At 41.4% G+C, this 72,089-nt stretch overlaps 1 protein-coding gene and 1 pseudogene across 2 annotated transcripts; one reads left to right on the top strand and one right to left on the bottom strand.

Moving 5' to 3' along the window:
* The first annotated feature begins 1,062 nt into the window (after positions 1–1,062).
* On the top strand, positions 1,063–14,931 carry LOC145798576 (uncharacterized; annotated as a pseudogene). The gene is made up of 2 exons (XR_014339655.1): positions 1,063–4,137; positions 14,484–14,931. The product of XR_014339655.1 is annotated as an uncharacterized LOC145798576 (transcript).
* Positions 14,932–33,672: 18,741 nt separating this feature from the next.
* On the bottom strand, positions 33,673–63,234 carry LOC114320163 (salicylic acid-binding protein 2). Its single transcript, XM_028267289.2, has 3 exons — positions 62,788–63,234; positions 47,017–47,154; positions 33,673–34,092 (listed from the first exon to the last, which is right to left on the bottom strand). The coding sequence occupies exons 1-3, from the start codon at positions 63,217–63,219 to the stop codon at positions 33,808–33,810; spliced, it is 855 nt and encodes a 284-aa protein (XP_028123090.2). The 5' UTR covers positions 63,220–63,234; the 3' UTR covers positions 33,673–33,807.
* Positions 63,235–72,089: the final 8,855 nt, after the last annotated feature.

The raw sequence follows: 72,089 nt of genomic DNA, 5'->3' as shown, positions 1-72,089 counted from the left end.
AAACGGCGGTCAAATTTTGGGAGAATCTTGACATTGTCAGATAAAGTAAGAGAGGTTACTGTAATTATTCAAACCACAGGGGATGTCCCTGTATTTGTCAGAAACTTCAGGGGAGGTAAATGTAATTTACCCTTATTATTATTATTTTTGCGTATATACCTCATAACATTGACAAATGTTCTAAAATATTTTAATATTTTTTTATCTTAAATAAAATAACTAAATTAAAATTAGATTTAAAATATATAGAGATTAAATTATTTAATTTAAAATAATAAATTAAAAAGTGAAATTTAAATCAAAATGTTGTGTGCACCCCATTCATCAGATTTGGAGAACGACGCCGTCTGACTGCCAAAAGGTGCATGTAATCCGACGTCGTCGTTGCCATTTTGTTCATCGTCGCTTCAAAGGGGGCTGTTATCTGTAACTGACTTTGCAGCTTCAGGAACCCAATTGCAAAGGTAAAATATCTCTCTCTCTCTCTCTCTATATATATATATATATATACTGTAATTCTATAATCTTATCTGTAAGATCTACTTTTTTGGTGATTGTTGCTCTCAGTTCAATTGATTTGTCAGATTACCCAAGACTGAAGGGGAAAAAAAATTGCAAGACTCTCTTAAGATTAAAACAAGTTACAAGAAAATTTGAATTGATATGAGAACACCCATTTGATTCGATGAGAAAAATGGCTACTTTGTTGCATACTGCTCATAGGGCATGGGTTAAATAGCAGAAAACAATGGGTATATAAATGGCTTTATTAGTTCAGCTTTGGTTCTTTCTAGAGGAAGATAGTGATTACTAGGTTATTAATCTTATTACTAACATTGATTGCTAGTTTTTTGTTCTGCTTGATTGGATGTCATGTGGGGTATTGGAATTGGGTCACTTGATTTTTTTTTTTTTTAACGTTGTGTTTGGATTTTAGATCTGTGTTACAGAAAAGAAAAAAAAAGAGAAGGGAAGAGGGGGGAGGGGGGGGTAAGGTTGTGTTTCGATTTTAGATCTGTGTTAAAGAAAAGAAAAGAGAAGGGAAGGGGGGGGGTGGCGTATGATTTTTTTTTTTTTCATACTTCATTCACTTTTCCCTTCCTGATTGTTTTTCATCTCACAAATCCAATATCACAGCGTTAGTTTTGGACATGCTATCTTCACTTATGCTGATGCTGATAATCTGATGTACATATATTGTTGTGATACTGTAATTTCTGTCAAAGCAGATACTGGATCATTCCATAGGTTCAACTTGTAAAGTTGTCTTTTCTTTTTGGGTGAATTACACTAATAGTCGCTGAGAGGGTAATTTTTGGGAAAAATTGGGCCGAGCTTCGAGTTGGGTTTTGAGGCCCAAAACGCAGAGGACTAGGTAAAAAGGCCGTACTGAATACTCCGGCCTAGAAGGCAAGGTTACTCCGGCCTTGGGGAGACAAAGTTACTTCGGCCCAAGGAGGTGAGTTTATTCCGGCTCAAGAAAAGATAGTTTCTTCGGCCCAAGGAGGAGTAAAGCTACTCCGGTCCAGAGGCAACTCGGAGTTAGGCCGGTCTCAGAGTTAGTCCGGTCGCAATATGTTCTGGGAAGACCGGCTTCGAAATTAGTCCGGTCGTGACATACTCTGGTTAGGTCAGTCAGAACTTGCTACTTGGAAGTTTGGTCTAAACGCACCAAGGTTGAACAAGGGCAGCCGAAGTAATGAGTTAGAAGAGAAGACCGAGCTAAGGATAGTTCGGCCTTCTATGTGGCTCAGCATAGCCAGTGTTATTTCGGTCATGTGGTAGTTCGGCCATGGAGAAAACCATCCCACTTGGTTTAAGCAGTGGGGGAGGGTGTAAAAGGATAAGCATTATCCTTAGGAGTATGAATCCTAGGAGGACTCTGCATGGAGAAATACAAGTCCTACTAGGATTGTGCCGCGGGAAACTTATAAAAACTCACAAGCATCACCTTGGAGGAGGTAATTGAACACAATCTTTCTGAGAACTTAGAGCTTTGTCTATTTGTCAAGTTTTCTGACTTAGGCATCGGAGAGGTTTCCGGCACACACCCGCCGGCTAGCTCACGTTTGTGTTTTCAGGTGACAAAGCGACGTCGTACGGAGGAGCGTGGACTTGGTCAACAGGATTATACGAGGAGAATTATTTCCTCCCCGTACAGTCGCTATAGTTTGAGATTTGTGTCAGTTTGGTTCTTAACTTTTCAATTGTGACACATTTGATCCTGAATTTTGAATCTTGCTCCAAATAAGAACAGTTGAAGATATCATTAGATTTTTTAAGGGTAAAATTGCCAATTTGATAAAATATAAACTAATTTGACAAAAATAAATGTCAAACAAATATTTTTGAATTTTTAAAAATTATTTCTACCAACTAAAAATAAAATTATGTAAAATTGATATATCTTTTAGACATTTATTTTTTTTTATCAAATTAATTTTATTATGTGTTTGGATAATGATCATGTAAAATTAATTTTTAAAAATTAATCATGTAATTTTTATTAATTTTTATCAATTTTACATAATTTCATTATTGGCAGATAAAAATAATTTTTAAAAAATTGAAATATTTTTTTGACATTTATTTTTGTCAAATTAGTTTATATTTTATTAAATTGACCACTCTGCCCTTGAAATTAAACAACGGTATCTTCAATTGTCCTTATTTGGAACAAGATTCAAAATTCAAGGTTAAATGTGTCTAAAATAAAAAGTCAGAGATCAAAGTGATACGAGTCCAAAATTATAAGGACTAGTAGTGTTATTTGCCCTTTCTTTTTTGAAATCCTTGAGTTTGAGGTTTAAATGACTGGACTAATTAATTATCAGTGGGTGTTTTTGGTTATTGTGAATAATGAATGATACTTTTTTTTGGAGGAAAGACTTAGTTCCATTGTAGATTAATAATAATTCCCTTGTCTACATATTAATAATGTATATCCTTCTGATACGATGATAAATCTTCTAGTAAGATATGGATGACCTTATGCATTGTTTGTGTTTTTCAAAATATGATCACGTTAATGTGTGTTCAGATGAACTGATGATTCAGTATGTTTCATGTAACCATAAAACCAATAAGCCAAATGATACATATTTTCATTCTCAAACTTCGTATAATAATTGAAATAATGGGCATCGCGGTTGATATTGAAGAGAGAAGACAAGGAGAAAGAGAAGAGCAGTAGGAGCAACCGTTGGAGCCATGGTGAACCTCTTCGATGCTCACTGTCACCTCCAAGACCCGAGAATCTTTAACAAAGTCCCTCAACTAATTAGAACAGCTGTTGACACTGGCATAGTTTGTTTTGCTGTCAATGGGATCACTGAGAAAGACTGGCATTTGGTCAAGCAGATGAGTGAGTCCTATTATAGCGTAATACCGTGCTTTGGGCTCCATCCCTGGTTTGTCACTGGGAGGACTCCCAATTGGTTGAGCACATTGAAAGAATTCCCGTCTGCTGCGGTTGGAGAGATTGGCCTCGACAAAGGTTCATGGGGAAGACAGATCGATTTCACAGATCAGATTGAAGTTTTCAGGCAAGAGCTTGAACTTGCAAAGAGTTGAAAAGACCAGCATCAGTCCATTGCGTTCGTGCCTTTGGTGATCTTCTTCAGATAATGAAATCTGTGGGGCCTTTCCCTGATGGAGTAATTCTGCATTCTTTCTTGGGTTCTGCTGAGATGGTTCCTGAATTTTCCAAGCTTGGTGCATACTTTTCATTCTCTGGGTTCCTAACGTCCATCAAAGAAAGTAAGGCAAAGAAAATGTTGAAGTCAGTACCTTCTGAAAGAATCTTACTGGAGACAGATGCACCCGATGCCCTACCGAAATCAAATAATTTTGATTCCCTGTTTCCGATTGAAGGAGATGATTCTCTCCCTGCAGGATTTCAGATTCGGGGAGAAAATTCTACTTCAAATTGTTGCAGCCCATCTGAAAATCAGTCTCAAGATGCAAGAGATGCATCGGTACAGCCAAAAGAAACACTTAATCATCCAGCTAACATCCGTTATGTGCTTAAATATGTTTCATCTTTGCTTGAGATGAGTGAAGAAGAACTAGCAGACTTGAGCTACAGAAATGCAATATACTTGTTCTCTTACGAAGGTTCCAAAGTGCTACTGGAAGGTTAGTTCACTTGTGCTTTTTTGTTGTGAGTTCATACATGGCACCATGTCTCATTTCAAGTAAATTGTTTATATGTAATATTTGCTTCATAAAGTGCAGTACATGCCTGCAGCTACTTATGACTAATGAGTTACTTGTTAATAATTCTACACTGTAAGTGCATTTTCTGTTTTTGATCATTTGTGTGTCAATAGTGTCTAGAGAAATCCAAACCAACCCATCCCTTCAAGTGCCTAAAACCCAAGCATAAATGTCCAATCTGTCATTTGTTAGTCTTCATTTTATTGTAAATTTTATTTATTTATTTATTTTTTTAATATGTTATAGAAGGGCTCCTTAACCTCAAGGGGTTGTCTTGGTGGCAAGGCCTTGGGTCTTGGGAGCGTGCTCTCCCCAAGATTCAGGAATCGAAACCTTAGGTGCTAACAATTCTTTGGGTTCATGGACTGGGGGAAAACTCTTGAATTAATCGTAGTGCATTTGTGGAAAATTCCTTGCCAAGGAGGGCCTCTGCACTCTTGGGAATTAGTTGGGTTTTGATCCGGACACCCCGTGTCAATCAAAAAAAAAAAAATGTTATAGAAGGGCTCCTTATTGTCACGACCCAAACCCGGCCCTATGGGTTTAGCACCGTAACCGGCCAGTAATCCGAGATTACCAAAGGCCTGCAGAACAGTAATACAGTAAGACAGAGTACAGGGCCTGGCGGAAGCCAATACAGTAAATAAATAGTGTCCATTGAGCTGTGACATTCTGTATGCAAAAGGACTTTTCACACATTTATACATAAACAGTGCAGAACAGTATACACAATATTTACAATCATTCAACTAGGGACTCAACCCTACAGAACAGTACAGAAAACATTCCGTCTGTATAAAACAGCACGGTCTATACAAAACAGTAAAACAGTACAGAAGGGGGAAAAACAGACAAAACACCCCCAAGCCATAGCATGGCAACTCGGAACCTCGCAGTGAGGCACAAAGGCTGGCTTGACAAAACTGGAGTAACCCTGACGCCTCTAGCTGCGGTCTGGTGCCTGTACACCTACATATATATATGAGCAGTGAGCTAAAGCCCAGTGAATAACATAAGGCGTAAAGGGGTTTAGAATGAATGTCCTTACAGTAATGAAAACAGTTCATTTCAATCAGAATTTCAGTCGCTCAGTACAGTAAACAGTCATATGTGGTACATCCATTAGCATAACAGTAACAGTAGGTCTTAAAAGACCGAACAGTAATGATGGCCATCAGTCAGTAAACAGTAGTGGTTCCACAAGGAAACCGACAGAGATCTCTGTAACAGTAACAGTAACAGTAAACCGTAGGTACTAAGGATGCCACAGTACAGTTCAGAAATAAAGGACATACATTCATTCAGTAAATAATACCAGTTCAGTAAACAGTTCAGTTCAGTATTCAAAAGATAATCAGTTGAACATATCTTTACACAATTGTTACTCACAGAGTTCTGGGCTACGGTATGCTAGAGCGTGTCTCCCCAGTCGCCAACCCTACACAGTTAACGGATTGAACACACTAAGCTACACAGTTGGGAAATCTCATAACTTAATCCCTAATTTGCCTTGGTGTGTTCTACATCGATATCCTCATCAAGATGTCTTAAACTAGGCCTAAAAATGCCTAGGATGGGATGAGGATGCAAAAATGCGATCAGAAAACAGTTACAGAATTTTCAGTAAAACAGAGTCCCGCTCGAGCTCAGGTTTCCCCGCTCGAGCGGTCATGCAACAAAGGTACACGCTCGAGCGTAAATTTTCCCGCTTGAGCGGCACTTCCCCCGCTCGAGCGGACGACTGAAATCTGGAAATCCCAGATTCGAGCTCCAGGTCCAAAACCAAGCTCAAAAGCATCAAAACCAATCCTCTTAGGCCCATTTTCTGGAAAACGTTTAAAAACACATAGAATAACATGAATCAAGGTTCAATTTGAGAAATCAAAGCCCAAGGGTGTTTTATTCAAACCCAATTTAAACCATTTTTTCCAAGCACAAGATGAACATGCAAACATGCAAGAATTCAAACCATTTCAAAGCTTCGATTTGATGCTCTAAAGAGCCAATTCTTTTCAAAACATGATGAAATCATGGACTACACTCAAGGCATGAACATGCATGTAACATTTTGCTATGGACTCAACTCAAAATCCAACAATACTAACATGCATGCAAAGATTGAGCTTCAATCCACCATTAATGAACCAAATCATGACTTAGCTCTACAAATTAACATGAACCATGCAAGAATCCACTCAAAACATGAATAAGAAGACAATGGAGCTACCTTTAGTCTTGTATTTCAAGAAGGGAGCTCAAATATGCAGTCACTTCAACAATTCTTCAATTACCAAGCAATTTACCAGCAAAATCAACAAGAACAATTCTCTCTCTCTCTAACTCTCCTCTCTTGGTCGGCAAAAGCAAGAAATGAGCTGGGAAAAATGTTTGATTCAAGCATACCAAGGCTCTAACATGTTATAATAAGGGCCCACTAACAATGGCAAAACGGTAATTAAGTCCAACTCTTCAATTAGCTTATTTTAATCTAATTTAATCATACCTAAACAGTTTTCAGGTAAATATACCGTAAAATCACATTAATTATGAGGGTCACGGAACACCAGTCGATTTCTAATTCGGCCGCCGATAAGGCCTTCAATTAGCAGTTTAAACATACAAACAGGAACAGATAGTCAAACAGTCAAACAGATAGAACACAATTTAACACACACATACTCAGTCAATTCGATTCCAGTTTTCAGTCAGTCAGTTCAGTACCTTAGGTAGTTCAATTATCAGTCAAAATCAGTCTCGGTTAACAGTAATTAGCGGTTAATCAGTCATTAATCGGTAAACAGTATGAGGGTTGTTACAGTCTCCCCTCCTTATAAAGAGTTTAGTCCTCTAAACTCGAGTTACCTTCATTCTGGAAGAAAACAGGATTCAGTGGGAATAGTTCAGGATATCTTTTAGCCATGTCATCTTCCCTTTCCCAAGTGGCATACATACCACCATGGTTCTGCCAGTCAACTTTCACTAGCGGGATCTCTTTGTTTCTCAGTTTCTTGATCCGTCTGTTAACAATCTGCATAGGACGTTCCTCGTAAGTGTAGTCATCACTCAGCACTATACGAGTAGGCTCAATTACATGGAAGGGATCCCGGAGGTAGTCTCTCAACATCGAAATGTGGAAGACGTTATGCATATGCTCCATTTCAGGAGGGAGCGCAACTTGATACGCCACCGGATTGATTTTCTCAATAATCTCATACGGTCCGACATATCTCGGCGCTAACTTGCCTTTGACTCCAAAACGAGTCTGGCCTTTCATTGGTGTCACTTTCACAAAAACGTGATCACCCACTTCATACTCTCTGTCCCGTCTTCTGACATCTGCATAACTTTTCTGTCTACTCTGTGCAGTTTTCAGTCTTTGCTGTATCAATTTCACTTTTTCAGTTGTTTCATACACAATCTCGGGCCCAAGCAACGGCCCATCTCCAACTTCTGCCCAGCAAATCGGAGATCTACATTTTCTGCCATACAATGCCTCGAAAGGCGCCATACCAATACTCGAATGGTAGCTGTTATTGTAGGCGAATTCAACTAATGGCAGATGACTTTCCCAGTCTCCCTGAAAATCAAGGACACACATTCTCAGTAAATCCTCCAGAGTTTGGATGGTCCTTTCTGATTGGCCATCTGTCTGAGGATGATAGGCACTACTCAGTCTCAGTTCAGTACTCAGTGCAGTTTGTAGGCTTTGCCAAAACCTCGATGTAAACTTCGAATCCCTGTCAGAAACAATAGACACAGGCACTCCATGCAGTCTTACAATTTCATCAATATAGATAACAACCAATTTGTCCGCATTATAGATTGTCTTGACAGGTAAGAAGTGAGCAGATTTGGTTAGTCTATCAACAATAACCCAAATTGAATCCATACCTTTTCTGGAGCGAGGTAACCCAACGATAAAATCCATCGTAATATGCTCCCATTTCCACTCTGGTATAGGTAAGGGTTGCAATAATCCGGCAGGTCGTTGATGTTCAGTTTTGACCTGTTGACAATGAAAACATTTGGACACAAAGTCGGCAATTTCCTTCTTCATTCCCGGCCACCAGAAATTCTGTTTCATATCTTGGTACATTTTCGTGTTCCCTGGATGGATAGACAGTTTCGAATTGTGGCCTTCTTGCAGAACTCTTCTTTTCAGTTCAGTGTCATTTGGTACACACAGTCTTTCTTGAAATTTCAGTACATTATTCTCAAATTTGAATCCGGGTCTCGGTTTGGATTCTCTTTCTTCGATGATCTTCTTCAAGAAATCATCCAGTTGCTGTTTTTCTTTAACCTCTTCAATTAGTGCCGGTTGAGCAGAAATAGCAGCTAAGATTCCACCTTGTTCTCTCAAAACAATTTCAATTTCAGATTTTTCAAGGTCACAAAGCAACTCTTTCTGTCCTGTAAGCAAACAGGCTAAGTTTCCAATCGATTTCCGGCTCAATGCATCGGCAACGGTATTGGCTTTTCCCGGATGGTACAATATCTGTAGGTCATAGTCTTTAATCAGTTCCAGCCATCTCCGCTGTCTCATATTCAGTTCTTTCTGTGTGAAGAAATACTTTAAACTCTTGTGGTCGGTGTATACTTCACATGTCACCCCGTACAGATAGTGACGCCAGATTTTCAGTGCAAATACTACTGCAGCAAGTTCCAGATCATGGGTCGGGTAGTTCTTTTCATGTGGTCTCAGTTGTCGGGAAGCATAAGCAATAACTCTCCCATTCTGCATTAAAACACACCCCAGACCCTTATGAGAAGCATCACTAAATACAGTATAACCATCCGTACCTGAAGGTAAGGTAAGAACCGGTGCAGTCACTAATCGAGTTTTCAACTCCTGAAAAGCAGATTCTCTTTGGTCAGTCCAGTCAAATGATGTCCCCTTCTGAGTTAACTGAGTCAATGGTAGGGCAATTTTGGAGAAATCTCTGACAAATCTTCTGTAATATCCAGCCAGTCCCAAAAAGCTTCGGACTTCAGTCACATTGGTCGGTCTAGGCCAGTTCACTACAGCTTCAATTTTCTGCGGATCAACAGAAATTCCATCTTTGCTAACAACATGCCCCAAAAACATAACATGGTCAAGCCAAAATTCACATTTAGACAGTTTAGCATACAGTTTCTGTTCTCTTAAAGTTTGTAGGGCAAGTCTCAAATGATGTTCATGTTCTTCTATACTCTTGGAGTAAATCAATGTGTCATCAATAAATACAACAATAAAGTTGTCAAGGTATGGTTTAAAGATTCTGTTCATGAGGTCCATAAATGCAGCTGGTGCATTCGTGACTCCAAAAGGCATAACTAAAAATTCGTAATGTCCATACCTCGTTCTAAAAGCAGTTTTATCAATGTCATCTGGTTTAACCTTCAGTTGATGATACCCCGATCTAAGATCAATCTTGGAAAACACTTGTGCCCCCTGTAACTGATCAAATAAATCATCAATACGCGGTAGTGGGTATTTGTTCTTTACAGTTACCTTATTCAGTTCACGGTAGTCAATGCACAGTCTCAGTGAGCCATCTTTCTTCTTTACAAACAAAACCGGTGCACCCCATGGTGAGGTACTGGGTCTAATAAACTTCTTGTCTAACAGTTCTTGCAATTGCGCCTTCAATTCTTTCAGTTCAGTTGGTGCCATTCGGTAGGGAGCTTTAGAAACTGGCTGTGTTCCGGAAATCACGTCCACGGTGAATTCAATCTCCCTGTCAATCAAATCCCCTGGCAAATTGTCTGGAAAAACATCTGGGAATTCTCTGACTATAGGAATACAGTTCACATTAGCATTATCATCAGTAGATACAGTCAGTACAGAACACAAATATCCCTTACAGCCCTTTCTAATCAATTTTACAGCTTTCACAGATGAAATCAGATACGGGAGAGGTACTACTCCAACCCCATTAAACACGAATTCAGGCAGACTAGGTGGACGGAAAACAACTTGCTTGGTCACACAGTCAATAGTGGCATGATATTTTTGTAACCAATCCATTCCCAATATTATGTCAAAATGATCAATGTTCAATGGCAGTAAATCAATAAACAGATGCATATCCCCAACAATAATTTCACATGCGGGGTACATATAAGCACATGTCATGGATCCCCCTACAGGTGATGATACGGCTAGCAGATAGTTCATAGGTTCTAAGGGTCTATTCAGTTTCCGTGAGAAAGCATGCGATACATAAGAATGTGTAGACCCCGAATCAATCAATACATATGCATTTTGTGCACAAATAGAGAGAATACCTGACACAACGGTCTCGGTATTCTGCACATCTCCCGGTACTAGTGCGAACACTCGGCCTTGCCTCATAGGCTCTTTCCCGGTAGCTTTAGGGTTAGGCTTTGGTGGAGCATTTGATGCTGCTGCGCTTGGTGCAGCTTTACCACTGGCTTGTGGAGCAGAGGGGCAGTCTTTAACCATGTGGCCCACCTTGCCACACCTGTAACAGGCTCCAGATATTCTGTAACAGACTCCCTTGTGCTTCTTGCCACACTCAGGACAGGGTGGTATGAATCCACTCCCTTGACTGGGGCTAGTTGTTGTCCCCGTATTCTGTTTCTTGTTGGCTGGGTTGTGCTTGCCTTTCTTGAATTTGAAACCCTGCCTTTTACCATGCCATTCGGTTATTGGTGTTTCAGATTGTTTCACTGCTGCAATGTTCGACTCGGCCATCAATGCCCGGTCGAGAACACCCACAAAAGTTGGTAGTTTCAAAACGTTTATTCGATCAAGAATTGCAACATTAAGGCCGCCCTCAAATTTCCTGGCCTTCTTATACTCAGTATCCACCATGTGCGGTGCATAACGGGCAAGTTCAGTAAATTTTGTTTCATATTCGGCAACCGACGTGGTGCCCTGTTTCAGTTGTTCAAACTCAGTTACTTTCCTATCCCTGACACACTGCGGGAAGTACTTTTCAAAGAATGACTCCTTGAACTGAGCCCAAGTCATAACAGTAGTTGTATCGCGGATCAACATCCACCACCTTCTAGCTTCTTCTTGCAAGGTGAAGGTAGCTAACAGTACTTTATTCGCTTCTGAGCACGGAAACACTTCAAATAGTTTCTCTGTTTCCAGAACCCAAGCTTCGGCTTTTAACGGTTCAAGGCCTCCCTGAAAGGATGGCGGTTTCATTTTGCTGAACTTCTGGGTCAGAGCAATAATGTCCCCATCATTCACATTAACATTAGGTTCCGGCTGTACCGGAGGAGGAGGAGGTGGGGGCGGTTGGTTCTGTTGTTGTTCAAGTCTAGCAGTTATCAGTTCTATCATTCTTTCCATTCTTTCCATTCTTGCCTCGGTAGACGAGGATTCAGGTTCATTTGCATTGTCCATTTCACTATAAGCAGTTATAACAGTTTTAAACATAAGCAGTCATTTGTTTAAAAGTTTACCACATTAGCACGTATTCAGTCATAACATAATCACACACTTATCATGCTCATGCGATGCCCTAATCACTTTTCTAGGACACCCTATAGCTCATTTGGACACGTGTGTGCGGTATAACTCGTGGTTAAGTATCGCTCTGATACCACTCTGTCACGACCCAAACCCGGCCCTATGGGTTTAGCACCGTAACCGGCCAGTAATCCGAGATTACCAAAGGCCTGCAGAACAGTAATACAGTAAGACAGAGTACAGGGCCTGGCGGAAGCCAATACAGTAAATAAATAGTGTCCATTGAGCTGTGACATTCTGTATGCAAAAGGACTTTTCACACATTTATACATAAACAGTGCAGAACAGTATACACAATATTTACAATCATTCAACTAGGGACTCAACCCTACAGAACAGTACAGAAAACATTCCGTCTGTATAAAACAGCACGGTCTATACAAAACAGTAAAACAGTACAGAAGGGGGAAAAACAGACAAAACACCCCCAAGCCATAGCATGGCAACTCGGAACCTCGCAGTGAGGCACAAAGGCTGGCTTGACAAAACTGGAGTAACCCTGACGCCTCTAGCTGCGGTCTGGTGCCTGTACACCTACATATATATATGAGCAGTGAGCTAAAGCCCAGTGAATAACATAAGGCGTAAAGGGGTTTAGAATGAATGTCCTTACAGTAATGAAAACAGTTCATTTCAATCAGAATTTCAGTCGCTCAGTACAGTAAACAGTCATATGTGGTACATCTATTAGCATAACAGTAACAGTAGGTCTTAAAAGACCGAACAGTAATGATGGCCATCAGTCAGTAAACAGTAGTGGTTCCACAAGGAAACCGACAGAGATCTCTGTAACAGTAACAGTAACAGTAAACCGTAGGTACTAAGGATGCCACAGTACAGTTCAGAAATAAAGGACATACATTCATTCAGTAAATAATACCAGTTCAGTAAACAGTTCAGTTCAGTATTCAAAAGATAATCAGTTGAACATATCTTTACACAATTGTTACTCACAGAGTTCTGGGCTACGGTATGCTAGAGCGTGTCTCCCCAGTCGCCAACCCTACACAGTTAACAGATTGAACACACTAAGCTACACAGTTGGGAAATCTCATAACTTAATCCCTAATTTGCCTTGGTGTGTTCTACATCGATATCCTCATCAAGATGTCTTAAACTAGGCCTAAAAATGCCTAGGATGGGATGATGATGCAAAAATGCGATCAGAAAACAGTTACAGAATTTTCAGTAAAACAGAGTCCCGCTCGAGCTCAGGTTTCCCCGCTCGAGCGGTCATGCAACAAAGGTACACGCTCGAGCGTAAATTTTCCCGCTCGAGCGGCACTTCCCCCGCTCGAGCGGACGACTGAAATCTGGAAATCCCAGATTCGAGCTCCAGGTCCAAAACCAAGCTCAAAAGCATCAAAACCAATCCTCTTGGGCCCATTTTCTGGAAAACGTTTAAAAACACATAGAATAACATGAATCAAGGTTCAATTTGAGAAATCAAAGCCCAAGGGTGTTTTATTCAAACCCAATTTAAACCATTTTTTCCAAGCACAAGATGAACATGCAAACATGCAAGAATTCAAACCATTTCAAAGCTTCGATTTGATGCTCTAAAGAGCCAATTCTTTTCAAAACATGATGAAATCATGGACTACACTCAAGGCATGAACATGCATGTAACATTTTGCTATGGACTCAACTCAAAATCCAACAATACTAACATGCATGCAAAGATTGAGCTTCAATCCACCATTAATGAACCAAATCATGACTTAGCTCTACAAATTAACATGAACCATGCAAGAATCCACTCAAAACATGAATAAGAAGACAATGGAGCTACCTTTAGTCTTGTATTTCAAGAAGGGAGCTCAAATATGCAGTCACTTCAACAATTCTTCAATTACCAAGCAATTTACCAGCAAAATCAACAAGAACAATTCTCTCTCTCTCTAACTCTCCTCTCTTGGTCGGCAAAAGCAAGAAATGAGCTGGGAAAAATGTTTGATTCAAGCATACCAAGGCTCTAACATGTTATAATAAGGGCCCACTAACAATGGCAAAACGGTAATTAAGTCCAACTCTTCAATTAGCTTATTTTAATCTAATTTAATCATACCTAAACAGTTTTCAGGTAAATATACCGTAAAATCACATTAATTATGAGGGTCACGGAACACCAGTCGATTTCTAATTCGGCCGCCGATAAGGCCTTCAATTAGCAGTTTAAACATACAAACAGGAACAGATAGTCAAACAGTCAAACAGATAGAACACAATTTAACACACACATACTCAGTCAATTCGATTCCAGTTTTCAGTCAGTCAGTTCAGTACCTTAGGTAGTTCAATTATCAGTCAAAATCAGTCTCGGTTAACAGTAATTAGCGGTTAATCAGTCATTAATCGGTAAACAGTACGAGGGTTGTTACACTTATCCAACCTAAAAGTGAGCCCAAACAAGATTTGGGGGTGAATCAGGCAGTTACTAGTTAGGGACTTGGTATATTCACCAAGATTGTGGATAAGTTGGTCTGAAATCATTTAGATTTAAGAATCAGAACCTTATAATCTTAAATTCACACCTATGCATAACTAATTCCCAATTAGAGAAATTGGTTTAATTTTCACAAATTGAAATAGTCCTTCCCCCTTTTCCCCTTTAATTTCTAGCCAAGACACGAAGGTTATTTCTTTTCAATTGATGTTGTGATAAATAATATTTTAGAAATTGGTAATTTTTGTGAGTATTTTTATATTCGATTCTGTGATCAATTTCTATATAATTGTACCTAATCGATAACAAATGAGGGTTTGTGTACATTATCAGGCATGAAAGCAGTGAGGAAGACAGCGGCAGAGATTTTCTCGAGAAACTTGACAAGGGCCAAGTTCATGCCACCAAGACTGTGCCCAACAAGAATCACCTTTTCACCCAGAGGAAGTGATTCCATGTGCTTCATCAACGGCATCGTATAATCATAAAGAGTGGGAGCCTCTTCTATCTTTTTCAAGTTGATACCAGAGGCTACGAGGTCGAGGACAATGACCTTGTGGCCATGAGACTTGAGCAGTGGTTTGAGCTTGTACCAACACCAAGCTCCATGACAACCACCGTGTAACAGAATGAAATGGCTCTGTGTTTGTTGCTTGGCTGCTTCTATATCTTTTTCTTTCTTGGCGATTCTGAGTCTGAGATGGTGGATATTATTCCCCATCTTTGTATATATATATAGACAAAAGAGAATTTAAAGTAAAATTGACAAGTTGACGGTGCATATTGGTCCAGGCAAGTACACTGATGGCATGTTTGTTCGGATCATTAATGATGGGATTGAAAATAGGAGAATATGTGAGATTTATTAGAAAAATTATTCAGTGACGTTTTGGGAAGCTTGATAAAAGCTGCATTTTTAGGCTAGGAAAAAAACGCAGAACACACCAAAAACGCTAAACACACCATTTGGGAAGACCCAAAAACGCAACTCAGCCATTTACCAAACTACCCTCATCTCAAAAATTGTGGCCTAGGGCAAAATGAGGCCACATTTGCCTCCTTTAGAGTCTGGTTGCGATTGCGAAATCCTCCTTGAAGCTGCGCCGTGTAACTCCCTCGAACAATCGACGACCTTGCCGTCCCCCGCCAAAGCTGCTGCTGGATTCGTCGTCCATGTCCTTGCCTTGGCCGGATCTGCACCATCAGGTACGCTGAAAACCGTCTTCCATTTACTATCTTTTCGCAAGTAGTGACGGACCCAAAACCATGGCAGCAGTTGTTCTTGATCTTGTGGACGACCTGCACTTGTGATTTCGGATGACATTCATAATGGTTGGTCTATATTGGTTTGCACTTGTGATTTCGGATGTGAAAAAATGATTCATCCGATCTGAAACACCAAGGTGTTTTGTACTTAGAACAGCTGCAGATTAACAAAATGACAAATTGATCTAAGAATTCTAATGCATTCCATTAACTGAAGTGTAGTATATATATATATATATATATATATGTAATATATACGGTGAAGTGGATTTATTGTATGAAAGTTGCACTCTTTCATGAATTGGACACCATACTCTTTTTATGAGCGCACACTGTACTCTATTTTTATGATGCTGTTGGTACAACTTCTAGAAAGCTTAAAGTTCATAATCATATAAGAGAAACTAAAAAAGAAAACTTGTTTAAGCTTATTGAAGTTATTTTTGCCTCATAAGTTGTAAAGCTAGCACAGACTCCAAAAAAGAAAACGTTAACACAGGCCCTATAACTACACAAAAACAGGACTGTTAATTTACCGACTGTCAAGACAGAACTGATATGAAAAGGCTAAATTCTAAGACACATCCAAGCACACCATGGGGAAGATATCAAAGTGATTCTATATCCATCATCTTTGTGGTGTCTTAATAATTTGAAATCCCAGTAGAGAATTTCTGGTGGCTGTTAGGATGAATTTGCCATCACTACAGGGGGTTAGTTTAGTAAGAGCTTTTAGTGTTTTTCTGGTGGCTGTTAGGATGAATTTTATAGTTCTCTTTTTGTCTTCTGAAATTGAAAGTTAACTTATGTTTTTCTAGTTCTTATGATCAACAAAGTGCATTTAGGTCTAGAGTTTTTCTAACATTGATAATTCAAATAGAAGCTAAACATAATAAAGGGAGAAGAACATAGAGAATAGAAAGAAATCCCTGTCCCATTAGTTCATTACCTAACCATTGTGTCTTTCTTTTTCAATGATCTTTTGTAGGTTTCATGATCTATCACAGTTTCGTAGACACACACACACACACAAAAAAAAAAAAAAAAAAAAAGAGTTGTTGCATGCATTTGGCTGAACATCATGAGATTCGCCACAGAAGGTCATACAACACACACGTAGAATTTACAGTTAATTCGACATGTAGTTTAATAAATAATTTCTATATAGAAGAATTTTGTAAGTCATTTCTTACTACATCTTTTAGATAAAATCATTACATTTTTGCACGTATTTGTTTGGTTGCCTTGAATGTAAGGGGTTATTTTTGGAATTTTATACTTGGCTATATTAACTGCTAACTGCTAATTAGTTTAGTAACATTCTCTCAATATATTTAGGGACCATTAACCAGTAATGAGCAAGTAAGCTATTTTTGGAGCATTTTTCGTCCCTATTCATAACCATAGCAAATGAGTCACCTAAAGCATAATGCAAGCACATTGTCAGTAAAAACAAATCAAAGGGAGTGAAAACATAGAGTGCAAATTTAGACAACAAAATGGCTAGAGTCCCGACACACCACTAAACTAGCATTTTCAAGTATTAACCTAAATTCAAAATGAACTTGTTTCAGTTACTGTCTTTCATTCCGCACAGTAGATTATATTAGTTCAATTTATAACATGAACAAAAAAAATCAAAGGATTATACAGATGGCGTCCTCCACGTCAAGTGCCACTTCATCATGGCCACCGAGGATGTGTGATTGTGGGTTTGGACATTGCGTTGTAAAGATATCAAGATTGCCCTAGAACTACAGTGCGTTTGTGTTGCCACTCTCTTATGCACTTAGTCATGTTGTCGTTCATTTCTGGTTGTGTCGTATAGTATGCATGCTAATTATCTACTGCAATTTTGTCCAGTAGAGATGTGTGTCGTGGGTTAGTTGGTGTGACGAGTTTCGCAGCACCACTTTGCGTACTGACCAGCCACATAATGATGTCAATCTGGGGTTACGAGCGGACGTTGCGCGCATAGATCAGAGCCTACGTATGCTTAGGACGGTCGTTGATTTTTTGTGCGTCGTTGTTTTGGTGTTGTTGTTTCGGATGTGATGCGTTGTCATGGATATTGCTACGTAGTTACTTTTTGTATGACATATGTACTTTGCTGTCAGTTAGATGTTTTGGTCCTGTTACATAAGATTTTCCCAACGTGTAGTACAAACAGACTTTGTTTTTTGGAAAGTGTTGTACTGTTTGTTGTTATTACTGCAGTAATTATGTTTACACTTTTATTTCACTTTTGGCCATGCAAACAATATGTACTGTACTTCATTTCTTTCTGATATTGCTGTGACAACCCTCATCACTGTTTACTGATAATAACACCGATTAGTGCTAATATATGATTAAGCATGTTAATTGATTGATTGACTGAATGTTCCGAACTGATTGACTGAATGTATTAGTTCAAATGCATATCTATCTGTTTGACTGTTATATTATCTGTTCATGTTTTATGTTTTAAACTGCAAATTGAAGGCCTTATCAGCAGCCGAACCAGAAATTGATTAGTGTTTTGTGCTAATTATAATTTATGTGATTTTATGGTATATTTAATTGAAATGTGATTTGGTATGATTAAATTAGATTAAATAATGATAAATTGCAAGAGTTGGACTTAATTGTCATTTTGCCATTAGTGGGTTTTGCTAGATAATTGTTTAGTCTTGACTTATCTATGCTATACATCATTCTTGCTCATTTGTGAGAGACCAAAACCGACTAGAGTGAGAGAGAGAGAAATTGAGTTCAACTTGGAGATTTTGCTTGGAAATTGTAGGAATTGAAGGATAATTTGCATATTTGAGCTCCCATCTTGCATTCAAGACCTAAGATAGGACATTTACCTTCTTGATTGTGAATTCAAGTTAATTGTTGCATGGTTTATGATAAATAGGAGCTTAAGATCATAAATTAGTTGTAGATTGTTGAATAGAGGCTTAATTCATGCATGCATGTGCATATCTTGAAATTTGAAGTTGTTTTCATAGAAATTCTTGCATGCATGTCCATATTATTGTTATAGTCCATGAATTCCTCATGTTTTTGAAAGGATTGGCTCATTTGTTCTTAAATTAGAGGCTTTGAAGTAATTAAATCCATGCATGTTGCATGTACATCATGTTCTTGAATTTTGAGTTGAAATTGTGTTAAATTGAACTACCCTTGGGCTTTGATTTTACAAATTGGTCTTTGAAACATGTTATACTATGAGTTTACTAGAGTTTTCCAGAAAATTAGCCCAAGAGGATCGAATTTGATGCATTAAAACTTGGTTTTGAGCTTGAGGTTCAAATCTGAAAATTTCAGATTCTGGACTCACGCTCGAGCGGGGTATTCCACGCTTGAGCGTACACACTGAGTTCATGCAGTCTGCTCGAGTGGGGAAAGTGACGCTCGAGCGGGAAATGCGTGTATCCAGTACTTTGCATGTGTTTACAGTTCGCTCGCGGCGAAATGCACGCTCGAGCGAGGACTTGTGTCTCACACTCGAGCGGAGGTCAAGCGCCCATCGAGCGTGAATTTCGTGCATCTAGTACTTTTGCCTATGTTTTGCAGTACACTTGAGCGGGAAAAGTCACGCTCGAGCGGAGCTCGTTTGTCAGCATGTCCGCTCGAGCAGCGAAATCCACGCTCGAGCGGGACCTCTGTTTTCTGAAAATTCTGAAAAGTGTTTTAAAGTGCATTTTTGTATCCTCATTCCATTTTACGCATTCTTAGACCTAGATTAAGGTATTTTAATGAGGATATTGATGTAGAACCACACCGAGGCAAATTAGGGATTAAGTTATTATTTTTCCCAACTGTGTAGCTTAGTGTGTGTTCACTCTGTAACTGTGTAGGGTTGGCAACCAAAGACGCTCTAGCTTATCTGTAGCCCAGAACTCTGTGAGTAACAATGTTGTAAAGATATGTTCGATAATGATTATCTTCTGAACAATTGAACTGTACTGTTTTTCTGAAATGATACTGTTACTGAATGAATGATGTCCTATTTGTGAACTGTATTTGTGGCATCCATAGCAACCTACTGTTACTGTACTATACTGCTACTGTTACAGAGATCTCTCTCGGTTCCCATGTTGGAACCACTACTGTTTACTGATATGATGGCCATCAATTGACTGTTCGGTCTGTTAAGATCTATTGTACTATTTTGCTATTGGATGTACCACATATGACTATTATAGTTTTTGAATGACTGCTATGGCATGAATTATGAGCCACAAACTGAATGACTGTTATACTGATAAATGACTGTTTTCAATACTGAAAGGACATTCATTCTTAACCTCTTTATGCATATGTTATTCACTGGGCTTTAGCTCACTGCTCATATATTTATGTAGGTGTACAGGCACCGGACCGTTGCTATGAGCGTTGGCCTAAACTCCCTTTTTGTCAAGTCAACCTTTGTGCCTCACTTTGAGGTTCCAGAACTGTTCAAGCTGAGGCTGCTTGGGGTGTTTTAGTTTTCCCCTTCTTTGTTTATGTTTTGTATAGACTGAATGATGTTGTACTGTATTGTTTAAATAGGGATTAAGTCCCTGATCTGGATGATTGTATATACTGTTTTGTACTGATTGTATATGTGTCATGAAAAATCTTTTTTGCGTACAGACTGTCACAGCTCATTGGACATCTTTTAATTACTGTCTTGGATTCCGCCAGTCCCTGTACTCTGTATTACTGTTATTACTGTTAAGCAGGCCTTCGGTAATCACGGATTACTGGCTGGTTACGGTACTAAACCTATAGGGACGGGTTTGGATCGTAACAGAGTGGTATCAGAGCGTTATTAAACCACGAGTTACACCGCACACACGTGTCCAAATGAGCTATAGGATGTCCTAGAAAAGCAATTGGGCATTACATGAGCATTGAAGTAAGTGTTTGTGGCCATGACATGATATATGTGCTAATGTGTTAATGTGTTTAAAGTATGCAACTTCCTGTGTTTATTATTACTATGTTGCATATAGTGAAATGGATAATGCAAGGACTACCGATGAAACTGAATCATCTGACGCCAGAACGGCGAGACTTGAAAGAACAGTTGAACTGCTAACTAAGGCCCTAAGGCAACAGCAACAACAGAACCAATAGCCCCCACATCCTCTGGTACAGCCGAAACAGAATGTGAATGATGACATCATTGCTCTAACACAGAAGTTCAGTAAGATGAAACCGCCATCATTTCAGTGAGGCCTTGAACCGTTGAAGGCCGAAGCGTGGGTGCTAGAAACTGAAAAATTATTTGAGGTGTTTCCATGTTCTGAAGCACACAAAGTGCTATTGGCTACCTTTACCTTACAAGAAGAGGCCAGAAGGTGGTGGATGCTGATCCGTGACACCAATATTGTTATGACCTGGGCTCAATTTAAGGGAGCCTTCTTTGAGAAATACTTCCCATAGTGTGTCAGAGACCGAAAAGTGACTGAGTTTGAACAGTTGAGACAAGGCATTATGTCCGTAGCTGAGTACGAATCGAAATTTACTGAACTTGCCAGATATGCACCACACATGGTGGATACTGATTACAAAAAGGCCAGAAAGTTCGAGGGCGGCCTTAATGTAGAGATTCTTGACAGAATCAATGTACTAAAACTGTTGAAATATGTAGATGTTCTTGATCGAGCCATTATGGCTGAATCAAATATTGAAGCATTGAAACAGACTGAGACACCCGCAACTGAGTGGCGCGGGAAGAGACGGGGTTTTAAGTTCAAGAAAGGCAGAAACAACCCATTGAACAAAAAGCAGAATACAGGGTCTTTGACTAGTTCTAGTCAAGGAAACCGTTCTATACTGCCCTGCTCCGAATGTGGTAAGAATCATAAGGAAGTTTGTTATGAAATTTCTGGTGCTTGTTACAGGTGTGGCAAGGTGGGCCACATGGTCAAAGATTGCCCTTCCACTTCTCAGGGCAATAGTAAAGCTGCACCTAGCGCGATAGCATCAACTACTCCACCAAAATCCAACCCCAAAGCTACTGGGAAAAAGCCTATGAGGCAAGACCGAGTGTTTGCACTTGTACCGGGAGATGTGCAAAATACCAAGACCGTCGTGTTAGGTATACTCTCTATTTGTGCCCAAAACGCGTATGTTTTGATTGATTCGGGGTCTACACATTCATATGTATTGCATGCTTTTTCGCGAAATTGAATAGACCATTAGAACCTATGAACTATCTGTTAGCTGTATCTTCACCTGTTGGAGGATCCTTGACTTGTGCCTATCTGTACCCTGCATATGAAATTATTGTTGAAGATGTTCATTTGTTCATTGATTTACTGCCATTGAATATTGATCATTTTGATGCGATATTGGGGATAGATTGGTTAACAAAATATCATGCCACCATAGACTGTGTAACAAAACAAGTTATTTTTCGTCCACCCGGACTGCCTGAATTTGTGTTTAACGGAGTTGGAGTAGTACCTCCCCCGTATCTGATTTCATCCATGAAAGTTTTTAAACTGATTAGAAAGGGGTGTAAAGGGTATCTATGTTCTGTATTGATTGTACCTACTGATGATAAAGCTAATGTGAACAATATTCCCATATTCAGAGAATTTCCAGATGTTTTTCCAGATGAGTTGCCAGGGGATTTGATTGATAGGGAGATTGAGTTCACTGTTGATGTGATTCCGGGTACACAGCCAGTATCTAAAGCTCCTTACAAAATGGCACCGACTGAATTGAGAGAGTTAAAAGTTCAACTGCAAGAACTGTTAGATAAGAAGTTCATCTGGCCCAGTACTTCACCATGGGGCACGCCAGTCTTATTTGTGAAAAAGAAAGACGATTCACTGAGACTTTGTATTGATTACCGTGAACTGAACAAGGTAACCATGAAAAATAAATATCCATTGCCTCGCATTGATGATTTATTTGATCAGTTACAGGGTGCCTAGGTGTTTTCCAAGATTGACCTTAGATCTGGATACCACCAGTTGAAAGTCAAGACAGGGGACATTGAGAAGACTGCTTTTCGAACGAGGTATGGACATTACGAATTCTTAGTTATGCCTTTCGGAGTTACCAATGCGCCTGCTGCATTTATGGACCTTATGAACAGAATTTTCAAACCATACCTTGATGACTTTATAGTGGTATTTATAAATGACATTTTGATTTATTCCAAAAGCACAGAAGAACATGAACGTCATTTGACTATTGCCCTACAGACACTAAGAGAACAGAAACTTTATGCAAAATTAACTAAATGTGAATTTTGGCTAGACAGTGTAATGTTTTGGGGACATGTGATCAGTAAGGATGGGATTACAGTTGACCCACAGAAAATTGAAGCAGCGGTGAACTGGCCTAGACCGACGAATGTTATCGAAGTCCGAAGTTTTCTAGGTTTAGCTGGGTATTACAGAAGGTTTGTCAAAGACTTCTCCAAAATTGCCCTACCACTGACACAGCTGACTCATAAGGGAATATCGTTTGACTGGACCGATCAGAGGGAATCAACTTTTCAAGAGTTGAAAACTCGACTAGTGACTGCACCGATTATCATCTTACCTTCAGGTACGAATGGTTATACTATATATCGTGATGCTTCTTACAAGGGTTTGGGATGTGTTTTAATGCAGAATGGTAAAGTTATTGCATATGCTTCCCGACAACTGAGACCGCATGAAAAGAACTACCCGACCTATGATCTAGAACTTGCTGCAGTAATGTTTGCACTGAAAATTTGGCGTCACTACCTTTATAGGGCAACATGTGAGGTGTACACAGACCATAAGAGTTTGAAATACTTCTTCACACAGAAAGAACTGAACATGAGGCAGTGGAGATGGTTAGAACTGATAAAAGACTATGATTTGCAAATTCTGTACCATCTCGGGAAAGCTAATACCGTTGCCGATGCATTGAGTCGGAAATCGATTGGAAATTTAGCCTGTTTACTCACCGGATAGAAAGAGTTGCTATGTGACCTTGAAAAATTTGAATTTGAGATTGTTCTGCGTGAACAAGGTGGAACCGTAGCTGCTATTTCTGCTCAACCGGCACTGATTGAAGAGATTAAAGAGAAACAGCAACATGATGACTTCTTGAAGAAGATCATCGAAGAACGGGAATCCAAACCGAAGCCGGATTTCAAATTTGAGAATAATGTGTTGAAATTTCAGGGAAGATTGTGTGTACCGAATGATTCTGAATTGAAAAGAAGAATTTTGCAAGAGGGCCACAATTCGAAATTGTCCATCCATCCGGGAAATATCAAAATGTACCAAGATTTGAAACTGAACTTCTGGTGGCCGGGAATGAAGAAAGAAATTACCGACTTTGGGTCGAAATGTCTTCATTGCCAACAAGTTAAAGCCGAACATCAACGACCCGCATGCTTACTGCAATCCTTACTGATACCGGAGTGGAAATGGGAACATATCACTATGGATTTCATTGTTGGTTTACCTCGCTCCAGTAAAGGTATGAATTCAATTTGGGTTATTGTTGATAGACTGACTAAAGCTGCTCATTTTTTACCTGTTAAAACAATTTATAATGTGGACAAATTGGCTATAATCTATATTGATGAGATTGTTAGATTGCATGGAGTGCCTGTGTCCATTGTTTCTGATAGGGACTCGAAGTTTACATCAAGATTTTGGCAAAGTTTGCAAACAGCATTGGGAACTGAATTGAGATTGAGTAGTGCATTTCATCCTTAGACAGATGGTTAGTCAGAAAGAACCATCCAGACTCTGGAGGATTTACTGAGAATGTGTGTTCTTGATTTCCAAGGAAATTGGGAAAGCCACTTACCTTTGGCTGAGTTTGCTTACAACAACAGTTTTCACTCGAGCATTGGTATGGCGCCTTTCGAAGCTTTATATGGCAGAAAATGTCGATCTCCGATTTGCTGGGCAAAAGTTAGGGATAGGCCTTTACTTGGGCTCGAAATTGTGCATGAAACTACTGAAAAAGTGAAACTGATTCAACAGAGACTGAAAACCGCATAGAGCCGACAGAAAAGTTATGCGGATGTCCGCAGGTGAGACAAAGAATATGAAGTAGGTGATCATGTTTTTGTTAAAATGACACCGATGAAAGGCCAGACTCGTTTTGGAGTCAAGGGTAAGCTAGTGCCGAGATATGTCGGGTCGTACGAGATTATTGAGAAAATCAATCCGGTGGCGTATCAAGTAGCGCTTCCTCCTGAAATGGAGCATATGCATAACGTGTTCCATATTTCAATGTTGAGGGATTACCTCCAGGATCCCTTCCATGTGATTGAGCCTACCCGTGTAGTGCTAAGTGATGACTACACTTACGAAGAACGACCTCTTCAGATTGTAAATCGACGGATCAAGAAGTTGAGGAACAAAGAGATTCCGTTAGTGAAAGTTGATTGGCAAAACCATGGTGGCGTGTATGCCACTTGGGAAAGGGAAGATAATATAATCAAGAGATATCCTGAATTGTTTCCACTGAATCCTATTTTCTTCCAGAATGAAGGTAATTCGAGTTTGGAGGACCAAACTCTTTATAAGGAGGGGAGACTGTGACAACCCTCATCACTGTTTACTGATAATAACACTGATTAGTGCTAATCTATGATTAAGCATGTTAATTGACTGATTGACTGAATGTTCCGAACTGATGGACTGAATGTATTAGTTCAAATGCATATCTATCTGTTTGACTGTTATATTATCTGTTCATGTTTTATGTTTTAAACTGCAAATTAAAGGCCTTATCGGCCACCGAATCAGAAATTGATTAGTGTTTTGTGCTAATTAGAATTTATGTGATTTTATGGTATATTTAATTGAAATGTGATTTGGTATGATTAAATTAGATTAAATAATGATAAATTGCAAGAGTTGGACTTAATTGCCATTTTGCCATTAGTGGGTTTTGCTAGACAATTGTTTAGTCTTGACTTATCTATGCTATACAACATTCTTGCTCATTTGTGAGAGACCAAAACCGACTAGAGTGAGAGAGTGAGAGAAATTGAGTTCAACTTGGAGGTTTTGCTTGGAAATTGTAGGAATTGAAGGATAATTTGCATATTTGAGCTCCCATATCTTGCATTCAAGACCTAAGGTAGGAAATTTACCTTTTTGTTTGTGAATTCAAGTTAATTGTTGCATGGTTCATGGTAAATAGGAGCTTAAGATCATAAATTGGTTGTAGATTGTTGAATAGAGGCTTAATTCATGCATGCATGTGCATATCTTGAAGTTTGAAGTTGTTTTCATGGAAATTCTTGCTTGCATGTCCATATTATTGTTATAGTCCATGAATTCCTCATGTTTTTGAAAGGATTGGCTCATTTGTTCTTGAATTAGAGGCTTTAAAGTTAATTAAATCCATGCATGTTGCATGTACATCATGTTCTTGAATTTTAAGTTGAAATTGTGTTAAATTGAACTACCCTTGGGCTTTGATTTTACAAATTGGTCTTTGAAACATGTTATACTATGAGTTTACTAGAGTTTTCCAGAAAATTAGCCCAAGAGGATCGAATTTGATGCATTAAAACTTGGTTTTGAGCTTGAGGTTCAAATCTGGAAATTTCAGATTCTGGACTCACGCTCGAGCGGGGTATTCCACGCTTGAGCGTACACACTGAGTTCATGCAGTCTGCTCGAGTGGGGAAAGTGACGCTCGAGCGGGAAATGCGTGTATCCAGTACTTTGCATGTGTTTACAGTCCGCTCGAGCGGGGGAATGCACACTCTAGCGAGGACTTGTGTCTCACGCTCGAGCGGAGGTGAAGCGCCCATCGAGCGTGAATTTCGTGCATCCAGTACTTTTGCCTATGTTTTGCAGTACGCTCGAGTGGGGAAAGTCACGCTCAAGCAGAGCTCGTTTGTCAGCATGTCTGCTCGAGCGGCGAAATCCACGCTCGAGCGGGACCTCTGTTTTCTGAAAATTTTGAAAAGTGTTTTAAAGTGCATTTTTGTATCCTTATTCCATTCTATGCATTCTTAGGCTTAGATTAAGGCATTTTAATGAGGATATTGATGTAGAACCATACCGAGGCAAATTAGGGATTAAGTTATTGTTTTTTCCAACTGTATAGCTTAGTGTGTGTTCACTCTGTAACTGTGTAGGGTTGGCATCCAAAGACGCTCTAGCTTATCTGTAGCCCAGAACTCTGTAAGTAACAATGTTGTAAAGATATGTTTGATAATGATTATCTTCTGAACAATTGAACTGTACTGTTTTTCTGAAATTATACTGTTACTGAATGAATGATGTCCTATTTATGAACTGTATTCGTGGCATCCATAGCAACCTACTGTTATTGTACTGTACTGCTACTGTTACAAAGATCTCTGTCGGTTCCTATGTTGGAACCACTACTGTTTACTGATATAATGGCCATCAACTGACTGTTCGGTCTGTTAAGACCTACTGTACTGTTTTGCTATTGGATGTACCACATATGACTATGGCCCTATTTGGTAGAGCTGTGGGAAAGTGCTTATAGCTTATGCCTAAACGGCTTATAGCTTATAACTATGAACATAAGTTGATTTCTGACTTATAAATTAAGCATTTCCTGCTCCACTCAAAGAATAAGTTGATTTCTGAGTTCCAAAAAGTTAAAAGCTATAAGCTATAAGCTAAACCAAACACATCAAAATAGCTTAAATTAAGCTGAAAGTTGAAATAAACAGCTCTTAAACTGTACCAAACAGGCACTATTATAGTTTCTGAATGACTGCTATGCCGTGAATTATGAGTCACAAGCTTAATGACTGTTATATTGATAAATGACTGTTTTCAATACTGAAAGGACATTCACTCTTAACCTCTTTACGCATATGTTATTCATTGGGCTTTAGCTCACTGCTCATATATTTATGTAGGTGTACAGGCACCGGACCGTTGCTATGAGCATTGCGCTAAACTCTCTTTTTGTCAAGCCAACTTTTGTGCCTCACTTTGAGGTTCCAAAACTGTTCAAGCTGAGGTTTCTTGGGGTGTTTTAGTTTTTCCCCTCTTTGTTTATGTTCTGTATAGACTGAATGATGTTGTACCGTACTGTTTAAATAGGGATTAAGTCCCTGATCTGGGTGATTGTATATACTGTTTTGTACTGATTGTAAATTTGTCATGAAAAATCTTTTTTGCATACAGACTGTCATAGCTCATTAGACATCTTTTAATTATTGTCTTAGCTTCCGCCAGTCCCTGTACTCTGCATTACTGTTATTACTGTTAAGCAGGCCTTCAGTAATCACAGATTACTGGCCGGTTACGGTACTAAACCCATAGGGGCGGGTTTGGGTCGTGACAATTGCATTCTAAATGTTACAAGCAAGACAACACTACTCATGGCAACAAACCGACCATCACCCCGTACCCCTTCAAAGTCTCGAGGTAACGCTGTCACAGCAACCCAACCCCAGCCAGTCCACAAATGCCAATTCGACAGCGACAATAAAAACCTATTTCTTTAACTCATCATTGCTGAAATGAAAAGTGGTAATCGACAACCGTGCGGATTGTCTATGGCAAGGTATAAGAACGTAGCAAACAAATTTCTACAGAAAACTGGCCTACTACATTCAGCCAAACAAATGAAAAACAAGTTTGACAACTTGAAAAAAGATTGGGTTGCCTGGAAGAAGTTGGAGAATGCCAGCCACGACTTGACAGGGCTTGGGTACGACCATGAGACAGGCTTGTTCACTGCACCTGACAATTGGTGGGCCAAAATGCAAGCGGTATGTTTTCACAAAGCTTTTATGTTCCCCAGTATTGTTGTACTAGTATCGCTGATTTTAGTTGCCATATTTTGTTCACATAACTATTTTTCCAAATCAAAGCACTTGTTAAACATACTACTTTAACATACGTTGGGCAACCCACAATGTGCGATGTGTACACTTAATTCAAGATTTACATTTATTGTTTTGTAATTACAACATCTGAATCCCTTCATGTGTTTTGCCTCTGTTAATGTCATTGGTGGTACACTTTAAGGGCAGCAAATACATTTCAAGCTGTATTGACATATGTGTTTTCTCCTTTACAGTTGAACAACTGATGTGCTAAATTTAAGAGTAAACCTCTAGAGCACGTGGACCTCATGGAGCGCGTGTACTTTAGCGCAGCAGCGATTGGGAAACATGCATGGACTCCAACAGAAGTGCGCGATGATGATGTTGCTACGACCAATGCCAACGAGGATAACGGGATGGGACCTCTCAGTGCAGGCACACCACCATAGCCGGGCCATGACACTGTCGGGGAGAACATGGTTGATAGTAGCCTCGTTGACGATGCTCTCCCTCAGTCAGTCGTGGATGGATCAGCCAATGCAAAACGGCGCAAGCGGGCAGCGCCTGGTATTGTCGTTAGTAGCATGGACAATCTCGTGAAAGTAGTGAGCAAACAAAGCAGGGAGCTGAAAATCATGTAATACGTTGTCACGGGTAAAGGTGAGAACACAGTGGGGACTGTCTTGCACGGCTTATGAGCACGCCTGGATTAGAGCTTGGCGGTAAGTTGTTCTCGTTTGCATACGGCATAATGGATTCACCCGATAATCGGGACATCATCATGGCCCTCCCCCAGAATTACATTGTGAATTGGTTGACAGAGAAGCGTGCCTGCACGCCGGCCAATGTTGGTAGGGATCGTGAAGGGGGGACACGGCTGTTCGGGAGTGGTGGTGCTGTTGACTTGGATTAGGCCTTTGTGGTTGGATTATCATTTTACTATTTGGTTAGCATGAGACTGTAGTATATTATGTGTGTTTGTTTTGTTTTGTTTTTTTTTTTTTGGGATGGTGCACATGCGAGACAGTTCGCATTTCTTTTATTTTGGTGTAGACGTGTATGTATGATTTTGCAGAACTTTGCAACCGATATGAGAGTATATACGCTGCAAGGTGGCACTGTTGTGTCACATGCTTGTTATGTTATGCACAACTTTTGGCCAAGGAATGTACATTCAAGTCTTTGTAGGCTCTTTTTGGTTTGTTGTATTATTATTTATTTTAGTTGCTCCTTGTCACAGGCAGTTGGTGAGTTGTGAGGCAGACATTAGTTTGCTAGGAAAAACAAAGTACAACATTCGTATAGTGTATTTGGATTGAATTTGTTAAATCTATTTTATAATTGACAAAACGAAAATTGGGGTTACAAAAGCAAACACTAATACATTGTTACAAAATTAAAAAGTAGATAATGTAGTCCCTAGGAAGGTTAAAAAAATATTGAAAATGATGGGTTTTTTGAACTATGTTGAAATTAATATTTGTGACGAAAAAATATATATATATATATATATAAGATGCAAAGTAGTTATATTTCTTTAATTGACTTATTTATTATTTATTTATTTTATTTATTGTGTATACTTATTTATTCAAATTATTTAATATAGGCAGCAAAGTACTTACATTTCAATAAATAAAGAAATTATTTATTTATTGAGTGCTTTTTATTTATTTAATGCAAAAATATTTTTGTGTTTCATTATCTTATTTATTTACATTTCTTTATGTACATTATTTTACTCCAAAACAATTCACACCAAATATTCAAAAAGTTGATGTGGCATACGTCAATCAGAAGCACATGAAAGTTAGATGCTTATATGCAAGCATGCAAACTACAAATTATACAATCCTAGAAATGTACTAGCATTCACATGGTAGTATGATGGTGTACTAGGCTTTGGGCAATCACATGGCCACAATAATACAACATAGTAGTTGAATATGCTTCTGCAGGAGTGTTATATATCATGGAGTTATGCAACTCATTTCGGCAATTAAACACTATAGCTGGTAGTTCTTATTTCATATAATTTGCAACGTCTATGGATGCACAAGAGGGTACTAGCTCGGGAGTCGTACGCAACAGCCAAATAAATGCCTGGATACGAGAGACGATCGGAGAAATGGAATTGACGACATCAATGATTTGGCTAGAAATTGCTCGCGTTGCCAACAAATACGCATATGTTGACAGGACTTCGTTTTACACATCCGCATTGGCTGGTAGCATGTGGATGTAGGAGATGCTTCAAGAAAGGAATGAAGCATTTTAGCGAAATTTTCGGATGTCACAAGAGATGTTCTTGATGTTGTGCAAGACATTAGTTGAGGATTGTGGCCTCCCAGTACCACAGTGTCTCCATGGTGTAGACGTAGTTGAGAGTGTCGGCATGTTCATATTCGTGTTACGGGGCTTCACGAGTTGGGACATAGAAGACCGTTTTCAACATTCGGGAGAAACAATCTGGCATCATGTAATGCGAGTTCTTAAAGTGATAGAGTTGTTCACGAGAGCACAATGTCGACCGACAAGGTCACAACATATTAGAGTCACGACAGAAATATTTCCTATTCAAAGTGAGAATATTTATTTTTCGCATATTTAATTATGAATAGTAGCCACTTTCGGAAAGTAAGGCAAACTTTTTTGAGTAGTAGCATTTCTCCTTTACATGATACTGTGTGATTCTGCAGGACTGTATTGGCGCTCTTAACGGCACATATGTGGAGGCACATCTCCCGCCTCAGGAGGCACCGCCATGTTTTGGCCGTAAAGGACGGCACACGCAAAACATACTCGCAGCGTGTGATTTTGATTTGTGTTTTACTTTTATATCTTGTGGATGAGAGGGTAGTATGCATGACAGCAGAGTTTTTAACGAAATAAAACAGGACCCGGCCAAACAATTCCCCATGCCAGAGGAAGGTTAGATGAATTACAGCTGGTTTTTTTGTTTGTATTAATTGTGTGCATTTCATATTTGTAATCGACCACCATACTAATGCAAAATTATCGAAATACAATCAGGAAAATATTACTTTGTTGATGCAGGGTACAAGAACCAAAAAGGGTTTTTGGCGCCGTTAAGGGATGTCACTACCACCAGGAATAGTTTCGCATAACTGGACAGCTACAAAATGCAAACGAAATTTTCAACACGGTGCACTCGTCCTTATGGAGTGCAATTGAATGTACGTTCGGCGTATGGAAAGCGCGATGGGGATTCCTACATAACATGCCGCGATATGATTTCAAGAAAGTGCAAGTGCCATTGGTTGGGGCTTCAATGGCAATACATAATTTTATACGCTGCAACTCGAGCGACGATGAAGCATTCAACAAAGTTGCGAATGCAGAGAATTTTACATTCAACGACATGCCAAATGTTGGCAGTCTTGGTGACGATGATGATGGTGAACTAGAGGGCAACGATGACGTGCATATGAATGAAGTGAGAAAATCAATACGAAATGAATTAGTGCGATATCGGCGTGAACTTGGGTTGTAATCCTGTTCGGTCTGTACAAGGTGATGGCAAACGAAATGAATGTGTGAAACTGTTTAAAGTGTTAAAAAAATGGACGATTCTGTTTCTAAGTTGCAGGTTCTTTAGGGCGTTTACCAGTTTGTAATGTGGAAATTAATTAATGTAAGAGCGCAATTTGTTGGGAAAAATTAAGAAAGTAAATATGCCATTCAATTATAACAATAAAAATAATTAACAAAACTGTAATAATAATTTTTAAAAATTTGGTTGGGGTATTTTGGTCATTTGCAATAATTGTTTGGATAATTTGGTAATTGTTTGTATTAAAAAAAATAATACATTTACTAATAAACTTGTAATAATACAAAAAATAAATTCCTAAAAATGAGAATAATAAATTTGTAATAATAAAAAATATTTGGTAAATTTTGGAAATTGTAATAATAATAAAAATAAATTAAAATTTGTTGGAATATTGTAATTAATTAATTCAAAAAAGTGTTGACATGAAAAAGGGTAAAATCGTAAATTTCATTAAAAAGGTAACGGTATTTTGGTCATTTTAGAGTGATGTGACACTTTTAAAAAATATTAAACCAAAAATAAAAAAAGATAGTTTTTTACCAACTTCTCAAATCACCTCTAAAAAAGTCAAAAAACTTAATAAAAAGTCAAAAGTCAACTTTTTACCGACTTTTCAAAATACCCTTACTCAGCAGTATATTTAAGTAGTGTTTTAAATGAATAGTTATTAATTTAAATTATCGAATATCACCACTTTTAAATTTTAGGAGATAAAGTACTAAAAGTGTTAATTTATTAATGGATGAGAAGCATTGCTCTAGGAGCATCGAATAATTAATCGATTTATTGCAAGATAATAATCAACCTTTGAATTAGGCATGCCATCCGCAATAAAATGCCCAACCTGTTCAGTTCAGCCCAATATTTTTAGAATTTGGGAAAAAACATTACAGAGTTGGGTTGAACAAATGTTTCAACTCATTTGATTTTTTGACTGGACTTGGGCTTAGGCTTGGAATAAAGAGTTTTTAGTCTAACTCGTCTTAGCTCGGCCCACCCATTTAGAAAATTTTAGGGCAAATTACATATACCTCTCTTGAGGTTTGATTAAATAATAGATATCTTTCTGAGATTTTGAAAATTACATCCTGCTCCCTAAGGTTTGTATTTTCATAACAATTTGTTTTCTGAGGTTTAAATTTCATAACAAATTAACTCCTAATTTGTTATGCAAATATAGCATTCAAGGAGAAATTTATAATTTCTCAAATCTCAATGGGGTATTTGTAATTTGACCAAACCTCGAGAGGGGTATATGTAATTTGCCCAAAATTTTAATTTTAATTTTAATATTATTTAGTTACAAAAATAAATTAAAAAATAAAGAAAATAAATATATATACTTCTTTTTGTAACTTGATATTTGTCCACCTAACTTTGAACCCACTCAATATTAACGGACAATTACCTGACAGTGCAGGTTGGGGAAAATTACTGCATGTTAGCGGCAAACTACCATTTTACGTCAATCACAATAAACCGTACTACTAAAGAGGTTAGCACATTGAGGTTTTGTTGAAAAGTGACATTTTTAGTGATTATGGTGATTGAAAATAAATTTTTATTTTTATTTTTTAACAAAAAAATATGTAAAAAAATAGAGTAAGAAAAGAAATTTTTAACTTTGTTGTATGATTTTTTAATATTTTAGTATTTTTTTTGACATTTTAATTATTTTAATCTTATCCCAAATGCATCACGAGATTGTGTTTAAATCATAAATTTAAATAATTATTTAAAAAGAAAAAAAAAAGTAAATAAAATGTGAATGAAATATAATTTACATTTCACTCATATTTTACCTTCTTTATTTTGTTCTAAATTTTTACCTAAATGCATAATCTAAACATCACCTAAATGTTAAATAAGAAACATAAAAGAGCAGAAAGCAAAAAAAAAAAAAAAGAAAATTTGAAAACAACCACAATCAATGCAACATCAATATTTATTATCACAAATTAAAGATTAAAAAAGATCATGCTACAATCAAAACTTTCACCTAAAAGGAATTTTCGAGAATGTTTTATTTGCTTGCTATCACATGTTTAAGTGTGCTTATTAGCAATTTCTAAGAGACAGCAACAAAGTTCTTGAGGCTTTGAAAACATTGGCATATGATCCGCACCCTTGATCTCCATCACTTCTTTCACTCCTCCGATGTTTTCGATCATCCACCATTGGTATTCCTCTGTTATTGTGTAATCTTCGTTGCAGACAATAAAAACTCTCGTCACCGATCCATAACCTTCATTTGAGAAGTTATTTGCATGTGTCAAATCTTCTAAAAATGATGACCCTGGCCTCACTAACGTTGTTGCTAGTGTGAAATCCTGTCAAAATAGTGTATTTTAGGATTAAAAAAATCAAATATAGGATCGAATATTAAAAATATATGATAATAGTTTAGACAATTATTAGTTTTTTTTTTTAATTTTTTTAATAAAAATGTATATGAGCTTGATCTGATATAAAATTATGAACTTCAATTTAGTGAGTTAATCTCAACTAACTTAGTTACTATTTTCTTTCAAAAACCTTAATTTGTATTATCAATTAGATTAAATTGACACAAAATCTAAAATTAAGGCTCCATTTGTTTCTCCATAAAATATTTTTCTCAAAAATATTTTACCTATTTTTCATTATTTGGTTGGCCCAAAAACAAGTAAATATTTCCAACAAAGTGAAGGAAATTGGCTTACGAATTTAATTTTTTTAAGTTAATTTACCATCGTTGCTTTCATCAATGTACTGTAGTTCAAGCAAGCCGAGCACGAAATAATTCTTCTCGTATGATTCTGTTAATCAAGCTTGCGCTGCTCCGTACGACGTCGCTTTTCTCCCTGAAAACACAAACGTGAGCTAGCCGGCGGGTGTGTGCCGGAAACCTCTCCGATGTCTAAGTTAGCAAAATAGACAAAAGCTTTGTTTATTCGAGAATCAAAATTGCGTTACCTCTTCCATAGGTTATGTTGTGAGCTTTTATAGGTTCCGTGTGGCACAATCCTAGTAGGACTCTTATCCCTCCATGTAGAGTCCTCCTAAGAATTACACTCCTGAAAGATAATACTTATCTTTCAACACTCCCCTCACTGCTTAAACCAAGTGAGATAGTTTTACCTCGATAGTATGACAAAATGACCGAGCCAACATGGCCATGCTAAACTGGCGATAATGACCAAGCTCTGACTAGCTCGATTCTTTCCTTCATAGCTTGTACCTCGGTTTCGCTTATTGAAACCGAGCTAACCATAGCAAGCTTGGACCGAACTAATCAAGAGCAAGGTCCCCAGGAAAGCTCAAAATACCTTGGCTTAGAAGGATATGACTGAGCTAATTGCTACCACTCTGACCGTGGTGATCGAGCTAACTGTAAGGCTCTCTGGGACCGAGCTAACTACAAGGCTCTTTTGGACCGAGCTAACAATAAGGCCTTTTTACTCGGTCATTCTTATTGTGGCCCACAGAAACAGCCCATTACCCAACTCGGCCCAATTTACTTATTAGTTACCCTCTCAATTGCCCCTTAATTCCATCTGCGCAGCATGATTGAGATTACCCATTACCAACCGAGCTAAAAACTTTAGCCTTTAAACCGAGCTAAATTCACACCGGGTTACTAATTTGTCCGGTCAAAATGTCTTTTCAGTCGCTGTAACTGAGTCGCTTTCTATTCCATGGACACGTGGCTGACTCCCATTGGTCTAGCACAGCTATCCCAGCCGTCATCGTACTTCGTGTATTTTGAATAGTCCCATCTAAACTTATGCCTTACACAAAACAAAACCCTATTTTTCAAACCAACAAACCACTGTTCATCTTCTTCTCTCTTTCTACCTTCCGAGCCTCCGTTTTTCTTCAACCTACATCTGCAAAGCTCGTGTTTTCTATTGGTGCCATTTCTATCTTCGTGGTCTCAGATTTACATCCTTCCGTCTTCAATCCGCAAATAACTCAATCCTCTTTTCCTTTCCATTTGTATAGACTAGCAACATGTATCATTCGTATATATGTGTTTTTTCACAACACTTTCAAATGGTTTTCTCTCCAATGAGTAAGAACCTTTTGAACAATAAACACACCTACTGGATTTGCGAATGAACTGAAATGATACGTTTTTAGATCCAAAATCATACCACGACCGAGATAAGAACTAGTTTTTAACAGGTGTAGCCAACTGAACTAGATAGGTTTCAATCGGTGTAAGAATCATTTTAGTCGAGCTAAGGAACTGTCTGTATTAGGTTGCGCACTATCGAACTAGAAAGACTTAGATTCTAACAGAGCTAAAACTTGGTGCCAAACCAGCCCTCTGATTTAGTCAAAACTGAACTAAGAACGTTGCCCCTTAAGTTACAACCAGGCTACGAACCTCTTGTTTCCACATAACCGAGCTGAAGTCCTCCGCTTTAACCGAGCTAAGAATAGATAGTTCCCCACGTAGCCGAGCTAGGATTCCATTTATTTTGCCTCTGTTTCTTTTAGCACGGTCCAACGATCTGTGCTTAATACCTCTTTTTTACTTTGCAGACTTAGGTTGGCTAAGCACTACCTTGACCGCTCAACTGAGCTACTAAGCGTTATCTCACCACCGAGCCAACACTCTAGCTAAATTATACCTAACTCCACAAGGGGAAGTATAGATTTTTAGTAAATTCCCCAGGAGCTATCGCCGAATTCCGAAAAGATTACCCAATTCTAGACAACGTCCATCTTTCACTAGCCGAACTAGACACCACTCCTTAGGGAAAATCGGGCTTTGTCCCTTTCAACGTTATTTCCATCGTAGAAGCCGAACTCTGATTCCCAGTTCAACCTCTTATTTGTGAATTCCTCAGGCAAACAAATCTTTGCCCTACCCAGCTTTCCACAAACTCATACCGAATAATAAATGGCATCGCCGAGCTAAACCGCCGACTTGGCCTTAATCTCGATTTAGCCGAGCTATTTCATCAATATTCTTTAGGTTCAAACAAAGATGGCTGGGTATATTATTTAAGAATAAGACGCCGCCGTGAAATGATAATAAAAAATACCCCAGAGAAAGACGTTAATAACGACGATTTTTTCTAGGTTTCTGGGAATTTTGAAGATCATGAGGCCTAGATCGCAGGTGACCGAATAAACTGGAACAAAGGAGTAGCCGGTATAAATACTTCGGCTCATTTCTGTGCTATTACTTCGGTTTTCTTATTTTCAACCGCACTAACCGTTGTCTTTTTTCCCTTATGCAGACTTGAACCATCTCAAATCCCTGTATAGCTACCCCAACCTTGAGGTCCTTCGAGCCACACTAAGACATCCAAATCGAAGTTGGGTCGAGCTGCTCAACTTCGAACCGACCTACAGATACAGTAGTCGCAGGGAGACTAGGGTGACAGATTTCTTGCTGGAGCCTTCACCAGAACCAGATCTAGCCTTGCTTAAAATCAACCTGATCCCACTAATTGCCGAACAAGAGATAGACAAGAACAGAGCCGTAAGAGCCCTTATTACCGAGACAAACGAGCCCGAGGTACCACAAGCCGGTCAAACATAGGAGACCGTGGTAGCCCTACCATCCCATCAGCCTTCATCATCGCGCCCAAGCAAGTGTGCTCGGACTTCTAGAACCGAGCCACGCCTTGTTGACGAGGATGAAACCATTCTTCCGCAAACCACACAACCGAGCCCAGAGCCCGTGGGTTCCGACTGAGCTAGCCCTTCTGAATGGGCCCCGAAACTTTCATACCAGAACTGAGCTATCCAAGACACCGATTCAGTGGTGACAGACAAAGATCACACGCTCGCCTTCAACCTGGCTAAGAGCGTTTGTCTGCCGCCTGATATGAAACATCATGCCCATTTGACCGAGCTAAAGGCCATCCGGTCGGCAACGAAGTCAATGGTGCTGGTATGTACTCCTAATCGTCTCTTATTTCAGACGATCTGTTTGTTCGGTTTTTATTCATGTTTGCTATCCTTCCTTTCGCAGGCCATGCAGAAAAACCACATTGCGCATAAGCGTGTGTTGGAACTTCGCAAAACCACAAGGCAAGCCGTGGCAGAAGCTGATGCTAAATCGGCCAAGCTAGAAGAGGCCAAGAAAAAACTGGCCGAGCTACATACCGAGGTGGCTCGTCTAACCGGCCTAGTTATCTCGGCCGATGCTGATAAGCAGAAGGCTTTGGCTGTGATGAAAAATAAATATCTGCGCGAGCTAGCCAAGCTCGAAAGAAAGAAGAATACGGAGATCGCCGAGCTGGAGAAGCAGGTAGATGATGCGAAAGACCGCGGTTATAAGGAGTGCGAAGCTACCTATATCAAAAAATGCGAAGCTACCAAAGATATATTTTTCAAGTGTGGGTGGAAGGCAGTGGTGGCTCAGCTCGGTCAAGGTTTAGAGACCGAGGTCTTCAACAACCCTCCCCCACATTTCATACCGAGCTACATGGTGGAGTACGCCACAGCTATCCAACAACAATTTCTTCATCAAGGGAAAGAAGAAGAAGAAGAATAATAAGAGCCCCACAACGCCCTAGCCGTCGTCAATGATCCTGCCGTTCAGTCAGCTCGGGTGGAGCCACCGGTGGAAGACCTGACAACTGAGCTACCAACTGAAACTGGGCTCCGAGTTGAACTGGATGCGGATCTTGAGGACCTGTTTGGTTGATTATGTATTTTTCTTCTCTTCTTTGAAAAGAACTTGTAACCGGGCTAAGGCATATCTTTTTTGTACCTCTTGTATTTTGAATGAAATCTTCTTTTGTTACGACTGTTGTTTCGGCTAACTTCCTATGTTTACATTTTCTTTCCAAATGTAATCTGAATGCAGTATAACATTTTCTGACCGAGATACCTATCTAGTCATACCTGCCAACCTCTTTAGCCTAGGTTTTTACCTCGGCTGAAGATTACTACGCGTTACTCCAGCCAACCACTCTTCAGCCTTGATCTTTATCTCGGCTGAACTGTACTGAGTGTTGGTTTATTTTTTCAGCCAACCACTCTTCATTTTGGATCCTTATCTCGGCTGAACAGTACTGAGTGTTGGTTTTTCTAGCCAACCACTCTTCAACCTAGATCCGTATCTTGGCTGAAGAGTACTAAGTGTTGGTTTTTTCATCAAACCACTCTTCAGCCTAGATCCTTATCTCGGCTGAAGAGTACTTAAAGTTGGTTATTCATGCCAACTTAGAGTAAAGTTTTGGTTATTCCTGCCAAACGTCCTGCAGCTTGGATCCTTATCCTCGGCTTAGAAGAGGTGTTGGTTATTCTAGCCAACCTCTAAGTTGGTTATTCCTGCCAACCTAGAGTAAAGTGTTTGGTTATTCATGCCAAACGTCCTGTAGCCTGAATCCTTATCCTCGGCTTAAGAGAGGTGTTGGTTATTCCAGCCAACCTCTAAGTTGGTTATTCCTGCCAACCAAGAGTAAAGTGTTTGGTTATTCCTGCCAAACGTCCTGCAGCCTGGATCCTTATCCTCGGCTTAGGAGAGGTGTTGGTTTTTCCAGACAACCACTTCAGCCCAGATTCTGATCCTTGCTGAAGAAAGTTCAAAGTTGGTTATTCCGGCCAACTCTGATTTTAATGCCCCTAACTTAATAAAACAATCTTTTACAGAAGGAAACAATTGTGCTGAAAAGAAACTACTTGTTTTATTGATAAAAGAAAAAATTACAAATACTTAAAAGAAAAGCTAAAACTAAAATTGTTTGAGATTGACAGTGTTTCATGGCCTAGGAATGGCTTTGCTGTCCTCATCTTCTAAGTGATGTGCCCGTTTTCCTGCTAATCTGACCACTTTGTAAGGTCCTTCCCAATTGGGCTCTAACTTGCCATCTCTAGGTACCAGGGTGTTTCCCATTACTTTGCGTAGCACCCAATCTTTAATCTTGAATTGCCTTGGATGTACTGCTTTGTTATACTTCTTGGATAACTCTTGCTGGTATGAGGCGATGTGAATCAGTGCTCTTTCTCTTCTTTCTTCTGCAAGGTCGAGTTTCAAGGCTATGGCCTCTTTATTTAAGTCTGGGTCAAAATTCTCACTTCTTATTGTGGGGAGACCGACTTCTAGTGAGATTACTGCCTCCATGCCATATGCTAAGGAAAATGTCGTTTCTCTAGTTGATCGCCGAGGTGTGGTACGGTAAGCCCATAAAACATGAAGAAACCCCTTAGCCCACTTTCCTTTTGTCTTTTCTAACCTTTTCTTTAATCCATCCAAGACGACTTTATTTGATGCTTCCGCCTAGCCATTTGCTTGAGGGTATACCGGTGTAGAGTTGTAAAATTCTATCTTGTACTCCTCACAAAAGCCTCTAAATTTTTTTTCATCAAACTGAGTGCTATTCTCAGATATTAGAGCTTTTGGTTTTCCGAACCGAGTGATGATATTCTGCCAGACGAACTTCTTCACATCTTTCTCCCTTATTAATGCTAGTGCTTCTGCCTCCACCCACTTTGTGAAGTAGTCTGTTGCTGCAAAAAAGAACTTCCTGTTACTGGGTGCCGTTAGAAGTGGTCCTACTATGTCCGAGCCCCACATTGTGAAGGGCCATGGGCTAGTTAATGGTAGAAGCTCTCTAGCTGGTTGATGTATTTGGTATGCGAACTTCTGACATTTCTCGCACTTCTTGACATACTTCTCTGAATCTGCTTGCATGTAAGGCCACCAATATTCTTGTGAGATTGCTCTGTAAGCCAATGATCTTCCTCCTTGGTGGCTTCCGCATACGCCTTCGTGTATCTCGAACAAGAATGCTTTGACTTTACTGGGATGAACACACTTTAGGTGAGGTCTTGTGAAAGATTTCTTATACAAGGCCATAGATGGGGAGAGCCAAAATCGCTGCGACTTTGCTCTTATTTTGATGGCCTCTTTCTTTTCTTCAAGTAAGACGCCGTCTTTCAAGAACACTACAATGGGATCCATCCATGAAGGGCCTAGTTCGGCACAACATACTTCAGCTGCTTCGGGTTCTTCAATGCTTGGTCTTGGTAGGTAGTCAATCAGTAATTGATGTGGGATGGATGTATCTGCCATCGAAGCAAAGCCTACTAATTCGTCTTCTCTACTGTTTTCATCCCTGCCGATCTGTTTTATCCGTACTACTTCAAACTTCATGACCTCTTTTCTGACTAACTCTTGGTACTTGGCCATCTTGTCATCCTTTGCTTCGTAGTTGCCTGAAATTTGGTTTACCACCAGCTGTGTGTCACTATAAACCATTAGCTCGGTGGCCTTCATGTAGAGTGCTGATTTTAGGCCCGCCATAAGTGCTTTATACTCCGCTTTGTTGTTTGATCCTGGGAAGCCAAGGTTGATTGCTTGTTCCACTATTAGGCTATCTGGTGAGATGAGGATTATGCCAAGTCCTGCACCGTACCTGTTGGACGCTCCATCCACGAAGAGCTTCCACATCTCTCCAACAAACAGCTTCCAGCAAGTAGAGGGATCAGATGATGCCTTGGGGTCTGGAGTGTTGCTAGTGTCTTCTTCCAAGTTCATGCCTACTGTTTGCCCCTCGCTATCTGACTGTACCAAGTTCTTTCTTGTTGATGAGTCTTTGCATGGTGTAGCATGGTTTGCTTCTTTCTCCCTTTCTTCACTTCGGTCTGCTTTGGGATGTGGCTGGATATCTCGTATTAGGGGTTGCGCACTTACTGCGGCACTTTCCATCCCCTTTTCTACTGTATCAGTCAAGTCAACTGGGCAGATGTGATGACTTCCTAGTGTGAACTCCGCCACAAAATCTGCCAAGGCTTGAGCTTTTATTACGGTTCTGGGTTGAAACTTGATGTCAAACTGTCCCAACTCCACTGCCCACTTCAAGATTCACGCAGAAAAGTTCGCCCTCTCAAACAAAGCTTTTAATGGAAAAGCAGTGAGGACGATTATGGTGTGGGCGTGGAAATAGTGTGACAATTTCCTTGATGCCATCATCAAGGCCAAAGCCAGTTTTTCCAATGGTAAGTACCTGGTTTCTGCCCCCAGCAATGTCTTGCTGACATAAAAAATGGACAAGTGTTGGATTCCTTCTGCTCTGACCAACACCGCGTTGACTGCATGCTGCGAAACTGCCAAGTACACAAAGAGCTCTTCTCCAGGAACTGGGGTTACTAGCAATGGTGGAGAAGACATGTACTTTTTCAAGTTCTCTAGTGCGCGGTCGCATTCTTCATCCCACTCAAACTTGGCCTTTAAAGCTTGGAAAAAAGGTCGGCATCTGTCTAACGACCGACTTATGAACCGGTTGAGCGCGGCTGCTAGGCCGGTGAGATGCTGCACTTCTTTTACTGTGTTAGGCCTCTCTAGATCTTGGATTGCTTTGATTTGAGAGGGATCTACCTCAATACCTCTGTTGGTTACCAAGAAACCTAGGAATTTGCCTGATCCTACGCCGAACGCACACTTAAAAGTATTGAGGCGCAACTTGTTCTTCTTCAGGATCTGGAACATTTCACCTAGGTCCCTGAGGTGGTCCTTCTCATTCTTGCTCTTGACCACCATGTCATCGATGTAAGCCTCCATTGTTATGCCTAACAATGGTTCAAACATCTTGGTGACCACCCGTTAGAATGTTGTCCCTACGTTCTTTAGGCCAAAGGGCATGACCTTATAACAATACAACCCTCTGGGCGTTGTAAATGATGTGACCTCCTGGTCTGGTTCATACATAGCGATCTGATGGTAACCCCTATACGCATCAAGAAAGCTAAGTTGATTGTGCCATGCCGTTAAGTCTACCAGTTGGTCTATCCTGGGCAAGGAAAAACTATCTTTTGGGCATGGCTTGTTGACTGTTTTGTAATCTATGCAAACATGCCATTTTCCATTCTTCTTTGGCACCACGACTGTATTGGATATCCACTTGGGATAGTGGACTTCTTTGATAGCTCTTGTCTCTAGAAGGTTTCCCATTTCTTCAGCCACTATCTCGGCGTAGTGGAGTGCCGATCTGTGAGTGCGCTGTACGACTGGTCTGGTAGGTGGGTGGACGTTCAGTTGGTGACAGATGAAGTTTGGATCAATACCAGGCATGTCATACGGCGTCCAGGCGAACACTTTGATGTTAGAGGTCAAGAATTCCATGACCTCTGTCCTCTCAGTGCTGGATAATGACGAGCCAAGCAAAAAGAACTTTTCTAGATCCTTTTCATCTATTCTTACCTGTACCAAGTCTTCCACTGCCTTCTGTTCAGCGGTCCTGCCAACATCCGCAAACAGTTCATTGCTCTCAGGTTTTTCTACCATCTGTACGTACCCTTTGGCAATGTGGCTGCCATTTACTGTGACGAAGCACTGTTTGGACATAATTTGGTCTCCAAAGACCTCTTCAATTACTCCAGCTTTGTTGGGAAACCGCAATACTTGATGGTAGGTTGACGCTACCGATCGCATGGCGTGCAACCATGTCCTCCCCAATATTATGTTGTAGGTGGAAGAGATTTTCAATACCCAAAATTCTACCTATTTTGTCATGCTTCCTGCTCTGACTAGAAGGAATATCTTGTCCACTGGCCACTCTGGAATTGAGTTGAATCCGACCAGAAGAGATGTCGCAGGCGCCAAGTCTTTATCCTCCAGTTTCAGTTGTTTGAAGGTTTCGTAGTACATTATCTCACATGAGCTTCCTTGGTCAATCAAAATATGCTTGATGTCGTAATCCTTGACGCGGAGGGTGACGACCAGTGCATCATTGTGAGGGCAATATGTCCTTGCCAAGTCTTTGTCTGAAAAGGATATGATGTTCGTGGCTTCTGTTCTCCCATTTTTGATTGCAGGTTATGCACTTAATACCTCCCTTAAGTTCTCAGCCTTCTTGATCATCCCCCTGAGCTCACATACCCGCTCAAGTTCGAATATTCCATGTATTACGTTGATCACGCCTTGAGGTGGCGCGTCAATTGGCATCCCATTTAGAGCGTTGTGGTTTTGGGGGACTGGTTGTGCCCCTCCTTCTATGTACTGGTCCAGGTGCCCAGCTGTCAGTAATTCCTTCAAATGCTGTCTCAATGGCATGCAATTTTTAGTGCGGTGCCCCCTCTCATCATGGAAGGTGCACCGGGATCTTTCGTCATAGTCCTTTTGTGCTTCCCCCAACTTGGCTGGCCATCTAACGAAAGGTTTGTCGCGTATCTCACTGAGGATTCGGTAGATTGGTTTCTTGAATACCGTGGTAATGGCAGTGCAAACTCTTAGCCACCTTTTGTCTGGATCCTCTTTGTTGGACCGTCTGCCTCGTCCATTCTTGCTTGATTGCTCCACCGTGTTGACTTTTACCGTAGTCTTTTTATCTGGTGTTGTCGTTGTGCCAGATTTTGCCTTAGCACGGGCGCCATCTTCCTCTACGCGAATATGTTGATTTACTCGCTTCATCAAGGCCTCCATCGTGAAGGATGACGTCATAGTAATTGAGTCCCTGAACTTGTTGCCGATTGGCAGGCCCCATTTGTACTGCGCAATGGCGAGGTTTGTAGGGCAATCCCCTATCTAGTTGAAAGTCTCCCAATAACGACTATTGTAGGATCTCAACGTTTCTTTGTCACCCATGTCAATGTAGAGTAGCTGATCGATCTCCACCGGTGTTTTGGTGTTCGTTCTGGACCTAGTCACGAACGCCTCTAGCAATTGTGCCCAAGAGGCGATGCTGCCTTCTGGTAGCCTTTCGAACCAAGTCAGACCTAGGTCGCCAAAGCTGGATGGGAATAAGATGCACATTAAAGCTTCGTTTTGCCGGTATACTTCCATAACCTGGAGAAAGTGGCTCAAGTGCATGTAGGGGTCCGTCTTCCCCTCATACGTAGTGAATTTGGGCTGAAGGAAGCCTGATGGTAGGGTCGCCAATTGTGCCCAAGAGGCGATGCTGCCTTCTGGTAGCCTTTCGAACCAAGTCAGACTTGGGTCGCCAAGGCTGGATAGGAATAAGATGCACATTAAAGCTTTGTTTCGCCGGTATACTGCCATAACCTGGAGAAAGTGGCTCAAGTGCATGTAAGGGTCCGTCTTCCCCTCATACGTAGTGAATTTGGGCTGAAGGAAGCCTGATGGTAGGGTCGCCAATTGTGCCCAAGAGGCGATACTGCCTTTTGGTAGCCTTTCGAACCAAGTCAGACTTGGGTTGCCAAGGCTGGATGGGAATAAGATGCACATTAAAGCTTTGTTTCGCCGGTATACTGCCATAACCTGGCGAAAGTGGCTTAAGTGCATGTAAGGGTCCGTCTTTCCCTCATATGTGATGAATTTGGGCTGAAGGAAGCCTGATGGTAGGGGCGCATTCTCAATCGTCGAAACGAACGGCGAGGTCTGCAGCCTTACTAATGCTTTGTCTGTTGGTTCGTAAGCAAGGCGCGGTATTGACATTCCTACCTCGACACTTCCGTACGTCCGAGGAGCCAACCGCTGAAGGGCTGAGACTCTGTACGGGTCGCGTGCCCTGATATCTTCCTTCCATCGTGCCCTTTCTTCAAGCACTGTTCGTAAGTCGGATGATCTAGGCAACTCCGTGTGCCTAGATGATGTCTGGTGTGTGCGTGAGGGCCGATAGGTGCTTCTCTCAGTCCTCGTTCTCTCAAACCTGAAGTAACGAGTCCTAGAAATCCTTGATTGAGTATCGCCTGTTCTAAGGCTCCCACTCTCTGCTTGTGATGGTGTGGTATGCCTACCATGATCTTCTGAGTGGCGAGGGGGCGTGTTGCCTTTGCACCCCTCTCCTGTCACCACTTCTTTTTCTTTCATCTGGCGCTTCATCAATTCCATGTCTGCCGCCATCCTTCTTATCAATTCGTCCTGCTCCTTCACGTGATCCTTCAGAATTTGAGGGTTGATCCTCCGCCTTTGTTTTTCAGGACTTTATGAGCGAGAGCGACGTGGACTGTTACCCCGCCTCCCCCTTGCATCCCGCCGGGGGTTCTGTCGCTGGGGTTCTAAATCCACCATGGGAGGGATAGAGGGCAAGCCTTCGTGCCTCCCACCCCCCTCAGGGGTTTGTCCGTCGATAGCGGATTATGGAAAATCTTCGTTGTGCGCCATTACTTTCAATTAGCAAGGAAAACTTGATCAAGAGGTTTTGTTCTTTGTGAAATTTTCACAGACGGCGCCAATTGTACGAGTACAAAATAATTCTTCTCGTATGATCTTGTCGATCAAGCTTGCGCTCCTCCGTACGACGTCACTTTTCTCCCTAAAAACACAAGCTTGAGCTAGCCGGCGGGTGTGTGCCGGATACCTCTCTGATGCCTAAGTCAGCAAAATAGACAAAAGCTCTATGTATTCGAGAATCAAAGTTGCGTCATCTCTTCCATAGGTTATGTTGTGAGCTTTTATAAGTTCCGTGTGGCACAATCCTAGTAGGACTCTTATCCCTCCATGTAGAGTCCTCCTAGAAATCACACTCCTGAAAGATAATGCTTATCCTTCAACACCCCCCTCACTGGTTAAACCAAGTGAGATGGTTTTACCTCGGTAGTATGACAAAATGACCGAGCCAACATGGCCATGCTAAACTGGCGATAATGACCGAGCTCTGACTAGCTCGGTTCTTTCCTTCATAGCTTGTACCTCGGTTTCGCCTATTGAAACCGAGCTAACCATAGCAAGTTTGGACTGAACTAATCAAGAGCAAGGTCCCTAAGAAAGCTCAAAATACCTTGGCTTAGAAGGATATGACCAAGCTAATTACTACCACTCTAACCGTAGTGACCAAGCTAACTGCAAGGCTCTCTGGGACCGAGCTACAAGGTTCTTTTGGACTGAGCTAAAAATAAGGCCCTTTTACTTGGTCATTCTTACTGTGGCCCACAGAAACAGCTCATTACCCAGCTCGGCCCAATTACTTATAAATTACCCTCTCAGTTAGGCTTGCAATGAAATGTCAATTTATCATTATTTACAGTGAGTTTTGTAAAAAGTTTCACCTTTGTTGAATTTTTTATTAGGTTCATTGAAAAAGCATTAGAAAAAAGATTATTGAAATTATTTTACAAGTAAAATATTTTATATCAAAATAAATGGAGTTAAAGAGTCAAAATCGAGCTAATTAAAATGATAAGGACCAAAATAAGTTTTAGTGTCAAAATCGAACTAATTAAATTGATAGGGACCAAAATAACACAATTGATAAAATATAAGAATTATAAATATGATTTATTTTAATATTTTTTGTATTTTATTCTATGTTTAATTTCCCTGTTCTTGCATTTCTCGATTAATTTGTGCACGTGTGAGAGAGAGAGAGAGAGAGAGAGAGAGAGAGAGAGACACGATGGCTTACTTGGATGGGGCACAGTTGGTAGAGTTTGGATGCCATATATTTGGGGCCAAAGCACACGGATGTTAGGGGCACTTCAGGCGTTCCACAGGATTCAAACTTGGTGTCCAACCATGATTCTGGGGTTGTCTCCTTAAAGTACTGCAGCATAAAGAAAATGGAACATTTTTAATTTAAAAAATAATTATAGTAATAAATTTTATTAATATTAATAATTAAATTATAAATATTTTTATACATATATATATATATATATATAATAATTATCTGTGATTATCACCTGCAAGTAATTTACTCAAAGAAAATTAAGCAAACAAACAACTCAAAAAGTTCATCGTTTAACAGAGAGATTTTAGTAGAAAAAATGGTCGGATACATATAAGTGTGGTGAGACTTATAGTAATTATTGTGGATGGAGTAATACCACTTTTGGCACTTTTTTATACAATTTTATGTGTTAACACTGTATAACAGATAGACATACAAGATGAGTATTAATAATATGTTAACACATAAAATGATATACTAATTGTGGTATAAAAATATTTGCTACATCCCTTATTTCATCATTCTCAATTACACCTTTAATTAGATAGTAAATACTTTTGAAAGGAGAAAAAAAAATTTGAAGAAAATTGATTGGTTGGTATTATTTGTCAAAAGTATTGGAAGTGATAAAATGAAAGGATGGAATCATGGAACATTTCTTAAAATATTGTAAAACATTTCTTAAAATATTTTTAAGTGTAGCATTACTCTTGTGAATGTTTGACTCATATCTTAAACCAAGTTAGATTAAAAAAATATGATAAATGTATAATTCAATACATGACATCTAGATTTTTATTTTTAAATTTTAAAATACTTACAATTATTAGATTATATTGAAAGGATCACCTACCTTGAAATTTTCAAAGTATTGTAATTGTTTTGGGACAGAGTTATTTTTAATATGGAATATCTTTGTTTTGTTAGGGTAGGGAAAGCCTCTTAATTTTTCTTACATTTGCCTCCCTTCCTCGACGGCCAACCAATAATTTACAAATTATCAAGATGTGGCAAATAATAACAGGGTGAAGCGCTAATAAAACTCAAAATGTGATCTTATAAATTGTTTAATTCTTTCTTTTTTCTCATGAATTTAAAGGTCCTATTAAAATGAAAATTACACAAAAAAAATATTTATTTACATATTTGGATTTAATTTTTGAGGAATGAAAATGGGTTTCTCCAAATGTGAAATTACACATTTAGACAATCTGTACTATAGAGGTTTTGAATTTTCTTTCATTCTAAAACAAATCTTACATTACGAATAAGAACGTAACACTCCAATGTAATATTCTAATAACGTAACATTTCAATGTAACATACTAAAAAACTCCTTAATATACTTTTTTCCAAACGTAACGATGTAACACTCCGAACTTATCACAAACGTAATATTTCGATGTAACACACCAAAAAAACTCCTTTGTGTATTTTTTTCAAACGTAACACTCCAATCAATACAATCTCAAACGTTACACTCCAATGTAACACACATAAAAACACTAAAAAATTACTTAGTGTATTTTTTCCATACGTAACACTCACAGATTGAAATTATACATTTATCCAAAGCTTATTAAAGAATTTTTGTACTCATTTTAGAATGGTTTGAAGAATCTCATACCCTTTTAGAATGGTGTGAAGAATCCCACATTTTTTTTTTAGTGTTATATTAGAATATTACATTTAAGAAAAGTACACTACGAAAATTTTTTATGTGTTATAGTGGAGTGTTACATTAAGGAGTTTTTTTTTTTTTGCAGTGTTATATTAGAGTGTTACATTTGAAAAAAAGTATAATAATGAGTTTTTTTTTTTAGTGTTACGTTTGAGTATTATATTGGAGTGTTACATATTGAAATTATACATTTACTCAAACCTTATTGAGAAGTTTTTGTACTTCTTTTGAAATATTTGAACAATCTAACCTCTTTTTGGAATGTTTGAAAAATTCCATATCTCAAGTCATTCTAAATAAAAAGGTTCTCATATAAAAATTCATCCAAAATTTGATTATTATAATGTGTATCTTATGTTTCTAACACAAAAAGAAAAATTAAAAAAGAAAAAAGAAAGAAAGAAAGAAGAAAAAGAAAAATAATAGAAATAATGGTATAACTCTAAATTCAATTTTTAAATAATATATTAAATCTACATTTTCAAAATTAATAATAATAATAATAATAATAATAATAATAATAATAATAATAATAATTGAAGACTCAAGACAAAAAAAAAATTAATTTCAATAATTATATAAAATTACAATGTGTTTGGTTTGAATTTTCTAGATTAAGTTTTTTGAAAATTGATTTTTTTAGTTTTCGTGTTTTTTTGTTTTTAATGAATATTTTTTAAACTTTAAACATTTTTTTACTTTTTTAGATGCACTTCATTTAGATGTATTTAAAAAATAAAAAAATATTGTGAAAAAATATTGATAATGCTGTTCGTCCCAGTGAATGGATCGGGCAGGTCCAAACTCCTCAAGCCCGCGTCCAAATGATCAAGCCCACCGGATAACCTGCAGGCAAGTTCAACGAGGAACGGGGTAGTCCCCCAGTGAACTCTCCGACGAACAAGTTAGAAAGAGAAGTAATGTGTAGAGGGAGAGGTTAGGGATAGAAAAGCTTAACCTTTTTCTTATCTACAACGTTCGCTTATATCCTTTGGTAATCATTTCGCTGTCCCTTCCGACCTGCTCTCCTCGCCGAAAGCCTATGCTGTAGCTTACCTTGCTCAGGGTAAGGAGGGTCCTGTTTCGACGGGGAGGTGTTGTCGTAATAAATGCTGTGATGGGCTGCATTAATGGTAATGTGCAGTGGCAATAACTTTGCAGATCTTTGTCTACTGATGTGGCTCGCCCTTCTCTTGCCGTGTGTCTGAATGTCATTGGCTCTTTATGCCATGTTGGACTCCAGCTGTCCTGGACCTCACCAGCTGGGTTATGCACTGGGCTTCAAGTGATGGGCCATAGGTGATTCGTGGCCTTTATGGGCTTATACCTATCAGTAGTCCCCTATTCCCGAGTGCAGCTTTAGTCTAACAAAGGGAATATTAGTGATGTAGATGAGTGTGTTAGGGGTTGGTAGGATGGAGGTCGACCGGAAGAGGTGATCGAGGGGGGTGGACCGACCGGGAGGTGGTCCGACTGCGCAGGGCGACCGAGTGGAAGGGCCGATCACGGAGAGGGCCGACCACGAGGTTGGCCGAGCGGGACGGTCGACACCAAGGAGGGGCGACCGCGAGGGGGCGGGCGGGCCGACCGTGGTGTTGGCCGAGCAGGAGGGCTGACCACGAGGAGGGCCGACCGCGGTATTGGCCGAGTGGTAGGGCTGACCACGAGGACGGCCGACCGGAGTGTTAGCCGAGCTGGAGGGTTGACCACGAGGAGGGCAGACCGCGAGGAGGGCCGACCGCGGTGTTGGTCGAGTGGTATGGTCGGCAGTAAGAAGGGCCGACCGTGAAGGGTGAGGTGGACGGGCGTGGGACTCGAGACGCGGCGGGTCACATGGTGAGTTGAAGTGGAAAAGACAAGGTAAGGGGAGGAGACAGTGGATCGTGGGCGTACACGTGGCAACATCCCGTAGGGGGGAAGATTAGGCGTTGGATCAGAAATGAAACGGTAAGTCATTATGGGTGTTGAAGAGACAGTTTTGGCGGATGATTTTGAAAAGTTTTCAAACTGGCGAAAATTAATTGGGATCCTTGGAATACGGGCAAATCGTGGGCTTTTGGCATTATTCGATTCACCTACCTGTTTACGAAAAATCAAAATATTCCAAGTGTGGATTCCTTTGTTGCTCACAATATACCTCTGCAACACTTTTTCGATTTCCTTGTTCCAGCCGCCGAAGCGATTCGCAAACAAACCACAGAAATGGCCCAAGAAGGGAATGCGATTGTCAGGGTGAACCCGTTTGGAGATGATGATGCTATGGAGCTAGTGGCGCAGTATAGGACAGAGAGGGTGGGGGAGTCGGTGGTACGATCCCACGGTTTCACCATGATAGCAATTCTAAAGCCAATCAGCCAGGCGGAACCAGATCATTGGCACACGAAGGCTGACAAATCCACGATTACTGAGGCAGAGTTGGAGGCTATCCGCGAAAAATACCAAATCCCTGGAGAAGTGGAGTTATTGCTGCCGACATCAACGGAAAGGCCGTCTGACGCCAGGCCAGGAGAGTTTTCCCTTTATGAGGAAGCTCTGAAGGGTGGACTGAGGTTGCCACTGCCGAAAGTGGTGGTGGCTGTGCTTAACCGTCTGGAGGTAGTACCGGGGCAACTAATGCCCAACACATGGAAGATCCTGCTAGCCTGTGCAAGTGCGTGGCCGAAGGCAAATGGAGGTGAGGCCATGACGGTAGACGAATTCTTTGCGTGTTATAAGGCTTCGGGGCAGTAGGAGACGTGGGTCACTCTGTAGGCAGCAGAGGGGAAGGGGTTGGTGGCGGGTCTGCCGTCATCGATCAAGGGGTGGCGACCGCGATGGTTCTACGTGTCTGCCAATGGGGGGCTTGGAGCGTGCACCGTTTGGAAAGTACCCATTAGGTTTGTGGAGCCGAAACTGGGGGCAGTTGCGGAGGGGAGGGTGAAGAGGGTGAAGGAGTGGAGGGAGAGAGAAGGGGCCAAATGGGACGAGCTCGTTCAGCCATCGGCATTGTTTGAGGCGGGGTTGGGTCCAAAGCCAAGTAGTAGGGACCTCGACCGAGCGGAGTTGGAGGCGAGGAGAAGGGCTCAAGAGGCGGAGGATCAGGCTATCCTTGCTAAAGCCCAACAATTCAAAGAGTCCCAGGCCGACCGACCACCAAAGCCGGTTGCGAGGGGGAGGATTCGACCTTGCCCCAAACCCTTGGGAGAGAAAAACTTAGGAGATTTTGTACCGCGGCCGCCCCCAGCAGACCCTTTGAAGGAGAGGTCCTTGAAGGAGATGGAGGCGTTGGGCGTGGGGAAGAAGAAAAAGAGGGTGAGTCGGAGTGAGGAAGTACCTGCCCAGAAGAGGAGGAGGGAGGCAAGTGTGAAGGAAACCAGTGCGGCCGAGGGGGCTGAAGGGGGAGAAGTGGAGGGGGCCCCAGGAAAGGTAGGTGGCCTAGAAGTGGTAGATGTTGCCTCAGAGGGCATGGAGGTGGTGCCAGTGGTGGCGGCGATCGCCGCCGGGGTCGCAAAGGCCGCCCCCGAAAGGCAAGTGGAGGATGAGGTTGCTGGCCCTGGGCCAAGGAGGGAGGAACAGCCCCAGGGGGGTCTTGCACCTCAAGAAAGAGGAATCGGTGGGACCACGGCGATCCACCATGCTCGTGCGGTGGCGGGGCGGCTGGAGGGAAAAGAAGGCCCAGCCAGGGTAGGGGCAGACTGCCTTGTAGGGATTGTAGAAGAGGCAGCCCTGCGCTCGGCCTCCAGATTCAACGAGGCTGAACTGCTAAGGAGGTTATACTCCGCTCAAATGGAGGTAACCACCTTAGCAGGGGCCCTGCTGAGGAAGGCGGGGGCTGCCAAACTCAAGGCAGATGAGGCCAAGGCTCAGCTTGCAATAAAGAAGAAGAGTGCAAGTTGGGAGAGTGCCCACACTGAGCTGCCAGCGGTTAAGGCGGAGCTGGAGGACACACGCCGCCAGGTGGTGTCGCTCGAGTTCCAACTTGTTGGCGAGCAGAAGAAGTTGGACGAGGCCCAAAGAGCCTACGCCGTCGCGGTCGAGCGACATGAAGAGGCTATGAGCAGTAATGAAGAGCTGGTGAGGCAAAAAGATGAGGCTAATGGCAAAGTGGGCGATCTCCAGAGGGAACTGGAGGGCGAGCGCGCCAAGGCGGTGGAGGAGAAAGGGAGGCTTCAGAGGGAGTTAGAAGCAGAGAGAGTGTAGGCGACGGAGGAAAAGGAGAGCCTGAAGAAGGAATTGGAAGCGAAGAAGGCAAAGGCGGCGTCGGAAAGGGCAACTCTGCAGAAAGAGCTGGACAAAGAGAGGGCAAAGGCAGCCTCTGAAAGGGCGGCTTATCCCGATCTGTGCGTTGCGGGGGTGGAGCAATTCAAAGGGTCTGTCGAATTTCAGACGGCGGTTGATGCCGCGGTCGCGAGTAGCCTGGCTAGGCAAGAATCTGGGGGGTCTGGCCCATCGAGGATGACCGCTGGAGGCAGAACTGAAGCAGAAGTTATTGAGAGCTTCCAGCAGTCAGACTTTTATAAGCATGAAATGGCTGAGTACTGGGACAGTGGCTAGAAGATGTTCAAACGTAGAGCTGAAGAGCTGTTCCCAGACTTAGACCTTAGTAGTGTAACGATTGGCGAAGACGATGTGGCCCAAACCCCTCTGGATGAGGGCATTGAAGAAGAAGACCCCCTCTCCAGTGAGGAGGAGTAACTGGGGAGGAAGGAGAAAAAGATACTTTGTTATTTTGTTTTTTTTTTTTTTTGAATTGCTGTAATGAACTTTTGTACATGAATTGCTGTAATGAACTTTTGTACATGAATTGCTATAATGAACTTTTGTACAAAGTTGTGAACGAATAAAATTTCAGTTGTGTTTGTTATTTGATTATTTCTGCTTGTGGATCTTAGATAAATGAGGTGTGGGCGAAGTGTGTGTAGAACTCCTTGTTAATAAGAGTGAAATTGAAGCTTGTAATAAGGACTCAATGCAGAGTGAAGTTAAGAATTCCACAATGCAGAGTGAAATTTAAAATGTAATAAAATGATAGGCCTGTGAAAGTTAAATGTAATAAAATGATAGTGAAATTTAAGAACTCCACAATGCAGAGTGAAATTTAAAATGTAATAAAATGATAAGAACGTCTTTGGAATTTGACTAAGCAAAGAGTGGTGTGAAGACTTGGACCTGGAATTGTGACTAAGTGTGTTAATTAATTCCACAAGTATGAAGTTTTGCATGGGTGGTTTTGACCGAGCACTACATATTAGGTCTGGACGAGTGCTTCACGCTCAGTCTGGATGTAGCTTTTAGCGCTCGGTTCGGCAGAGGGTGTTAACGGTCGAACTGCCCGAGGTGGCTCATGCTCAGTCTAGCTGAGGCTTTTAGTGCTCAGTCTGGCTGAGGCTTTAAGTGCTCAGTCTGGCTGGCTGAGGCTTTAAGTGCTCTGTCTAGCAGAGCCTTTTAGTGCTCAGTCTGGCTGAGGCTTTTAGTGCTCAGTATGGTTGAGGCTCTTAATGCTGCAAATAAGAATGTTACTAAGACAACACATAGATAACTAAGATATAGAATCAAGAAGTTACATTGCGTGGGGGGATATCAAGAATGTGTGAATTTCCCGAAAAGAAAATCCAATAACTGAGCAATACAAAAATAGGAGCTTATTGAAAGTAACGCTTAAGGTGTTCGGCGTTCCATGGGTGCGGGAGGTCTCGACCTTCTATGTCCTGAAGTCGATAAGTGCCTGGTCGAGGTCGGGCTTTCACGATGTAAGGTCCCTCCCACTTGGCTGCCAATTTACTCTCAGTCGGATTTTTGGTAGCAAGAGTTGCTTCTCTCAAGACAAGATCCCCTACAGCAAACTCCCTCGGTCGGTCCTTGCGGTTGTAGTGTGTTCTCATTTTCTGTTGGTATGAGGCCAGTCGGACAGCGGTGGTCTCTCTGAGTTCTTCAATTAGGTCGAGGTCAGCCCGACGAAGTTCTTCGGTTAGTGCTGGATCCGGATGTGAAACCCTGGGAGTAGGCAGACCGACTTCTACTGGGATAACCGCCTCAGCGCCGTATGTCAAGCAGAAAGAGGTTTCCCCAGTGGGAGTCCGAGCTGTAGGTCGATAAGCCCAGAGCACATTCGGTAACTCCTCAGCCTAAAGTCCCTTAGCAGCTTCTAGCTTAGTTCTGATGATCTTCAGGAGAGAACGGTTGGTGACCTCAACTTGGCCATTGGCCTAGGGATGACCAGGGGATGAGAAACATGGTTGAATCTGGAGGTCGGCACAGAACTTCCTGTACTTGGCGTTGTCAAATTGTTTACCGTTGTCAGAGATGATGGCCTGAGGAATGCCAAACCTGCAAACGATCGACCGCCAGATGAACTTGGTTGTGTTCCGCTCGGTGATGGTGGCAAGGGGTTCTGCCTCTACCCACTTGGTGAAATAATCAATGGCGACGATCACGAACTTGGTCTGGCCTCGGCCGGTAGGGAGCGGACCGACCAAGTCGATCCCCCATTTGGCGAACGGATAAGGGCTGCAAAGTGTGATCAACTCTGTAGGGGGTGCATGGGAGATGTTGGCAAAACGTTGACACTTATCACATTTGAGCACGAAATCGGTCGCATCGCGATTAAGAGTGGGCCAGAAATAACCAGTACGAAGTATCTTGTGAGCTAGAGACTTGCCGCCCGAGTGATTGCCGCAGATTCCCTCATGAATTTCTTACATCACATAAGTTGCTTGAGTCGGATTGAGGCACCGCAGATAGGGGCGTGAGAAATCACGTTTGTACAAGATGCCGTCGACAGTGATGTAATTGGACGATCGTGCCCTAACTTTGGCGGCTTGCTGGTGGTCATCTGGAAGTTCCCCCGCTGTCAGAAATTGAAAGATGTCCGACGCCCAAGGGATGGGCTCATTTTGGAGGAATTGAACTTCATGCTGGTCGGGGGAAATGGCGGGGTAGGATAGGTATTCGAGGCGGACACCACTGCTGAGGATGGACTGGTCTGCGGAAGCTAATTGGGCCATCTCATCTGCCTTAGAGTTCTCTGTTTGAGGAATGTGCTTGATGTGGAAGGTGTTGAAGAGGCGAACTAGGGGAAGTGCAAAATCCCTGTAAGTCCGCATTATGCCTCCTTGGCGTCGAATTCTCCCGTGATCTGTCCGACTATAAGCTGAGAATCGCTGAGCACTCGGATGTGGCTGACACCAATGTCCCTGGCTAGGCGAAAGCCTGCTATCAGTGCCTCATATTCAGCCTCGTTGTTACTGGCCTCAAACAAGAAACGGAGCGCACATTTGAAATAACCACCCTCAGGGCTGGTGAGAATGAGGCCAGCCCCACTACCTTGCCTGCGAGATGATCCGTCGACGTTGAGAGTCCAAGAGTGAGGGTCTTCTGGCTCGATGGGAGCTGGCAAGGGTGGAGAGGCAGTGGTTGGGGTAGGATTAGTGAATTCCAAGATGAAGTCGGCAATAACCTGTCCCTTAATTGCTGTTCGAGGCCGGTAAGAGATGTCAAACTGGCTGAGTTCCACAGACCACTGCATAAATCTGCTGGAAAGTTCTGGTTGCTGCATGACCTTCTTCAAGGGTTGGTCGGTGAGGACCACTATGGAATGAGCTTGGAAGTAAGGACGAAGTTGTCTGGAGGCGGTGACCAAGGCCAAGGATAATTTTTCTAATAGGGGGTAATTCTGCTCAGCTCCCTTGAGAGCCCGACTGATGTAGTAGACCGGCCGTTGGACAGAGTCGTCTTCCTTGATAAGAGCTGCACTAACTGCGGTGCTTGAGACGGCTAAATAGAGGAAGAGGAAGTCGCCCGTAATCGCTTGTGAAAGGAGGGATGGATTTGCCATGCACTGCTTTAACTGCTGAAAAGCCTCTTCAGATTCAGTTGTCCATTCAAAAGTTTGCCGAAGAACTTTGAAGAACGGTAGACACTTATCTGTTGCGCAGGAAATGAAACGGTTGAGGGCTGCAACTTGGCCAGTGAGCCTTTGAACCTCCTTGACCGTCTTGGGTGACTGCATCTCGACCAAGGCCTTGATCTTTTCAGGGTTAGCTTCAATGCCCCGCTGACTGACCATAAAACCCAGGAACTTCCCGGATCTTACGCCGAAGGCGCACTTCTCTGGGTTGAGCTTTATTCGGTATTTGCGTAGGGTGGCGAAGGTCTCCCGCAGGTCGGTCAGATGGTCAGTGGAGAGTTTGCTCTTGACTAGCATGTCGTCAACGTATACTTCCATATTCCGACCTATTTGGTGATGGAAGACGGCATTGACCAACCGTTGGTAGGTGGCCCCAGCGTTCTTCAATCCGAATGGCATTACTCGGCAATGGTAGGTACCTCGGTCGGTGATGAAGGATGTATGTTCCCGATCGGATGGGTGCATCAGGATTTGGTTGTAGCCAGAGAAAGCATCCATGAAGCTGAGCATTTGATGACCGACTGTGGCATTGACCAGCAGATCTATGCGGGGCAGAGGATAGCTGTCTTTGGGGCAAGCTCGGTTCAGGTCAGAGTAATCGACACAGAGTCGCCATTTGCCATTGTTCTTGCGGACGAGGACCACGTTTGACAACCATTTAGGGTAGTCGACATTTTTGATGAATTGGGCCTCAAGGAGTTTGTCGACCTCTGCGGCTATAAGAGTATTGCGCTCCGGATGAAAGATGCGCTGCTTCTGGCGGTAAGGTTGGAAATAAGGTTCAATGCTGAGGCGATGAGTTATGAAAGAAGGGTCGATGCCTGGCATATCTGAATGAGTCCAGGCGAATACATCATTGTGCTCGGTCAGAAGGGCAGTAAGGTCGGCCTTAGCTTGGGGGGATAGCTGGCTGCCGATCTTAGCAGTTTTCATTGGGTTGGTGGGATCGATGGGAATCTCAACGAGCTCCTCCACCGGTTCGCCTCTGACCAGCTCGTCCTCATCTCGGGCGTTAAGTCCTTCAATGATCATGGCCTCCTTCAGCTTGACTTCCTTGAGTGAGGCGACATAACATTCCCTGGCTATGGTCTGCTCTCCCCGTACTGTCCCGACCCCCTGGTCGGTGGGAAACTTTATGGCGAGGTGGTAGGTTGAAGTGATAGCTTGGAAAGCATTGAGGGCGGTGCGACCGAGGATGATGTTATAGGCAGAGGGACAGTCGACCATAAGAAAGGTGAGTAACTTGGTAGTCTGCCGTGGTTATTCGCCAATAGTGATGGGGAGGTCGATGGAGCCGATGGAGGTCACCCGGTCACCAGTGAAACCGACCAAGGGGGTTTGGAGGGGGGACAGGCTTTCCTCCCTAATTTTGAGCTGGCGGAAGCAGCTGAGGAATATGATGTATGACGAACTGCTGTTGTCGATGAGAACCCGTCTGACCTTATAGTTGGAGAGAAGGGCAGAAATGACAAGGGGGTCATCATGAGGATAACGGATGCCTGTACAATCGGCGTCCGTGAAGGTGATGGGCTCTATTCACTGCTTGGGCTGCTTGGAAGGTCGATCTACCGTGTCCACTGCTTTGTCCGAGCCTTGCCTTATTTTTCTAAGCTCTGCCTTCTGAGCGGAGCGGGATGGTCCGCCGCAAGCAAGGCCACCAGAAATGACTCGGATTTCACCAACTGGCGGAGGGGGATTACCTGGGGGCCGAGGCTGTTGTGGGAGGCGGTCATGGCCTTGGTCAGGTTGGGCTGGCTGCCGAGGTGAGGTACGTCGGCGGTTGTTCCTGAGGGGCTCGGTTCTTTGCCTCTGTTGTGGGCGGGTGTCCGTGAACCGGCTGAGACGCCCTTGACGAATGAGGGTCTCGACCTGATCCTTGAGGTTGATGCAGTCATCAGTGTTGTGGCCGTGGTCCTAGTGGAAGCGACAATATTTGGACTGGTCTTTCCGGTTAGAAGGGGTCCGTGAAGGCAGGGGCCATTTGAGGGGGTAATCCCGTTGGATTTGGTGGAGGACTTGTTCCATGGGAGAATTGAGGGGCGTGTACCGCTCGAACCGACCGGGCGGTCGGACCGATGCCGACCGGTCAGTGCGAGGAGGTCGGTCGGGATATTGGGGTCAATGTTTTAAAAACCGGACCGGTGAACGAACCGGAAAAGGCATCGGGTGGACGGGTCACCGGTTCAACCGTCGGGTTGAACCGGAATCGAACCGTGACGTAATAAATATATTAAAATTATATTTAAATAAAAATATAAGTAATAAAATTATAAATTAAAAATATTAAAAATATTAAATTATCTTAAATATTTGTCCTAATATTTTTTTTACTGAAAAATATAATAATATATTTTAAAATATTATTAATTTCAATTTTGGAAGATGAAATCAAATATTTAATATTCCCTCCATATGATTTTAATTCAAATAATTTGATTGAAAGGAAAGCAAAAATTTTGGAGGGATATCAAAATTTCAATATTCCCTCCAATACATTTGATTAAATCCCACATAGATTTCTTGAGTTTTTTTGAAAGAGTTTTTTTCTTATAAATAGGTGAAGACTTTCACAATAATTTCATCAAACTCTTAATGGGATTCCTCACAAGAGGAGACCCTTGAAAAAGAGTTTGAAATTAAAATTTTCTTATATTCTTATATTTTATATATATATATATATATATATATATATATATAAAATAAGAAAGAAAGAAAGAAAAGAAAGAAAGAAGATAAAAAAAACACAGAAAAATTAAAAAAAAAAAATTTCAAACCGGTCCGGTTCGGTCAACCCGTCACCGGGTCGACCGGTTCACCGGTTTAACCGGTGGGTTCACCGGTTTTCACTAAAGAGGCCGGTTTTTACCTTTGGCCGGTTTTAGGGGGCTGACCGGACCGGAACCCCATCCGGTCACCGGTTCAACCGGTTGAACCGGCCGGTCCGGTCCGGTTTTTAAAACCATGATTGGGGTGTTTGGCTGTTATACTGGGTATTTCTGGGTTCAGAGTCTTTTCTCTTTTCTCTGGGGGTCAGATTTTTGGATATTGGATCTTGCCGGGCGGCTAGTGAATTTTCGGCATTCATATATTTCTGGGCTTTGGATAATAGGGCTGCCATGGAGGTCGGGGGGTTTTTGGAGAGGGAGAAGAAGAAATCGGACGATCGCATCCCGGCCATGAAAGCCGTGAGGATGACCTTATTGTCATTCTTCGCTACTTGTAGGGCTTCGGTGTCGAAGCGGGTAACGAAGCTACGTAGCGACTCCCCCTCGGTCTGACGGATGTTGAGGAGTTGGGTTGCAGGGCGGCGTTGGCGCTGGGCTCCAATGAAATGGCGGAGGAAGGAGTCGCTGAGATGCTGGAAAGTGGAGACAGAGTCCGCTGGTAACTGACTGAACCACAATCAGGCTGACCCTACAGTGTCACGGGGAAAGCCCGACACATGATCTCGTCAGGGAAGACATGGAGGATCATGAGGGTACGGTAGGTCTCCAGATGGTCGATTGGGTCTGTCGTACCGTCAAATGAGTCAATGGTGGGCAAAGGTTTGTCCCGGATGGAGGCAATAAATGGTGATGTGCAGTGGCAATAACTTTGCAGATCTTTGTCTGCTGATGTGTCTCGTCCTTCTCTTGCCGTGTGTCTGAATGTCATTGGCTCTTTATGCCATGTTGAACTCCAGCTTTCCTGGACCTCACCAGCTAGGTTATGCACTGGGCTTCAAGTGATGGGCCATAGGTGATTCGTGGCCTTTATGGGCTTATACTTGTCAAATATTTTAAAAAATTAATAAATATATAAAAATACAAAAAATGTATTGAATTATTGTATTTTTTTTGTATTTTTGATATTTAGTGAATTTTTAAAAGATTTTTTTATAATTTTTTTTTAACTTTTTGGGTGTATTTATGTTAGGTGTGTCTAAAAAGTAAAAAAATTGGTTAAAATATTAAAAAAAATTAATAAAAACAAAAAAAAAATACGAAAAATAAGAAAGTAAAATTTTCTGAAAAGTGTTTTTGGAAAAATTGAATCAAACAAGTTGATTAAATGTTTTTATAATAATAATACACTAGTTTTGCCTATGATCACGGGTGTAATTATGGTTCGGCCCGGCTTGGCCCAAGTGGGCCTCACAGGCTTCTGATTTTTTGACTGGCCGGGTTGGGCCATGGGCCGAAAAATGGGGCCTAGGCCCACTTAGAATAGGGCCTATGACCGGGCTTGGGCAGGCCTCTCTGTTTTTTTTTTTTCCCTTCAAAAAATGAACGATGAATATATTATCTATGTATATTATTTATTAGAGATAAAAAAAATAAAAGAAAACTTGTATTAGAGTATTTTAGTTAAAATTAATAAAATGTTGGTTATGTTTCATTTATGGTGGTATTTAAATTTGATTATGTATGACTTATATATATATTTTTTCTTATGAACTGATAATTAAAAAAGTATATAATTATGTAACTTTTTCCTTTTGAAACGAATAATTTTATATATGAAAATGAAACTTTCAATATTACAATCATTAAATTAATTATATAACATTTATAGAATGAATAATTTTTATCTCAAAATGAAATAAAATATTACAAAAATTTATATCATTAAATAAAATATGTGTAAATTTTTTTAATTTTTTAATTTTTTGAAATTTGACGGTTGGCAAGCAGAACCAGAGAGGGAGGGTCAGGTGGGCCAGGCCAATGGGTCAAGTCAGGCTTCAAATGGAAGGCCCAAGGTCTTGGGTTGGGCTCGGGCTCGAGTCTAACCGGGCCGAAATGGGTCTGGCCCACCTTGGGCCACGGACGGGCTTCGGGCCACCCACAAGCCTCGAATCATTTTTACACCCCTACCTATAACATCTTAAAGCCCGCAAATTAGAAGAAAAGCCTACAAGCTTTGCTCATAAAATGCAAAGAGACTTACGAGGGTAGATCTACGTTAAATACAAATGCACTTCTTAAGATTTATTTAAATATAGATTTTTTTTATGATTTTAAAATTTATATCTTGTCTCTTTAAGTTTTTAATATCATGATAAATGACTTATTTTATTAATAAATCATTAAGTCAATAACAGTTTTAATAATATTATAAATATATTTTAATTAACAATTCATGTAATTTTATTGTTGTATTGGAAAGTAATTAAAAATTTTATTTTTTTTGTTAATTCTGTTAAATAAAATTTTTTGACAATAGGATATTTGTAATTTTCAGAACTATAAGAGACAATCCATAGTTTAAGCAAACTTTAAGAAGTATATTTGTAATTTACCCTTCTATTTAAATCAATAATTATCAAATTAAAACACTAGATATATTTCTTCCAACAATATTAAAGGGGAAATACCATTTCAATGAAAGTTAGAGAAAATATTTACATGCTAATGATACCTAAAAAGTCAAAACTCATAAGTGTTTTTTCATATAATTGATATTTATTGTTTAGGTAAACTATAATACACTTTTTAAAATTTGTTTAAAATATAAACCATTTCTTGTGATTTTGTAAATTAGTTTTTGAAATAAATTTAAAAAACACAAAACTTGAAACATTAAAGACGGAAATAAAGAAATAAACTTTAAAAGTCAAAGTAAAAAGTAACTAAACATTGAATCTTATCCATTACATAATTGTAATGACAATTTTAAATTTAATGAGTATAAATTAATCTTGTGAACTTATCATTATTATTTCATATTTAAAATAAATAAATAAAAATCGTTACTCACTTATGTGAATTTTTCTCAATCTAAAAATAACATATTAATAAAAAGCATTAAGATGATTTTAACTTCTACGTTTTGATTATTAATTATTTACTTGCAACAAACTGCAACAAATATCTCAATAAATGAAGTGCAAAGTAAAAAATAAAAACCACAAATAATCGTACTGTCTAGGAGTGATTTAGGACTGAGAATTCTTCAGAGTGATTTTTCATAGATGTTAAAGTAATTTTTTTAATTGTTGAGATTTAATTCTATCACAATTGAGGATATAATAATAATTTTCTTTGTCAACTCCCAAGTCTAATCTTATCGTTCTATGAAAACTCAATATAAAAGATCTTGACTTGTGATTTAGGCGTGGGCCTAATAATTATGAGTATTTTTATATCCGAATCTGCAATCAATTTCTATATAATTGTACCTGATCGATAACAAACGAGGGTTTGTGTACAGTATCAGGCATGAAAGCAGTGAGAAAGACAGCGACAGAGATTTTCTCGGAGAACTTGTCCATGGCAAGGGCCAAGCTCATGCCACCAAAACTGTGCCCAACAAGAATCACCTTTTCACCCAGAGGAAGTGATTCCATGAGCTTCATCAACGGCACCGTGTAATCATAAAGAGTGGTAACCTCTTCTATCTTCTTCGTGTTGATGCCAGAGGCTGCAAGGTCGAGGACAGTGACCTTGTGGCCATGAGACTCGAGCAGTGGTTTGAGCTTGTACCAACACCAAGCTCCGTGGCAACCACCGTGTACCAGAATGAAATGACTCTGCGTTTGTTGCTTGGCTGCTTCCATATCTTTTTCTTTCTTGGTGATTCTGAGTCTGGGATGCTGGATATCATTCCCCATCTTTGTACATATATAGACAAAAGAATTTAAAGGAGAAATGACAAGTGGACGGTGGATATTGGTCCAGGCAGGTATACTTGTTTGGATCATTAATCACGGCATACAATTAGTTTTTGTGTTAAAATTTTAGGAGATAAAGTGTTAAGTGCCAATTTATTAATGGAAGAGAAGTATTACTCCAAGAGTAGTGAATAATTACTCGATTTGTTGTGGGATAAAAAGATAATCAATCTATGAACTAGGCATGCCATCTGCAATAGCCCGCCCAACCCGTTTAGTTCAACCCAATATTTTTAGAATTTAGAAAAATATTTTGTTTGGTTTCGTTTGGGAAGAAGGGTTGGATTGGGTTGGGTTTGGAGTTATTTTAGTTATAAAAAGATAAAATAGATTTTTTAGTCCAATAAAACAAAACATTACATCTAATCCATAATCATTACATTCTTTCTATTATAAAAAGTGAAAAAAGTTATTCTCAATCAAGACTTTTTAGCCTTAGGCTAAAATAGTCAAAAAATTAAAAAGCAAACTCACTTTCCAAACGAACCCAAAGTTGGGTTGAATAAATGTTTGAATTTATTTAATTTTTTGATTGAGCTTAGAATAAAGAGTTTTAATTCAACTCGCCCTAGTCCACCCATTTAGAAAATTTTAATTTTACTATTGAGAGGTAATTTATACTTATAAATTGGGCCGAGCTGGGTAATGGGCCGTTATGGGCCCAATTGCGAAGGGCTGAGTAAAAAAGCTATGAAGTTACTCCGACCCAAGAGAGGTGTAAAGTTACTCCGGTCCGCGAGAGACTTGAAGTAACTCCGGTCCCAAAGAGCTTATGGCAAGTTTGGTCGTCACTCACAAAGTTATCCCGGTTTGGACCGGAGTATTGGTTATTCCGGTCTAGACATACCGTGGTTAGCATTAAGAAGAGTCAAGGTAAGAGCAATGAATGGAAGAGCCGAGCTAATGTTATCTCGGTCTAGTCTGCGGCTTAGCATAGCTATGCTTACCTCGGTCGTGTTGAAGTCTGACCATGGTAGAACTATCTCACTTGGTTTATGTAGTGAGGGGGGTGTTGAAGGATAAGCATTATCTTTCAGGAGTATAAATCCTAGGAGGACTCTACATGGAGGAGTAAAAGTCCTACTAGGATTGTGCCACGCGGAACCTATAAAAGCTTACAACATTACTTATGGAGAGGTAACACAACTTTGATTCCTGAATACAGAGAGCTTTTGTTTACTTGTCTATTTTTGCTGACTTAGGCATCAGAGGGGTTTCCGGTACATACCCGCCGGCTAGCTCACGTTTGTGTTTTCAGGGAGTAAAACGACGACGTTTGGAGGAACACGGACTTGATCAACAGGACTATACGAGAAGGTTTATTTCTTTCCTGTACAATTGGCGCCGTCTGTGGGAATTCAGACAAGAACAAAACCTCTTGATCAAGCTTTTCCTCTTTAGAAGCAATGGCACACAACGAAGATTTGCCGCAGTCCGCCATCGACGGACAAACACCAGAGGGGGGTGCAAGACGCGAAGGCCTACCTTCTATCCCTCCCATGGCGGACTTAGAGCCATAGCGATAAAATTCCAGGAGGGATACAAGGGGAAGGAGGCAGACTAATAGCCCCCGTCACTCTCGTTCACAAAGTCCTGACAGACAAAGGCGAAGGACTGATCCTCAAGTTCTGGAGGACCGCGTGAAGGAGCAAGATGAATTAATAAGGAAGATGGCGGTGGACATGGAGGCCATGAAGCGCCAAATGAAGGGAAAATGAGTGGCGACTGGAGAGGGACGCAAAAGCAAGACGCCCCCTCGCCGCTCAGAAGACCGTGGAAGGCATTCCACACCATCACAAGCAGAGAGTAGAAGCCTCAGGACAGGCGACACTCAATCCAGAACCTCCAAAACTCGTTTCTCCAGGTCTGAGAGAACGAGATCATTGAGGTCTTATACGGAGGGAAGTACCTATCGACCCTCGCGCTCGCATTAGACATCATCTAGGCAGACGGAGTTGCCAAGATCGTTCGATTTGCGGAACATGTTGGAAGAAAAGGCACGATGGAAGGAGGGTACTAGGGCGCGCAACCCTCGCAGGGTATCTGCCCTTCAGCGGTTGGCTCCTCGGACGCATGGAAGCGTCGAGGTCGGAATGTCGTTGCCACGCCCTGCCTACGAACCAACGGACAAAGCATTAGCAAGGCTGCAGCCCTCGCCGTTCATTCCGGTAATTGAAAACGCGCCCCTTCCTTCAGGTTTCCTTCAACCCAAATTCACCACGTACGAGGGGAAGACGGACCCCTACATACACCTAAGCCACTTTCGCCAGGTTATGGCGGTATATCGGCGAAACGAAGCTTTGATGTGCATCCTCTTCCCATCAAGCCTTGGTGACCTAGGCTTGACTTGGTTCGAAAAACTTTCAGAAGGCAGCATAGCCTCCTGGGCACAATTGGCGGAGGCGTTCGTCACGAGGTTCAGAACGAACACCAAAACCCCGGTGGAGATTGACCAGTTACTCTCCATCGACATGGGCGAAAAGGAGACACTAAGATCCTACAATAGTCGCTACTAGGAGATATTCAACCAGATTGGGGACTGCCCCACCAATCTCGCCATTGCACAGTACAAAAGAGTCCTTCCAATCGAAAACAGACTAAGGGACTCAATCACCATGACACCGTCCCTCACCATGGAGGCCTTGATGGAAAGAGTGCATCAGCACATCAGGGTGGAAGAGGATGGCACCCGTGCCAAAACAAAATCTGGCACGATCGCAGTACCAGACAAAAAGACCACAGCAAAGATCAACGCAGTAGAACGTCCGAACAAAAATAGACGAGGCAAGCGAGACAACAGAGAGGACCAGGATAAAAGATGGTTGAGAGTCCGCACTGCCATAACCACGGTATTCAAGAAACCAATCTACCAGATTCTGAGCGAAATACGCGATGAACCTTTCGTTAGATGGCCAGCTAAGCTAGGAGAAGCACAGAAAGACTACGACGAAAGATCGCGATGCACCTTCCACAAAGAAAAGGGGCACCGCACTGAAAATTACATAACATTGAGACAGCATCTGGAGGAGTTGGTGGCTGCCGGTCACCTGGATAAATACATTGAAAGAGGGACGCAACCAGCCCCCTAGGACCACAATAACCCCAATGGAATACCAATTGACGCCCCATCTCAAGGTGTGATCAATGTGATACATGGAGTATTCGAACATGAGCGTGTATGCGAGCTCAGAGGATCGATCAAGAAGGCTGAGCACTTAAGAGAAGTACTAAGCGCTCAACCTACCATCAAAAAGGGGAGAACAGACCCTACGAACGTCATGTCTTTTTCAGACAAGGACTTGGAAAGAATATATTGCCCTCACAACGATGCACTGGTCGTCACCCTCCGCGTCAAGGATTACGATGTCAAGCGAATTTTGATAGACCAAGGTAGCTCGTATGAGATAATGTACTACAACACCTTCAAACAACTGAAATTGGAGGACAAAGACCTGGCACCGGCTGTATCCCCCCTGATCGAATTCAACTCAATGCCAGAATGGCCAGTCGGCAAAATTATCCTGCCAGTCAGGGCAGGAAGCGTGACAAAACAAGTGGAATTTTGGGTGTTAAAGGTCCCTTCCACTTACAACATAATCTTAGGAAGAACATGGCTCCATGCCATGAAATCAGTAGCGTCATCCTATCATCAAGTAATGCGGTTCCCCAACGGAGCCGGAGTAATTGAAGAAGTCTTTGGAGACCAGATTATGTCCAAACAATGCTTTGTCACGGTTAATGGCAGCCGCGCTGCCAAGGGATATGTTCATTCAGTGGAAGAACCTGAGAGTAATGAACTATTCGCAGATGTCGGCAAAGCAGTTAACCAAAAAGCGTTGGAAGACTTGGTAAAGGTAGGAATAGATGATAAGAACCCGGATAAGTTCTTTTTGCTCGGTTCGTCGTTGTCCAGCACTGAGAGATTAAAGGTCTTGGAATTCCTGACCTCTAACATCGATGTATTCGCCTGGACATCATTCGACATGCCAGGCATCGATCCAAACTTCATCTGTCACCAACTCAATGTCCACCCATTCGCCAGACCAATCATTCAGCGCACTCGTAGATCGACACTCCACCACACCGAAATAGTGGCAGAAGAAGTGGGAAATCTACTAGAGGCAGGAGCTATCAGAGAGGTGCACTACCCCAGATGGATTTCCAACACGGTCGTGGTACCAAAAAAGAATGGCAAATGGCGTGTCTACGTCGATTATAAAACAGTCAACAAAGCATGCCCAAAGGACAGCTTCCCCCTACCACGGATAGATCAATTGGTAGACCTAACGGCAGGGCACAACCGGCTTAGCTTTCTGGATGCGTACAGAGGCTACCATCAGATCGCCATGTACGAACCAGACCAGGAGGTCACGTCCTTTACAACTCCAAGAGGACTGTATTGCTACAAGGTCATGCCTTTTGGCCTAAAGAATGCAGGGGCAACATTCCAACGGATAGTCACCAAAATGTTTGAACCATTGTTAGGAAAAACAATGGAAGCTTACATCGATGACATGGTGGTCAAAACCAAGGATAAGAACGGCCATCTAAGGGACCTAGGTGAGATGTTCCAGATTTTGAAGAGGCACAAGTTGCGCCTTAATGCATCTAAGTGCGCGTTCGGAGTAGGATCTGGCAAATTCCTGGGCTTCTTGGTAACCAATCGGGGTATAGAGGCAGACCCCTCCCAGATCAAAGCTACTCAGGATCTGAAGAGGCCTAACTCAGTAAAGGAAGTGCAGCATCTCACCGGCATGGCAGTTGCACTCAACCGATTCATTAGCCGGTCGTCAGACAGACTACGACCATTTTTTCAAGCGTTAAAAGCCAAGTTCGAATGGGACGAAGAATGCGACCGCGCTCTGGAAAGCTTGAAAGAATACATGTCTTCTCCACCACTGCTGGTCACCCCAATACCTGGAGAAGAACTCTTTCTGTACCTGGCGGTCTCACAGTATGCAATTAGTGCAGTGTTGGTCCGTGCGGAAGAAATCCAACATCTGCCCATCTATTATGTCAGCAAGACATTGCTGGGTGCTGAAACAAGGTATTTGCCACTAGAAAAGCTGGCCTTAGCCTTAATGATGGCATCAAGGAAGTTGTCGCACTACTTTCACTCTCACACCATAGTTGTCCTCACAGCTTTCCCATTAAAAGCTCTGTTTGAAAGAGCGAACTTTTCTGGGAGAATCTTGAAGTGGGCAGTAGAGTTGGGACAATTCGACATCAAGTTCCAACCCAGAACCGCGATAAAGACCCAAGCTTTGGTAGACTTTGTCGTAGAATTTATCCCAGGAAGTCATCATATCTGCCCAGTCGACCTGATTGACACAACCGAACTGGGGATAGAAGTTGACGCTGGAATAGCGCAACCCCTAGTGCAGTATACTCAGTCAGACCCCATGGCAGACCAGAGTAAAGACAACAAGGAAGAAGTAAACCAAGCTACACCGAGCCAAGACTCACCAACAAATAAAGACTTAGAACAATCAGATAGCGAGGGGCAGACAGCAAGCATGGACCTTAAAGAAAACCCCAACAACATTCTTGACACCACGACATCATCTGACCTCTCCACTTGCTGGAAGTTGTTCGTTGGAGAGATGTGGAAGCTCTTTGTGGATGGAGCATCCAACCGGCATGGCACAGGACTTGGCATAGTCCTCATCTCACCAGACGGCCTGGTTGTGGAGCAAGCAATCAACCTTGGCTTCCCAGCATCAAACAACGAAGCAGAGTATGAAGCACTTCTTGCAGGACTCAAATCAACATTCTACATGAAGGCCACCGAACTAATGGTCTGCAGCGACTCACAGCTGGTGGTAAATCAAATTTCTGGCGACTATGAAGCAGAGGATGACAGGATGGCCAAGTACCAAGAATTGGTCAGAGCAGATATCAAGAAATTTGAAGTAGTAAGAATAGAACAGATTGACATGGAGGAAAACAGCAGAGCAGACGAACTAGCAGGCTTTGCGTCAATGGCAGATACATCCATCCCTCACCCACTACTAATTGACTACCTACCGAGATCAAGCATTGAGGACCTCGAAGTAGAAGAAGTATGTTGCGCCGAACTAGGCCCCTCATGGATGGATCCCATCATACTATTCTTAAAAGACGGCGTCTTACCGGAAGAAAAGAAAGAAGCCAACAAAATTAGGGCAAAGTCGCAGCGATTTTGGCTCTCTCCATCTATGGAATTGTACAAAAATTCATTCTCAGGACCTTATCTAAAGTGTGTCCACCCCAGCAAAGTAGAAGCATTCTTGTTCGAAATACATGAAGGCGTGTGTGGAAGCCACCAAGGAGGAAGGTTGTTAGCTTACAGAGCCATTTCTCAAGAATACTGGTGGCCATACATGCAAGCAGACTCAGAGAAGTATCTGAAGAAGTGCGAGAAATGTCAGAAGTTCGCACATCAAATACATCAGCCAGCCAGAGAACTCCTACCATTGACCAGCCCATGGCCCTTTGCAATGTGGGGCTTGGACATAGTAGGACCACTTCCAACAGCACCCGGAAACATGAAGTTCTTTCTCGCGGCAACGGACTATTTCACAAAGTGGGTGGAAGCAGAAGCATTGGCATCAACCAAGGAAAAAGATGTGAAGAAGTTTATCTGGCAGAATATCATTACTCGATTCGGCATACCTAAAGCCTTAATATCTGACAACGGCACCCAGTTTGATGGCAGAATCTTTAGAGGCTTTTGTGAAGAATACAAGATAGAGTTCTACAATTCTACACCGGCATATCCCCAAGCCAATGGCCAGGCGGAAGCATCAAACAAAGTCATCTTGGATGGACTGAAGAAAATGTTAGAAAGAGCAAAAGGCAAATTGGCTGAAGAGCTTCCTCATGTTTTATGGGCTTACCGCACTACACCTCGACGATTAACAGGAGAAACACCATTCTCCTTAGCCTATGGCATGGAAGCAGTAATCCCGCTGGAAGTTGGCCTCCCCACAATTAAAAGCGAAAATTTTGATCTAGACTTGAATGGAGAAGCCATAGCATTAGAGCTCGACTTTGCAGAGGAAAGAAGAGACAGAAAATTGGTTCACATTGCCTCATACCAATAAGAGTTATCCAGGAAATACAACAAAACAGTGCATCCAAGGCGATTCAAGATCGGAGATTGGGTGCTGCGCAAAGTAATGGGAAACACCTTGGTCCTAGGAGATGACAAATTAGGACCTAATTGGAAAGGACCCTACAAAGTGGTCGGATTAGCTGGCAAGGGGGCATACCACTTAGAAGATGAGGACGGCAAAGCAATTCCCAGGCCATGGAACACTGCCAATCTCAAACTATTTTATTTTTAGCTTTTCTTCAAAATACTTGTAATTTTCTTTTTTTCCCAATAAAACAAGTAGTTTTTTCAGCATAAGTGTTCTATTCTGTAAAAATTATTTTAGTAAATTAAGGGCATTGAAAACATGGTTGGCTGAAAAAACCAACACCCTTCCTAAGCCCAGGATAAGGATCCAGGCTGCAGGACTTTTGGTCGGAATACCCAAACACTTTACTTTAAGTTAGCCGGAAAAACCAATCTAAAGGTTGACTGGAAAAACCAACACCCTTCCTAAGCCCAGGATAAGGATCCAGGCTGCAGGACGTTTGGTTGAAATAACCAAACACTTTACTCTAGGTTGGCTGGAAAAACCAATCTAGAGGTTAGCTGGAAAAACCAACACCCCTCCTAAGCCCAGGATAAGGATCCAGGCTGCAGGACGTTTGGTCGGAATAACTAAACATTTTATTCTAAATTGGCAGGAATAACCAATTTAGAGGTTGGCTGGAAAAACCAACACCCTTCCTAAGCCTAGGATAAGGATCCAGGCTGCAGGACGTTTGGTCGAAATAACCAAACACTTTACTCTAGGTTGGCTGGAAAAACCAATCTAGAGATTGGCTGGAAAAACCAACACCCCTTCTAAGCCCAGGATAAGGATTCAGGCTGCAGGACGTTTGGTCGAAATATCCAAACACTTTACTCTAGGTTGGCTAGAAAAACCAATCTAGAGGTTGGCTGGAAAAACCAACACCCCTCCTAAGCCCAGGATAAGGATCCAAGCTGCAAGACGTTTGGTCGGAATAACCAAACATTTTATTCTAAATTGGCAGGAATAACCAATTTAGAGGTTGGCTGGATTAAACCAACTCTTGGTACTCTTTAGCCGAAGAAAGAACATCGGCTAAAGAGTGGTTGGCTGGACTAAACCAACTCTTGGTACTCTTCAGCCGAAGTAAGGACATCGGCTAAAGAGTGGTTGGCTGGACTAAACCAACTCTTGGTACTCTCCAGCCGAAGTAAAGACATCGGCTAAAGAATAGTTGGCTGGACTAAACCAACTCTTTGTACTCTTTAGTCGAAGTAAGGATATCGGCTAAAGAGTGGTTGGCTGAACTAAACCAAATCTTGGTACTCTTCAGCCAAAGTAAGGACATCGGCTAAAGAGTGGTTGGCTGGACTAAACCAACTCTTGGTACTCTTCAGCCGAAGTAAAGACATCGGCTAAAGAATAGTTGGCTGGACTAAACCAACTCTTCGTACTCTTTAGCCGACGTAAGGATATCGGCTAAAGAGTGGTTGGCTGAACTAAACCAACTCTTGGTACTCTTCAGCCAAAGTAAGGACATCGGCTAAAGAGTGGTTGGCTAGATTAAACCAACTCTTCGTACTCTTTAGCCGAAGTAAGGATATCGGCTAAAGAGTGGCTGGCTGAACTAAACCAACTCTTAGTTCTCTTCAGCCGAAGTAAGGACATCGGCTAAAGAGTGGTTGGCTAGATTAAACCAACTCT

This window comes from Camellia sinensis, chromosome 9 (assembly GCF_055761805.1).
Source record: "Camellia sinensis isolate YWXY chromosome 9, ASM5576180v1, whole genome shotgun sequence".
In the NCBI taxonomy this organism is placed as follows: Eukaryota; Viridiplantae; Streptophyta; class Magnoliopsida; order Ericales; family Theaceae; genus Camellia; species Camellia sinensis.
This window is presented reverse-complemented; position numbering and strand designations above follow the sequence as displayed.

Excerpts from the sequence above, each read along its gene's own strand:
- LOC114320163 (XM_028267289.2), bottom strand. The coding sequence starts at position 63,219 with ATGGGGAATGATATCCAGCATCCCAGACTCAGAATCACCAAGAAAGAA. Across the intron at positions 47,155-62,787 it reads CCTCGTTTGTTATCGATCAG|TACTTTAAGGAGACAACCCC; the intron begins GTACAATTATAT and ends TTTATGCTGCAG. Across the intron at positions 34,093-47,016 it reads ACCAACTGTGCCCCATCCAA|GATTTCACACTAGCAACAAC; the intron begins GTAAGCCATCGT and ends CTATTTTGACAG.